Source organism: Vigna umbellata, chromosome 8, assembly GCF_029865625.1.
Source record: "Vigna umbellata cultivar VRB3 chromosome 8, Vumbellata_1.0, whole genome shotgun sequence".
NCBI classification, from domain to species: Eukaryota; Viridiplantae; Streptophyta; class Magnoliopsida; order Fabales; family Fabaceae; genus Vigna; species Vigna umbellata.
The window spans coordinates 11,369,989-11,442,077 of NC_142172.1; the positions used below are offsets into that span (position 1 = coordinate 11,369,989).

The window sequence follows — 72,089 nt, forward strand, 5'->3', positions numbered from 1 at the left end:
TATTTTTAAACTATCCTCACTTCTAAAATACTATTTTATGGGGTTTTACAATAATTATATAATATCATGATTAAATTTCAAATTTTTTTTATAAATTTAAATATTTTTAATTATCTTTTTATTAAATTTTTTTAATTAAAATTTTTATATTTTTCAATTATTATTTTTTCTGAGGGAGGTGATGTTATCTTGCATTATTTTATTGTTTATTTGTATTCACGTATTAAAAAAAATATAAGTTTATGCTATTACTAATAACAAGTGACATTTTTTCTCACTTTGAACAAAGTCACCATCCTTCCTTATTTCCATCTTATCACCTATATAACTATCAAGAGTTCTATTAAATGGTCCATGTTATTTAAGAGAAAGTGAATGAGTTTAGGGAATCTGAATAACCAAAACATCAGAAAATAGAACCACAACAACTACTATTGCTCTTAATAGTATCAATTTCTTTACCAGAAAATTATTCTGTTTCACCAGAAACTATTGGTTAGAAACCAAATACATTAATTCATAATTAGACTCAGAAGAGTAATTTATAATAAGATATGTGAAGATAATAACAAATAAATAACAAATCAATAACAAAATGACACATATATCATATCAACATATTACTACAAAAACTGTCTCAAAATATTTATTTCCTCTTCTAATTAACCAGACACATCTTAGTACACTTCAAATTTAGTCACGAAAATCCTATCACATGATCCTTAGCTTGAGAAGGTAGAAGCATGCTTAGCACATTTACGAACCTTAGCAGTGTTGCATTGAAGAAAGAAATAATTGATTTCTTCCTCAACCAATTCTCTTAATCTTTGCTCTAAATCCTAAGCCTTGGACCTTTAATTTTTATTCTAAATCCTAAACTTTAAATCAATTAAAAAAACATAAAGCTACTTAATTCTTATACGGCAAAACCAAGCTCTGAACATAATCATAAGAGGAAAGATTAAATTTGTCCTTGTCGTAAATTTCACGACCCTCCATTCTATTGTCTCTGATGTTCCACCAAATAAATTCTGATTTTGATTCGAGACCCGTGTCTGCAAGCAGCACGATATCATCCTTCTCACGCATACAAATCATGTCTATGTAACGTGGACAGTAGTAACAAATTGAAGGACGATTCTTATAATGCAGCAACTTTGACCAAGATTTTTCATCCCGAAAGTCCCTCTTCAGCCACACAATAAAATCATTCTCATGATAATGAGAAAGACAAACAACCATTCAAAACCTCAAGCGCAGCCTCATCAAGACTAACTTCTAAAATCCCATCAGGCATAGAGAAATAACTGCAACTCTCCTTCTTCAGATCGTAAGAAAATATTTCTAACTCGTTCATTTTAGTTTCATCATCACCAGCGCGGGATTTCGGATATGCTAACCAGTTTAAAGTACCACACACAAAAGCACCACAAATTCCACGAAGCCTACGGTCCATCAGAATGGGAACAGCATCACAAATTAAAGTATTTCTCCAACAATTATCCTCTAAAGAACAAACTTTTACCTCCAGTTTCTGTGATTGATTCCTGTTATTATCCAATAACACAACTTGGTAAGTGTCACTCCATTCATCGTACCCAAACCCATACACCAACCAGAAAGGATATACATAATCGCTGTGATTAACACGAATATGTGGGTACTCATTACTCGTCACCCTTGTTGCGGGATTCCCCATCCAAAACCAGTATTCTTCAAATTCGAATTCATCGTTAGCACAAGAATCTTGTAAGCACACCAAGCCGTTGCAGGAACCCAAAAAACTGTTCTTGCGGTTGAAGTGGAGATGTCTGTGAGGTAAAGTTTCGAGGGTGGATGATGGGTTTTCAAATAAATCTTGTATAGGACAAACGACGGCATAATGTTTTGTTCTATAGCTAGGGGAATCATCCAAAAAGGTCAATAACGTGTGAGTGTCTTTTGAGGACCTTTGAAGGTGAAGTTTCACAAATGCAGAATCAGAGACAAGTTGGTTCCACCCTTTTGAAACGCACTTGAATCGCAGGAGATCTTTCACCGGAAGCCACGACAGAATTTCCATCATCATATCTTGGGAAAGAACGCGACTAGTCTTGGAAGAAGACATTGATGAAGAAGGAGAAAACCTATTTTACACAAAGATGCAAATATTTAACTGTTAGAGGAAAAAAAATGCAGATTGAAGAAGGAAAAAACAGAGAAGGAAAGACAAGTGATCACAGTGACGATGAAAAGTTGTTGCATGCTGCAAGATTTTATAGACAGAATGTGGATCCACACGCATTCAATTTTCTCAAGAAGACGAAGAAATACTATTGAAAATTATACTATCATATACCCAATAGTTTTTAACAAATCACTAATTTATTTTAAGAATACAACATTCTACTAATCACTCTTATACATAATTTTTATTTTATTTTCTAGAAAAATAAAGAGATACGCAAGAACCTTTTTTTGGATCTTACCAAATCTTCAACGTCGATTTTGGAATAAGTGGAGAAATCCTAAAGATGATTTCGTTGCTCGTTTTGAGTGGAAAACTCCTCCTGGTTGACGAAAGAAAGAGATCTACCTACAATATAAAAAATACTAATTTTCTCAAGAAGAAGAAAGAAATACGATTGAAAATGATATTATCACACACACCCAACAAATTTTAACAAATCACTAATTTATTTTAACAATACAACATTCTTTTAATAATCCATAATTTTTTATTTTGTAAAAATGTAAAGAGAATCAAAAGAACATTTTTTTCCATCTTACCGAATCTTGAACGTTGATTTTGGAATAAGTGGAGAAACCCTAAAGATGGTTTGGTTGCTCCTTTTGGGTGGAAAAGCCCTCCTGCTTGATGAGAAAGAAAGATCTGTCTCCCCGAGAAGTTATTATAAAATGAACATTTTTCAAAATATTAGTGGTATTTATAGAATTAAAATAGATGATCCATGTTTCTATTATAATAATAAAAAAAGAGTATAATAACATTATAATAATAGAAAAATAAATAATAATCAATATATAAATTATAATATGTAAATATATGGTCCAAATATGTTTGGACTACTTTATAATGAAAGATCTTACTGGGTGTGTCGCTCTTAATACACCTATGGAGAAAGAGAGATACTCCCTCCACCTCCACTCAATACTCAATACTTCTTGTATCTTCATGACCAAATTGTTTTGGAGTAAATTTTCACTAATAACATTAACCTACTTTCATTAATTACTGTTCTCCTCTCCTCCATAACAAATGCACCCCCACACTAGGAACCTCTACACACGTAAATCATTTATCCGTTTCTTCTTCTTCTTCGCGAGCGAGATTGTGGTGGTGGGGTAAGTCTGCGTGGTGTGAGTCGGTGTGGTGGTGGGCTGTGCTGGAACGTTGCAAGTGGGGCTGACAAGGAACCACAATGGTGAGAGATCGGTTTGTGGTGCTTATCGGAACAACGAGCGATGTCAATACTTCAACGGATGTGATGATCCGTCGACGGATATTAACATCCGCTGAAGGGTAACAGATGTCAATATCCGTTTCCCCTTCAACGGATGTTGATAACCGTCAACGGATCATCACATCCGTTGAAGGATTGCATAACTTTTAATTTTTGAGTTTTTGGTTTATAATTTTTTATAATGTTAGGACATCCGTAGAAGTGTTTTAGGTGTTTTTTTATTTTAGTATTTTTGATTTTGTATTTTATTTGTTTTGTTATTTTTTAATTTATTTTTATATATGTAATAATGTTATAATATTAAGGTGAAACTGGAACGGATGTCAGCAAATCCGTTGACGGATATGCCATATCCGTGAGAGTAATTTAGTATTTAGGTTTTTTAAAAAAAATTGATAATGAAACGATCTGCCACATCGGTGAACGGATGTGGCGACATCCGTTAAAGGTGTGGGTTTTTTAATATTAAGTTAATCTTTAAAATTTAATGCTTTTTATAATATTTTGTTTAATTAAATGTAAAATAATTTTATTTGATTTAATGAAATAATTATTATTAATTTAATAAAATAATTATTAGTTGAATGAAATATAGTTGACGTATGGGTATAAGTTGAATGTATAATATGTAGATAAATATTTTTTTATGTGTTTATATGAATGTTGTTTATACTTATTTAATTAATTATATATCAATGTTAATGACAATAATTGTAATTGTACAGGTGATTATTATCTAAAGTGAATAAACATCTTCGTATGGATTCTCAAATTGATTATAGTTTTATATCTGATTTTTCTTCGTTCATCAACGAAGTTGTAGAGAGAGATTTGACAAATAAATTTACCACAAATGAAATATTTCTTTCTCGGGAGTAGTTAATTGAATGGGTAAGAGGGATTGCTTATGATTTAGGGTTTGTTGTTGTAATAGTGAGGTCTGACATAGCTACTGGTGTGCGAGGAAGAAAAACTTTTGTCATACTTGGATGTGAAAGAGGGGGGAAATATTGGAAATAAAACCCGATGCGGTGGCTAGTGTATACGACACTCGTAAATGTGAGTGTCCGTTTAGGCGTCATTTGAATCAAGTTTGTTGCTTACGAGTGACCTTTATAAAGGATATAGATATAAACATGTTAAAAAAAAAAAACCGCCCACATCCGTTTCGCCTTCAACTTCAAACGGATGTGCGACATCCGTCGACTGGATATGGGACATCCGTTTCAGTGCCAAACGGATGTGCGACATCCGTTCTGGCGCTCCGGTCATCTTCTTCACATAAACACCACAACAGATAATCCCAAACGCACCCACAACACCCATCCGCGATCAAAACAACCCACTAAACCAAACATACAACACCTATTCAATTCAAAAATTTTAAACAAAACTAACCTCCACCAGCAGCTTTCTCCACCCAACACACCACCCACGAATCACCGACGTACCACCACCTCCACACCACCGCAACACGAACACCCACACCATCGGACCACCAACGGCTCTCCAACGGCACCAAACGGATCTCACGAAGACAATGACTGATGGATGTGGGAAGAGAGTGAGAGACGGATGTGGGAAGAGAGTACGACGGATGTGGGAAGAGAGTGAGAGACAGATGTGGGAAGAGAGTGAGACAGAGTGGGGGAGGGGGGAGGGTGCGACTCTGAGTGAGAGGAAAGATGAATAATTATTTAGAGTTTTAAAGTTAAAGTAAAAAGTTAAAATTTTAAGAGTGATTTTGTCATTACAAATTTTATAGAGAGATGTAGGAAATATCGGTGGTGATAGAGGGAGCAACCTTCATGAAGAAAGGGTATTTAACCCTCCACCTCCAACCCTTTCACCTTATGGTAAAAAATTCTTAAAGAGCGTTTCATTATGTATTTCTAACTTTTTCAAAACATTCTACTTTAAATCTTTAAAAAAACATATTTTTTTTAAAAAAATTCTCATTCTTATTAAAGTACCCCTTTCACACTACATCTCTTTAACAAATTTTAAAATCCGTAGATTTTGAAATCCCATTCATAATTTTTTTAAATTTTATTTTTAGATTTAAAATTTAATAATATAATTTAATTTAATATTTTAATATTATTTGATATACATTTTTATTTTAATAATTATTAAAATATAACTTTTATTATTATAATATTTATATTAAAAGAAAAAATAAAAATAATTAAAATAAAAATAGTAATAATGAAAATAAAAATAGAAAAAAAAAAGAAAACAATAATATAAAATCTGGTTTAATATATTTAAATATATTAAATTATATTAAAATACTAAATTAAATAAAATAATTATTAAAAATTAAATAAAAAAATTTTGGTTAGTCGAATATCCAAATCGGTTAAGATATTTTTCTAATTTTTTTATTTAAATTTTCATAATTATTTAATTTAATTAAAATTCTAATATTATTTAATATATTTTAATATTTTAAGAATAATTAAAATATAATTATATTATAATAATAGTTATGTAAAAAATAAAATTAAAATAATTAAAATAAAAATAGTAATGATAAAAAATAATATTAATATAAAATTTGATTTAATATATTTCAATATATTAAATTATATTAAAATATTAAATTAAATTAAATAATTATTAAATTTTACATAGAAAACTAAATTTTAAAAAACTTTGGCATATCAAAACCGGAGGTTAAAATTATTTCTTTTTTATTGGATATCAATATTCGATAAAGTTATTTTTTTAAATATGTTTTATTTAAAGTCTAATAATTATTAAATTTAATTTAAAATTTTAATATTATTTATAATATTTTTATATTTTAATAATTACTAAAATATGATTTATATTCTTAGAATATTTTTATTAAAAAAATAAAAATTAAAATAATTAAAATAAAAGTATTAATAATAAAAGAAAACTAAATTTTGAAAAACTTGCGGATTTTCGCGGTTAAAAGTATTTCTTTACCGGATATGAATATCCAATAAAGTTATTTTTTAAAATATTGTATTTTATTTATAGTTTAATAATTATTTAATTTAATTTAAAATTTTAATGTTATTTATAGTATTTTTATATTTTAATAATTATTAAAATATGATTTATATTTTTAGAAAAAAATTATTAAAAAAATTAAAATTAAAATAGTTAAAATAAAAGTATTAATAATAAAAGTAAAAAAAACAAAAATAAAAATAACAATTTTGAATCAGATTTAGTATATTTAATAAAAAAATATATTTATTAAAGTTAAAAATTGAATTTTTAAAAAAAGTTAGAGATGTAGGTCAAACACCCTAAATTAAAAGTGTTTAAAAATCTTTCATCAGATTTTTTTTTTAATTTTCTACAAATTAAATGCATTTTTAATTAAGAACAAAATTGATATTTTTTTAAAATTTGAAGGTACAAAATGAAAGGGTTGGAAGTGTAGTGTAAAACACTCGAGAAGAAAACCTCCTCTTTGGTAATAGTGATTATCACGTATTAAATATAAAATAAATATTTCTTAAAAAATATTTATTGTATTTATAATATCAACATATATGTTTGCATTAAAATAATACAATAACGCTCTAATACATATAGAAGAAGTAATAACCAATGTTATAATTTATAACATGTGAATATAATCCAAATAAATGTAAGCTTAAACTATTTTATAATAATTATTAGACACTCTTAATATATCTTTTGAGTCCGTATGATTATCACCTCTATTTTTTTAATTAATTTATTTAATATATTTTTGCCCCATAAGGAGAAAAAGATTAATAATATATTCTGTTAAAACTTGGAAGTAAAAGTGGTTTAAAAAGGAAGAAAAATACATGGTAAGAAGTTGCTTTGATTGTTTAAATTTGTGTTGAATATAAATGAAAATTTAATATTAACTTCCCAATACAAACTTTCTAATTTATGTCGTTATTAGTCTCTTTAATATAAATTGAGTGCATTAATTCCAATAACTAAGGGATTTAAAGAAATACCTTTTTAAAACAAATATGGAAAGTTTTAAGAAAGAATAGTTTCTTCTTCCCACAAAAAAATGTTTGTTTTTGAGAATGAATTTAGAGAGTAAATTTGAGGAGAATGAATGGTCATAATGGTGTTGTTTAGATTAAGAAAAAGAAAATAGTAAGAAAGGAAAAAAATGATGAAAATTTATAAAAATTATTGGTGAAATAAGTTTAATAAATTGAAAAGATATATTCCAATATTAAAAATAAAATATTAACATTTTATCTTTAATCATAAAAATAATTTAAAATAAAATGTAATTAGTGTAAATTATATTAGAATAAAATATTAGTTATTATTTAAATTGATGATATTATATTCAAATAAAATGAGATTGATAGAAATTAAGTTGAAATAGATTATGGCTAAATAAATTATTATTATTATTATTATTAGTATTAGTATTATTATTATTTATTTATGTTAGTGGAAAGTAAAAAAGAATTGAGGATAAAATGATAATTACTTTTCGACTGACTTAACTTTCCTCTCAAATTTTTGTTATCTAACACACTTCATACAAACAAAATATTCACCCTCATTTACTATACTAACGAACTGGAAACTAAATAATTTATACATATATGTGACGAGAAAAAAAAATACAACTATTTAATTAATTATTTTTTATTTTTATAAATTAATCATAAAGGAAATAAAAATAGTTCAATATTAAATTAGTTACCATTTAAATAACATATAATTTCTGTTTTTCTTTCAATTATATTTTAAAGTTAAATAAATTATGTAAATTTATGATATATTAAAAGTAATTGTATATGTATAATATATACTTATGATTAAAATTTACTAACTTTTTTAACCATAATTATGATTAAAATTTTAAAAAATATATATAAACTTATCATTTTCTTTATATAAATTAATCTTAAAGAAACTGTGTATCTTCTAGTGATCTTATTATATCAGTGCATTGTTTTCAAGCAATAAATTTAATCTTGGTGGTGATATAACAATTTATATCCATATTCTCTCCTTAATAGTAGTTCTTGATATTTTTACAAATGCTGGTAGTACAGGAAGTATATAGGCTATGCCTAAAAGAGTTTGAAAACCTTAATTACTCTCTTTTCTTTGATTCATTTATTTTTTGTTGATAAAAGAAAATAAATTAATCTTATAAGATTAATAAAAAACAATTTAATATTAAATTAGTTATAATTTGAATAACATATCAAATAATTGCTTAAAATATATAAATTACATAAATTCATTTTTTATCATTAATTATTCTTTTGTTATTACCTCATTTTCAATTAATTTGCATATGCATTATTATTTATTATGATACATATATTTGTATTGTGACATCCCAAAATATATGGCAATGTATATATGTAGAATGTATCGATTATAATAATAGAAAGTGTAACACCCTAATATTTTAAAGGGTATTACTAATAGTAGAGACTAAATTAATTTGATATCTCATATAAACAATCAAACTTTATTTCAATTACTCCAAAGTACAGTACCAAACTTACAAACTTTAAACAATATAGTCTTCACCATTGAGATTTCAACCTATAAGTTTTACACAACATAATCTTCCCAATACAAATTTATTCTTTTTACAAAAATCCCTGAAAGTTTTTCCCCGCATCTCTCTCATCTCTAAGCTTTTTCAACCGCATCTGCAACATTATCTAATCACATATAACATGAGTTATATGATCATAGTACAAACAAATAAGGGTAAGCCAACCATATCATAAAATCATTAAACTTGTAATAAAAATATTATAATCATGTATTTCTGCAATTGATAAAATATCATTATTCCGATGTCATTAATTCATCATTATCAAAATCATCTTTTCCATTTCCATAAATCTTACAAGTGTACCATGCTTACTCATGAAGCCTTATGGTCAGACCGCTTTCTGCCTGCTTCCTTAAGCCTCACTTATATACTATGTCTTACTTTCTGAAGCCTTATGGTCAGACCCCTCTCTGCCTGCTTCTATATAACTTACGAATCATATGTTTATGTCAAAGCCTTATGGTCAGACCACTTTCTGCCTGCTTTCATAAACCTCAGGTGTTACATTGCTCATACCAAACTCTCATGGTATAACTCGAACATACTACTCCCGGTAGTAAACATCATTTCATAAGTAATGATTTCTCATATCCACTCCAACATTTCATAAAACCAACAATTCATACCCTCTTATCCACCTAACTCAATCATGTTCATTCTTTAATCATGAATTCATAATAACCCGTTTTGGTATCAATAAATTAAACATATTGCCATATATCATGCTTCATATTATAAACTCATTTTGCCCATAACGAGTATAACTCAACATATTTTCACCAAACAAAGATCATGGATCAACCAAAATATATCAACATATCGTAGGAACTACATATTAAAGTCTGGGCTCAATGTAATGATAAATAAAATATATATGAAATTTTTACCATGATAATATTATGCATCTACAATCAACTTGTTTTATTTTATTTTCATCCTAGTAGAGATTTTTCTTTACCCCAATTGGTCACCGGAGAGGACCCAGATGTCTGAACGCATCAAACTCACCTTCGACGCCAGCACATATGACTAGTCACAACTGACTGGACCAGACCAGGGCTGCTCTATGATCAGGGATGTGCCAACTCAGGTTTTTAAGGTTCCTCTATCCTACCAACAAAGGGAGGCCCTCAATAATTAATCAATTTATTTATTTAATTTATCTACCTTGTTGTCTTATGCTCTAAATCTAAAATGCCTAATTTTAATATTTTTACTTCCTCTCACAACAACCTCAAACAGTATCTGTATATCTATTTAATACTCATATATAAGCTATTACAGAACCCTTACTCCAGACCTTCTAACAAGATCAATTTCAGCCAACAAACTCATTCAATAAATTCATCACATCAGAACATGTACAATTTAACAGTTTCAGTTATAACACCCAATATAATAAAAGTCATAAAACAGTTTCGTAAGAGAACACCAGTTCAACATTCGTATATTTATAAATTCATACAAAAATAATTAGTTGCCCTTACCATCAAAATAATATTAATATAAAAATTCAGGGGAAACAAGAAGTTGAATCTGGCAGAGCCGGTTAGACAACTTCTCATCCTTCCACAAAGATGAAATAAAAAGAATAGATAAAACAATAAAATTTCTGGGGAAACAAGAAGTTGAATCTGGCAGAGCCGGTTAGACAACTTCACATCCTTCCAAAAATACAATATAAAGATATAAAAAAAAAAAACAACAAAAGCTTTGGGGAAACAAGAAGTTGAATCTGGCAGAGCCGGTTAGACAACTTCTCGTCCTTCCAAAAATACAATATAAAGATTATAAGAAACAACCAAAGTTTTGGGGAAACAAGAAGTTGAATCTGGCAGAGCCGGTTAGACAACTTCTCGTCCTTCCAAAAATACAAAAGAAACAAATAAATGTTCTCATTCAAAATTCAAGACCATACAGCAACAAAATACTACATATTCAAGATTTAGGATTAGAGAAAAGCAAAGTATAAGAGTGGCTTCCCTTACCTCTATTACAGACTTAATCTCCTCGCTCTCTGAAAACTTCCAGAATATCCCCTTTGCAGTTAGAAATTCTTCCAACTCTCTTCTCTCAACATTTTTCTAAGTTCTTTGGTGTAAATTTTCAGCCTCCCCCCTTGGCTATTTATAGTAAAAAAATTTACTATTCATTTGTACTATTCATTTTTACTATTCATTTGTACTATTCATTTTTTTATTCATTTTACTATTACAAAAATAATTTTTTATTTGCAAATTGGTGAATTCTGATCTCAAAGCTACGTGTAACACTTATCCTTTCCAAAAATAATTTTATTTATTTATTTATTTATTTTTTTTTACTATTCACTTTTTACTATTTACTATTCACAATTTACTATTCACTATTTTTTTTTTTTAATTTTTTTTTTATCTAGTATCTAACTTACAAATATTTTCAAGGATCTTACAGAAAGCAGTTAAGAGTACACAATAGATAGGATTAAGGAGTACAATTATCCAAGTCTGGCTGGGAAGTTTTAAAACTTAAGTACAAGATCATGATAAAATGAAGGCTAGAAGTCTTTCAAAATAAAGAGCTATTTAAAATAAGAGCTAGTAGAAATCCTAAGCACTAGGGGTTGGGTCTTCCTCAACTTCCAAAGCTTGCTCCAATGGTACATCATCACCTACTGCTCACATCCAAAGGATTGGATGATCATCGCAAGGGGGAAAGATAACACATGCAACACATACAAATGCAAGGGTGAGCTAGGTCTAAAACAATCATACAATTCATTTTCAATCAATCTAGCATTTTCCAGAATATCCATACACACATAAACACCTTAGTCACCATAAACATAAGCATTTATTTCATAAAACTCATCAAGACAAGCATCCTATCATGTTAAGACTCTAGACACGTCCGGACATAGAATGTATGTAGAGCTGGGGCGGGTTGTGCACTTGTGATGGCCCCTACTGCTTTGCAAAGCCCTTGCCGAGGGGTTCCACCCGACCATACACAAGGCTAGTCCGTTACCGCAGAATAGACCTTCAGTGATAGCGCCTACCCTAGGACCTCCCACTACTCCCACCACACGCGCCAATCCTCTCTAAGTGAGAATGAAAGACCGTTGGAGTGTTAGGGATAACCCCCCATATGGAAGCCTCTCACATTCATTCAATACACTAACTGATCCCACCGAGAGATCTTAATTTCATATCCAATCCGACCACTTTAAATCACATGATATTCCTCTTGGATCAATAATGTACCTCATAAACCACTTTGATTCACCAAACATAAACTTTCATAGTCATTCAAGTGCATTCTTACTATATTGTCTCATACCAAACCCATACACCATCATACAACATCAACCATGTCATAAAAACCACTCATACATTACATACTTTCACAAAACCCTCACTTATTAACACAAATTTCTTTAGGACTTTTAATTATCAATACTTAAGTAATTCAAACAGCTTGGAGACCCTCACCAATGGCTCCGGAAGGGTCAAAAACCCCCAGAACGAACTAAAGAACGTCCGAAACGGACATCCGGAACTCCCAAAACATCAAAAACACTGAAAACACTCAATCTGCCACGCATAATTCGCTCAGCGCACCCCCCATGTGCGCTATGCGAATTTTGCTGCAGAGGAAACTAAATTCTGCAGATTTTTCTGCATAATTGAGCAAACTCTAACTCCCTTTTACCAACTGTAATCATTTTGGTGAACTTCTACCACTCATAAATCAACTTTCATGCTAAATTAAACTCACCTAAACAATTCTAATCCTTTCTAACATTAGTATAAAGTGTTTATGCATTGATTTAGGTTCTACAACTTCAATTTTATCAACCTAGAGGTCTAAATTCAATTCTATAACTTGGAGTTGGTTTTTAACCATTTAAACATGCCTACTAAGTCACACATGACCTACCTAAGTTACCTAAACTGACTAGGATCACCAAGAATGCCTAACTCTAAATTTGACCACCACACTTCCTTTCTAACTCTAAAACACCAATTTTTCCCAACTTAGAGACCCAAAACCCGATCTTACCTTTTTTCACTAATTTTGACCAATTTAGTAACTCAAACAAGTCACAATACAGTGGATAAAATTGTCCCAACAGTCCAATAACGCTGCAGACCTCATTTGCTCAAAATCACTACCTCACTTCCTCTAAAATGGCCTAAAATTGACCCTAAAGACACTTGATTTCCTTTCTAACAGCACTACCACAAAATTTTCATGCCAAAACAGTTCCAACATACACAATTTCATCATTATAAGTCATTCCAAACAGTTTATAGCCACCAATCATCAAATTCACATAACACACACTTCCATACATGCATTTCAAGTTTAACTAGAACCAAGTTCATGCTTCCACAACATACCACTATAAATTTATCATGCATTCACTCCATACAGTAAAATCACGAGTAGAACTAGCTCCCCTTACCTCTAGTGTAGACAACCAAGCTCAAGTAGGAACCCTAGACCACTTGCTTGCACTCCCAAAATGTTAGAATCACCTATAAATCATCAATTGATGATGGAAAACGAATCTTAGAACCAAATAGAAGCTAGATTATGGAAGAAAACGAAATGGGTTGCATGCAACAGTTCGATCGCATGCTTACAACCCTAGGGAACGAGAGAAAAGGGGGTTTTCTTACCGGTTGGAGAAAACGGAAAATCAATCGGTAGAAACGTAGCTCTTGGAGTCCTGAAGGTCTAGGTAGCTTCAATTCAGAAAACAAACGATTAGATTTTGGAGTTGGAATAGAGAGAGTGGCAAGGCAAGGAAGAAAAGAGAGAGTGCTTGAAAGAAAATGGGGAACATTCTTCTGAAGCACAACTTAGATTTGGATTTTTACTTTACTAATTTTGCCCAACCTATCCTATGCTGCCACGTGTGCACACTTGCTGATTATATTTTTATAAGGCCTTACATGTATTCCAAAACACCACTCTCACCCCACTGCTCAATCTTATATAATTCTTATATAGCAGTTGCACCTAAAATAACATTTGTTCTCCTGTATCATAATCATTGAAATTAAAACCAGCACAGATATAAGAAAAAATAAAGTAGTGATTTGTAAAATATCATAAAACTATAAAACTATAAGTTATCATAAATATTATTTCACAATATTGGAAATCAAATGCCACTGAAAAAAAAATGATTTACCAACTCTCACTATCAATTGATAATTACAAAAAATTGATATAGACAAGGGTTTGTGTCAGCTATCCAAGAGTTTTTGCATGGGCAGAACAAAGATTCTGCATAAGGCAACTTTATACAAAGTTTAGAAAAAGATTTTTTGATCAGATATTGAAGAATTTGATGTGGAGGACTACCACAAGCACATATCTTCAGGCTTGGGAAAGAGAAATGTTGAATATGAGAGAAGTCAATGAAGAAGCATATAAACACCTCATAGGCATGTTTTAGTCATTGGGAACAAGTTCATAGTGGACTTGGACAATGAAGAAAGTGGATGATCAGTGACATCTCATGTTGTTATGCAATTGCAACAATGAACTATTCAAATGTAGACCCATAAAATTTTATACCAACTTGCTTTAGAAAATCCACATATGAAGAGGCATATGCGTCCATCATTTATCCTTTAAATGACCACCTCATATGGGAAAAAACAAGCTTCTGTGATGTACTGCCACCACTTAAGAGGAAGTTGACTAGGAGGCCAAAGAAAAAAAGAAGGTTGTAGCCATGGGAGCTAACTAAGGATGAGACTCAAATGAGTGTTGGTGGGCATAGAAAGAAATATAGCATCTACCCTGAACTGGGGCACAACAAAAAACACTGCCTTTTACGTCCAGATATCATACCACCAACAGAACCAACACAACCATCACAGCCACCAAGTCCTGAATCCCTTCACCCAACATAACCAAGTCAAGAATTCATCCCAAATTTAAGTTCGCCAATAAGAAGGAAAAAATTAGATGTTAGAAGAAAAGCTCCATAAATGTCAATTTATTGACTTCCATTCACAAAATTTGGATGTAGTTTGTACTTTTATTAAGCACTTCAATTATGTATTATGTAGTGATATTAAACACTTTAATTATGTATTTTGTAATGTTATTAAGCACTTTCATTAAATACTTTTTTGATGTATATGTAGTCATATTGAATGTCCGGATATTATGTTATTATATCTGTTAGTATATTTTGCCAGCTATCCTTAATATGATGATAGCCATATACGTTAGGGAGCAAATTGCACAATTTAAAAAAAAAGGGGACCACATTTAACATTTTTAAATCATAGGAGGGACTAAAACAAACTTTCTTACAAAAACCCATATTGTTCATTTCAATTACAAAATGAAACTGATAATCATCCTTTACATGAATAAAACATGAAGCTAAACACCTAAACCATTACATCAACAAAACATACATTACACATTGCCCACCTAACATCAACCTAAACACAATCACAATATGCTAATGTTCAACGCAATCAGAACAAACACAACTCCAACTAAGAACTTTATCCTTCTCTGCAAGTCTTTTAAGGTTACATATCCTCCTGCTTTGCCTTGCAATTGTACCATCTCTATCATCAGCGTTGTCTTCAGAACACCACTTGAAAAATTACATGACATCTCAGTTGAAAACTCACCCTATTATTCATCAAATTAGGCAGCAAAATAATGTCAAATACAATGAATGTATGAACACATCGAATCCAATACACATAAAGTGACTAGGGTATTCAAAAAACCTTGTAATGAAGGCATTCCCAAAATTGTCTCCTAGCATTCCTTGTAATTCTGATAACTTTCGTTACAACAATATCACCACAGTGGCAAATAAGGGTTATCCCAACTCCCCCTCGAAACAACACTGTCGCAACCGGAATCGCGACGGGACGACGATCCAAAAAAAAGAACGAGTTTAGAAAAAGAGATTTGGAGTCGCCACCATAGTTTATTCTGGAAAACTACGGAAAAACCATAGAAAGGATAAGGCATGGTCTACAGGAACCAGATTCTAGGTTCGGGAGTCGGTTACGTGTAGGGAAGGTATTAACACCCTACAACGCCTGCCTTAAGGCAGTACCTTTAACTAAATGCACAAATATGATGTGGTTTTCAAAATGTTTAACTATCCCCTAAAGTAAAATTATAAATAAACAAAATATATTTTTTTAGTTTTTTGGGCCCGACAAGGATTGACCTTGCTCCTACGTATTCTCATTCAGAATGAGAAATCAGGGTTACGTAGTTCTTTTGAAACTGTTTGAGAAGTTTGTTTGGAAATTGTTGGAAAATTTGTTTTGAAATGATTTTGGATTTTTGGGAAGTGAACCTGACAAGGTCTAGCCTTGCTCCTACGTATCTCCACTTTTGATGGAGAATCAAGGATCACGTAGTTCTGGCTAGAAATTGTCTGTTGCTTTGAAATTGTTGATGTTTTTAGTTTTTGAAAATTTTATATTTTTTGATATTTTTATAAAATAAACGGAAAAGGTATTTAGCACAAGGACGATGCGTGCGATCACACGTGTGCTCAACCTTTAAAATATTTTTTGTAATTTTATTTAAGAGAGAAGAAAAGGTTTTAGCACAAGGACGACGCGAGCGGTCACACGTGTGCTTAACCTTTAAAACGTATTTTTTGTAATTTTATAAGGAAGAAGGAAAGGTTATTAGCACAAGGACGACGCGAGCGGTCACACGTGTGCTTAAACCTTTAAACGTATTTTTTGTAATTTTTATAAGAAAGAAGAAAAGGTTTTTAGCACAAGGACGACGCGAGCGGTCACACATGTGCCTTAACCTTTAGACGTATTTTCGTAATTTTATTAAAGAAGAAGAAGAAGAAGAGGTTTCTAGCACAAGGACAACGCGAGCGGTCACACGTGTGCTTAACCTTTAAAAATATATTTTTGTATTTTTTATAAAAGAAAGAGAAAAGAAGAAGAAAAGGTTTTAGCACAAGGACGATGCGTGCGATCACACGTGTGCCTAAACCTTTTAAGATATTTTTGTATTTGTATTTTTTTCTAGAAAAGAAGAAGAAAAGGTTTTAGTACAAGGACGATGCGTGCGATCACACATGTGCCTAAACCTTTTAAAATATGTTTGTAAATTTTGTATATATATATATAAATATTTTATTTTTTATGTATTATTAAATATGCATTTTAAAATAAATAGATATTTAGAATAAATAAATAAAATAAAATAAAAAAACAAAAAAAACAATAACAACAATAAAAATAATAAAATAAAAAAACAAATAGAATAAGATAAATAAGGGAACAAAATAGAATAAACAAGGAAAAGCAAATAAATAAATAAGTAATAAAAATAAAACAAAAAGTGGGGGTGCCTAAATGAGAAACTGGGGTGTCTAAACTACCTTTTTTATTTTTTTGTAAATGAACTGGGCCAAAACCCAAGCTAAAAGGGGGTGTGGAAGTGAGAAACAGGGGTGTCTATACTAAAATGGTTTCTAACAACGGACTGGGCCTAAACCCAAGTCGAAAGGGGTGCGAGATACGAATAACAGGGGGTGCAGAACCAAACTGTTTGATTTTTATTTTGGGCTCGGCCCAGCACTGCGGATGTATGGGGGTGCGCGGGTGAAGAATGGGGGTTGCGCAAAGAGGGCAGGGTCAGCGACAGGCCCAAGGCCTTTTCATTCTCAGATCTTTTTTGTTTGCAGAAACGAACGGGCTTAAGCCCAAACAGGATGGGAAGTGTGAATGGAGTTGCGTGTGTGGCAATAGAAGGAAAGGGGCAGCCCATACCAGCCCCAAGGCCTCTCAACTCCAATCAGAAGGGTTCCTCCAACTTCTTCTCATTTTCGTAAGCAGTGCTGAGACTCATATCTTCTCCTCACAGAGACACTCACCTTTGCTACCCACGGCCGTGCCACTGCTTCTCCGATCCGGCCACCGCGTCGCTGCTTCTCCGCCGTCAGCCTTGGAGGCCGCCACGACGCTACCCTCTTACCTTCCCTGCGCGCATACAGCTACTTCTGCCAAACCGGTTGCCGCGAAGAGGCTCCCCGCCTGGTCCGTGATGTCGCCGGTGACCCCCAAACGCCACCAGGCTCGCCGTTGGCCGCGGCGTCAGATCTCCCGTCTTGCACCCTTTCCGCGCGATAGAGGAGAACCCGCTCCGATCCGAGAACGACACCGACCGCCGCCACTGCTTGCTCGAACCAGCTGCCGCGCCGCCGCTTCTCTCTCGTCTCTCTGCAACAACGGCAACCCAGGGAGGGTTTCACTTCCGCCGCGCCTGCACACGGGCCACCGCCTCCTTCTCTGAGCCGAGATTTTCTTCTTCTTATTATTTTTCTTGTTGATTGATCAGAACTTAGAAGTTGATTTGTTCATTCTCTGCTTTCCACTTGGCTGGTTCTGTTTACTTGGATGTTTTCTGGGTGCAAGCAAAAGGATACGGAAATCTTTGTGTGTTTGATTAGATTATGAGAAAATGATGAGTAAAGTTGAGAAATGGATTCGTACTGGAAAGCGAATAGGATGTGAGAATTGGTAGTGGAAGGAAAAGGTGATTGGAAGGGTGTTGGTAATAGCCGTGAGTGCCAAAACATGGCCGTGGGTGAATCTGGATGGTGAAAGGGGTATCCGACGAGTGAATGGAGGCAAAGAGACTTATTATCTGAATGTGGTTGCTGCAATTGATTCTCTGGTTTTCTGGTTTTCAGGTGATGGGATACAGCAAAGCCATGTCTATGGTGTTGGAGTGGTGTTAGTGATGGAGTTCTACGTGATGGGGGAAATGGTGGGTTCGAAGCTGGCCAAAGAATCTACGTGGATGAATGGAAAACAAGAAAACAAGGGTAACAGAACCAGACCAGACGTAACAGGCAAAGTAACCTCTCAATATAATTTCATGTTTAATTCAAACACCATCAGACAAACCAAACCAAGCATCATCAAATCAAATGCAAGCTAATAACAATACTATCCCAAGATTGTAACATTTATGCTAGTGACCAGCGAAGCTTGAAGCTTGAAGGATGAGGACTTACCTTTTACGTTTTCCCCTTGTAGTTCCTCGTGCCTCAGATGGATTCTTCTTCCTTCTGGCTGACCATGTTCTGTCTTTGCATTCAAATTTTTTCCTTTTCCTCGTTGACGGTGATATCTGGAGGATTTTGTTTTTTGCGGTTAATGGTGTAGGTTGAGGGAATAGTGGATTCGTGAATGAAAATCTGTCTCCCCCTGTGATGTTGGTGCCTCCCCCTTCCTTGACTCTCCAAAGCTGGATCCTCATGAAGCTAGTTCCCCCTCCCAAAAATCCTTCCCTCTATGATCAGGGGCGTATCCTTTTTTTTTAATTTTCTGTTTGTCTTTTTTCTCTTTTTATGTTTTAGTTGGGTCAATTGCTCAAAGCAAATCAGAGATCCTTCCCCTTATGTATGTATGATTGTAACTTTGCGTATGGACATTTGGGTTGCAGACTGTGAACATCATAATGCAGGAAAGCTTAACTTATGCAGGAAAACTTAACTTGTGCTTCTGTAGCCCGAGAATAGGGAAAAGAAAAGTCTGCCATTCCTAAAAGGACTTAGTTGACCATTATATTTTTCTCTTTTCTTTCCTTTTTTTTTCTTAGATTTTTGTTTGTTAACGTTTAACTAAAAACATTTATATAAAATAAAACTTAAACAGTAAAAAGAAACTAACATAACAAAGGATAAAACGAAATAACTCTAAATAATAAAATGTAAAATAAAATAAAAATAAAATTAAAATTAAAATTAAATAAAATGAAATAAAACAAAACAAAATTAAATAAAATTAGAATTAAGAATAATAATACAAAATAAAATAAAATGATGAAAATACATACAATAAAATAAAAAGTACAAGACATATTACTTAGTCACCCGGACGAAATTGGGTGTTGACAGCTGCCCCTCTTTACTTAGATATTACTGAATAATATGAAAATTTATATTTTCGTATTATTGGAGTAAAAGCTAAGTAAAGAAACAAACACTAATTTCGTCCGGATTTCAAAATAAACAAGGAACAAAGGGGAATTTAAACAAAAAACGAACAGGGCTAAGAGAAATTAAGGTGTGCAAACCTCATGGAGGGCGTCATAACCCTATGCATAAAAGAAAAGCGGTGCAACAACCTTGTAGAGGGTGTAACAACCTGGTGGAGGGTGTAACAACCCTATGGATGAATGAATGAGGCGTAACAACCTCGTGGAGGGTGTAACAACCCTATAGATAAATGTATGAGGTGTAACAACCTCGTGGAGGGTGTAACAACCCTATGGATAAAGGAATGAGGTGTAACAACCTCGTGGAGGGTGTAACAACCCTATGGATAAAGGAATGAGGTGTAACAACCTCGTGGAGGGTGTAACAACCCTATGGATAAAGGAATGAGGTGTAACAATCTCGTGGAGGGTGTAACAACCCTCTGGATGAATGTACGAGCGTGATCATTGGGTTCGACCATTGCCTAGCAGAAGGCTGGAATACAAAAAGAACACTTGAACTTAGGGTGCCAAAGAAAACTGGGCTGTGGGGGCCAGGCGAGCTGGGCTTTATGAGCCAGTGTGGAAACTGGGCTTTGGGGGCCAGTGCGGAGACTGGGCTTTGTGGGCCAGTGTGGAAACTGGGCTTTGTGGGCCAGTGTGAAAACTGGGCTTGGGGGCCAGTGTTGAAACTGGGCTTTGGGGGCCAGTGTAGAAACTGGGCTTGGGGGCCAGTGTTGAAACTGGGCTTTGGGGGCCAGTGTTGAAATTGGGCTTTGGGGGCCAGTGTTGAAACTGGGCTTTGGGGGCCAGTGTTGAAACTGGGCTTTGGGGGCCAGTATGGAAACTAGGCTTTGGGGCCAGTGTAGAAACTGGGCTTGGGGGCCAGTGTTGAAACTGGGCTTTGGGGGCCAGTGTAGAAACTGGGCTTGGGGGCCAGTGTTGAAACTGGGCTTTGGGGGGCCAGTGTAGAAACTGGGCTTGGGGGCCAATGTTGAAACTGGGCTTTGGGGGCCAGTGTTGAAACTGGGCTTTGGGGACCAGTGTTGAAACTGGGCTTTGGGGGCCAGTATGGAAACTGGGCTTTGGGGCCAGTGTAGAAACTGAGCTTGGGGGGGCCAGTGTAGAAACTGGGCTTTGGGGCCAGTGTTGAAACTAGGCTTTGGGGCCAATGTTAAAATTGGGCTTTTGGGGGCCGGTGTTGAAACTGGGCTTTGGGGGGCCAGTGTAGAAATTGGGCTTTGTGGGCCAGTGTAGAAACTGGGCTTTAGGGGCCAGGCGAGCTGGGCTTTTGGGGGCCAGTGTAGAAACTGGGCTTTGTGGGCCAGTGTGGAAACTGGGCTTTGGGGCCAGTGTAGAAACTGGGCTTGGGGGCCAGTGTAGAAACTGGGCTTTGTGAAATAAAATTAAATAAAATTAGAATTAAGAATAATAATACAAAATAAAATAAAATGATGAAAATACATACAATAAAATAAAAAGTACAAGACATATTACTTAGTCATGTGAGGAATGCGAAGATCCTTTGCCACATGTCTTCGAACAAGAAGAACAACTTTGTGAAGAAGTCATTCCTAACCTTAATCCTTGCTTTTAAATTTAAGAACAACAACTTTGCTCACTACAACACTAATCACCCACAACCCTAACCCTTTGTAGTTCAATTTGGGAACAACAACTTTACTCATAAATCAACAATTCATTTTAACCTCCGTTATAAAATTTCTACATCATTTACTTTTATTCCCATAAATAACACCTCATATGACCTCACAGTGCCACGTCAACAATAATTGTCCAACTCAACAAGTTTTTGTCAGAAGGTCGTAAGGAAAAAAGATTAACGTGAACCGCCATTTTTGTAAAATATAGGAAGTTAATGAACTTAAAAAAAAAGATGACAACTTTGAACACACCTTACAAATCAATCAACAAAAATAGATAATAACATAAATCTTAAACCTTAAATCTTGAAACAATTAAAAACACATAAAGCTACTTAATTCTTATAGGGCAAAACCAAGCTATGAACATAATCATAAGAGGAAAGATTAAATTTGTCCTTGTCGTAAATTTCACGACCCTCCATTCTATTGTCTCTGATGTTCCACCAAATAAATTCTGATTTTGATTCGAAACCTGTGTCTGCAAGCAGCACGACATCATCATTCTCACGCATACAAATCATGTCCATGTAACGTGGACAGTGGTAACAACTCGAAGGACGAATCTTATAATTCAGCACTTTTGTCCAAGATTTTTCATCGCTAAAGTCCCTCTTCAGCCACACAAAAAAATCATTCTCATGATAATGAGAAATACACAAACAACCATTCAAAACCTCAAGCGCAGCCTCATCCGGACTAACTTCTAAAATCCCATCAGGCATAGAAAAATAACTGCAACTCTCCTTCTTTAGATCGTAAGAAAATATTTCTAACTCGTTCATTTTAGTTCGTTCATCACCACCAGCGCGGGATTTCGGATATGCTAACCAGTTTAAAGTACCACTCACTAAAGCACCAACAATTCCACGAAGCCTATGCTCAAATAGAAACGGAACAGCATCACAAGTTAAAGTATTTCTCCAACAATTATCCCCTAAAGAACAAACTTTTACCTCCAGTTTCTGTGATTGATTCTTCTTATTATCCAATAACACAACTTGGTAAGTGTCACTCCATTCATCGTACCCAAACCCATACACCCACCAGAAAGGATATTCATAATCGCTCCGATTAAGACGAATATGTGGGGACTCATTACTCATCACCCTTGTTGCGGGATTCCACATCCAAAACCAGTATTCTTCAAATTCGAATTCATCGTCAACACAAGAATCTTGGAAGCACACCAAGCCGTTGCAGGAACCCAAAAAACTGATCTTGCGGTTGAAGGGGAGATGTCTGTGAGGTAAAGTTTCGAGGGTGGATGATGGGTTTTCAAATAAATCTTGTATAGGACAAACGATGGCATAATGTCTTAATCTATAGCTAGGGGAATAATCCAAAAAGGTCAATAACGTGTGAGTGTTTTTTGAGGACCTTTGAAGGTGAAGTTTCACAAATGCAGAATCAGAGACAAGTTGGTTCCACCCTTTTGAAACGCACTTGAATCGCAGGAGATCTTTCACCGGAAGCCACGACAGAATTTCCATTATCATATCTTGGGAAAGAACGCAACTAGTCTTGGAAGAAGACATTGATGAAGAAGGGGAAAACCTATTTTACAGAAAGGTGCAAATATTTAACGTTGAGAAAAATAAAAATGCAGATTGAAGAAGGAAAAACAAGAGAAGGAAAGACAAGTGATCACAGTGACGATGAAAAGTTGTTGCGTGCTGCAAGATTTTATAGACAAAATTTGGACCCACACGCATTCAATTCTCTCAAGAAGATGAAGAAATACGATTGAAAATTATATTATCACACACACCCAACAAATTTTAACAAATCACTAATTTATTTTAACAATATAACATTCTTTTAATAATCCATAATTTTTTTATTTTGTAAAAATGTAAAGAGAATCAAAAGAACATTTTTTTCCATCTTACCGAATCTTGAACGTTGATTTTGGAATAAGTGGAGAAACCCTAAAGATGGTTTGGTTGCTCCTTTTGGGTGGAAAAGCCCTCCTGCTTGATGAGAAAGAAAGATCTGTCTCCCCGAGAAGTTATTATAAAATGAATACTTTTCAAAATATTAGTTGTATTTATAAAAGTAAAATAGGTCATCTATGTTTCTCTTATAATAATAAGGAAGAGTATAATAACATTATAATAATAAAAAAATAAATAATAATCAATATATTAAGAGTTAATTATAATATGTAAATATATGATCTAAATAGATATATGTTTGGACTACTTTATAATGAAAGATCTTATTGAGTCGCTCTTAATACATTTGAGAAAGGGTGTTTCAACTTCCACCTCCAACCCTTTCACCTTACAAAAATCTGGTCAAAGATTCTTAAACTAGGGTTTCATTATGTACTTCTAACTTTTCCAAAAAATTCAACTTTTAATCTTAAAAAACATATATTTTTTAAAAAAATTTCTCATTCTTATTAAAGTACCCCTTTAACAGTACATCTCTTTAACAAATTTTAAAATCAGTAGATTTTGAAATCCCATTTATAATTTTTTTAAATTTTGTTTTTAGATTTAAAATTTCATAATAATATAATTTAATTTAAATTTTAATATTATTTGATATACATTTTTATTTTAATAATTATTAAAATATAATTTTTATTATTATAATAGTTATGTTAAAAGAAAAAATAAAAATAATTAAAATAAAAATAGTAATAATGAAAATAAAAATAGAAAAATATAAAAAACAATAATATAAAATCTGGTTTAATATATTTAAATATATTAAATTATATTAAAATACTAAATTAAATAAAATAATTATTAAAATTTAAATAAAAATAAAATTTCAAAAAAAATTGGTTAGTCGAATATCCAAATCGGTTAAGATATTTTTCTAATTTTTTTTATTTAAATTTTCATAATTATTTAATTTAACTAAAATTCTAATATTATTTAATATATTTTAATATTTTAAGAATAATTAAAATATAATTATATTATAGTAATAGTTATGTAAAAAATTAAATTAAAATAATTAAAATAAAAATAGTAATGATAAAAAAATAATATTAATATAAAATTTGATTTAATATATTTCAATATATTAAATTATATTAAAATATTAAATTAAATTAAATAATTATTAAATTTTACATAGAAAACTAAATTTTAAAAAACTTTCGCATATCAAAACCTGAGGTTAAAAATATTTCTTTTTTATTGGATATCAATATTCGATTTTAAAGTCTAATAATTATTAAATTTAATTTAAATTTTTAATATTATTTATAATATTTTTATATTTTAATAATTACTAAAATATTATTTATATTTTTAGAATATTTTTATTAAAAAAATAAAAAATAAAATAATTAAAATAAAAGTATTAATAATAAAAGAAAACTAAATTTTGAAAAACTTGCGGATTTTGGCGGTTAAAAGTATTTCTTTATGGGATATCAATATCCAATAAAGTTATTTTTTAAAATATTGTATTTTATTTAAAGTTTAATAATTATTTAATTTAATTTAATATTTTAATGTTATTTGTAAGGACCTAAAAAATAAAGTATTATAGAGCAGATAGGTGTATTAAATAATGAAACAGATTATTTTACTTTAAAATAATCTTATAATATAAGTAAAATTTTATAAACACTACTCATTATTCTAAGAACACTTCATCTCTCTAGAACTCTATTTCTCAGAGTTTTATGACTTCTCTCTACAATCTCTCACTGCTGAGTTATCTGTTCGACGATCAGGAGGTGCCTAGGCGATCCTGGCGTTGAGAGCTTCGATCTTGACCGATCAATTATGTGATTCCAGCTGGTAAGCTGTTTGTCCCCTTTCTTCTCTTATTCTTGATTCTGGATCATGTAGAGTAATGTTGTTGCATGTGTCTCGCAGTTTTCTTAATTTTCAGCTCAATTTAGGTCCTAAGAGTTGTTTTTTTATCACTAATTGGTGAGTTATATGTTTCTGTTGAGTTCCCTTGCAGTGCAAGGTACAGTTGGAGTGATTATGTGTTCTGGACTGTTAATCTCTAAGGTAAGGGAAACTAGGTTGTATAGTTATTAGGTTGTTCTGTGTGTGATAAATTATGTGTTATAGTGCTGTTTGGTTGAAAATTTAGGTTGTGAGTGTATGTTCTTTGAATGTTAAATTGTGAAAACTGTGAAATGATGATTATGAACTAAATTGGATGTTGTGTGCTGTTGTAATTGAATATAACATTGTGTGTAATCTGTTATAGTGGTGATCAAATAAAATGTGAAGTGAATTGTGCTTGTTTAAGTCAATTTAGAGGAAGTGAGGTAGTGAATTTTAACATTAGAGGTCAAGTGTTGTTAGAGTCTACTGGGGTAGTTTAGATAAGTCATATGTGACTTGTTTGAGTCATCAAAATGGTCAAAAACATGTTCAAGGTGGTATTTTGGAATTTGAGTCTCTAAGTTGAGGAAATTGAGGTTTTAGAGTAGGATTTGATGCATAAACACTTTAGGTTGATGTTAGGAAGGTTTAGAATCACTTAGTCAAGTTTAATTAAGTTTGTACAACAATCTAGGAGTGTTAGAATTTGGGAAAATTGAGTAGAATTGGTAAGTTGTGGTTGAGTTGCATAATTCTGCAGAATTTCATTCTGCAGATTATGCAAACTCATTGTGCGAATGGATTCGCATAGCGAGTCACCTTGGTGAGGTGCTCTCTGCCAAGGCATTCGCACAACGAATGAGTGCACTGTGCGAATGGATTGAGAGGGTTGCTCTCTGTTTGTCGATCTGCATAGCGAATCAAGTCGCTATGCTACTGGTTGGGGTTTGGAACTATTATTCTTTTTATTTGAACAACGAATGAGTTTCACTCTACGAGTGGTTGAGGAGCATGAGCCACTGTCTGAGGTTCTCGCATAGCGAGCTGGGACGTTGTGCGAGTGGTATGGGGTCTGATTCAAATCGCGGTTTATTCGCATAGCGAGAGTAACCGCTATGCGAATGGTTTAGAGGGCGTGGTCTCTGTTTGAGGATTCGCACAACGACCTAGCTAGCTGTGCGAGAAGCCTCTAGTTTCGCTATGCGAATGTATGCGCTGTGCGAGGGTTTCAGTTCTAGTTCGATTTTCTTTTGATCTTAAGTTGTTCTAAGTGAAACACTGAGTGCTGTATGAAGTAAGTTGAAGTTGTATCATGTAATATCATTAGTTATTGGTGTATGTTGTATTTCAAAGTGTAAGTTAGTGGTTTCAAAGTGTAAAGATCAAAGTATGGTTAATGGACGTAATTCCATGATCCTCAAGGAGAGGAGACATGGTGGTGCCCTATGTTGTGATTCAAAGTGAAATCTCTAGTTAAGATTCAAGTAAGTTTAGTATGAATGCATGAGCTTAGTCTTGGGGGTTATCCTGAAACTCCAATGGTCTTTCATTCTCAAGTAGAGAGGATTGATCCATGTCGTGAGGAGTAGTAGGAGGTCCTAGTCTTGGGTGCTTCCCGTATGGCCCAAGGTGAGTGATAACGGACTAACCTCGTGAGTGTGGTAGGGTGAAACCCATTGGCAATCTTAAGAAAACATATTTTTTTTAAAAAATTTCTCATTCTTACTCCTTTCACACACCTCTTTAACAAATTTTAAAATCAGTAGATTTTGAAATCCCATTCATAATTTTTTTAAATTTTATTTTTAGATTTAAAATTTAATAATAATATAATTTAATTTAAAATTTTAATATTATTTGATATACATTTTTATTTTAATAATTATTAAAATATAATTTTTATTATTATAATAGTTATATTAAAAGAAAAAATAAAAATAATTAAAATAAAAATAGTAATAATGAAAATAAAAATAGAAAAAAACAAAAAAAAACAATAATATAAAATATGGTTTAATATATTTAAATATATTAAATTATATTAAAATACTAAATTAAATAAAATAATTATTAAAATTTAAATAAAAATAAAATTTCAAAAAAAATTTGGTTAGTCGAATATCCAAATCGGTTAAGATATTTTTCTAATTTTTTTATTTAAATTTTAATAATTATTTAATTTAATTAAAATTCTAATATTATTTAATATATTTTAATATTTTAAGAATAATTAAAATATAATTATATTATAATAATAGTTATGTAAAAAATAAAATTAAAATAATTAAAATAAAAATAGTAATGATAAAAAAAATAATATTAATATAAAATTTGATTTAATATATTTCAATATATTAAATTATATTAAAATATTAAATTAAATTAAATAATTATTAAATTTTACATAGAAAACTAAATTTTAAAAAACTTTCGCATATCAAAACCTGAGGTTAAAAATATTTCTTTTTTATTGGATATCAATATTCGATAAAGTTATTTTTTAAAATATTTTTTATTTAAAGTCTAATAATTATTAAAATTAAATTTAAAATTTTAATATTATTTATAATATTTTTATATTTTAATAATTAATAAAATATGATTTATATTCTTAGAATATTTTTATTAAAAAAATAAAAATTAAAATAATTAAAATAAAAGTATTAATAATAAAGGAAAACTAAATTTTGAAAAACTTGCAGATTTTCGCGGTTAAAAGTATTTCTTTACCGGATATGAATATCCAATAAAGTTATTTTTTAAAATAGGGTTAAATATGTTTTTAGTCTTTAAATTATTGGCCGTTTCTGGTTTTCGTCCCTCTTTCAAAATAAAGTACAATTTGATCCTCGTTTTTTTCGAAACATTCGTTTTAGTCCTCGAAACTTTAGTTTTAGTCCTTATTTTGTTGACTAAATGAGGACCAAATTTTTAACGGGGTTAGTTTTCGAGGACTAAAACGAACGTTTCGAAAATAATGAGAACCAAATTGTACCTTATTTTGATTTTGAAAGAGGGACGAAAACCAGAAACGACCAATAGTTTAGGGACTAAAAACATATTTAACCTTTTAAAATATTGTATTTTATTTAAACTTTAATAATTATTTAATTTAATTTAAAATTTTAATGTTATTTATAGTATTTTTATATTTTAATAATTATTAAAATATGATTTATATTTTTAGAAAAATTTTATTAAAAAAATTAAAATTAAAATAGTTAAAATAAAAGTATTAATAATAAAAGTAAAAAAACAAAAATAAAAATAATAATTTTGAATGAGATTTAGTATATTTAATAAAAAAATATATTTATTAAAGTTAAAAATTGAATTTTTAAAAAAGTTAGAGATGTAGGTCAAACACGCTGAATTAAAAGTGTTTAAAAATCTTTGATCAGATTTTTTTTTTTTTTTTAATTTTCTACAAATTAAATGCATTTTTAATTAAGAACGAAATTGATATTTTCTGTTGAAGGTACAGAAGGAAAGGGTTGGAAGTATAAGATAAAACACTCGTGAAGAAAACCTCCTCTTTGGTAAGAGTGATTATCAAGTATTAAATATAAAATAAATATTTCTTAAAAAATATTTGTTGTATTTATAATATATATCAACATATATGTTTGAATTAAAATAATACTTATCTAGAATAACGATTTAATAAATAATAACAGATAGAAGAAGTAATAACAAATGTTATAATTTATAAAATATGAATATAATCCAAATAAACGTAAGCTTAAACTATTTTATACTAATTATTAGACACTCTTAATATATCTTTTGAGTCCGTAGGATTATCACTTCTATATTTTTAATTAATTCATTTAATATATTTTTTCCCCATAAGGCGAAAAAGATTAATAATATATTCTGTTAAAACTTGAAGTAAAAGTGGTTTAAAAAGGAAGAAAAATACATGGTAAGAAGTTGCTTTGATTGTTTAAATTTGTGTTGAATACAAACGAAAATTTAATATTAACTTCCCAATACAAACTTTCTAATTTATGTCGTTATTAGTCTCTTTAATATAAATTGAGTGCATTAATTCCAATAACTAATGCATTTAAAGAAATACTTTTTTAAAACAAATATTGAAAGTTTTAAGAAAGAATATTTTCTTCCTCCCACAAAAAATTGTTTGTTTTTGAGAATGAATTTAGAGAGTAAATTTGAGGAGAATGAATGGTCATAATGGTGTTGTTTAGATTAAGAAAAAAAATAGTAAGAAAGGAAAAAAATGATGAAAATTTATAAAAATTATTGGTGAAATAAGTTTAATATATTGAAAAGATATATTCTAATAATAAAAATAAAATATTAACATTTTATCTTTAATCATAAAAATAATTTAAAATAAAATGTAATTAGTGTAAATTATATTAGAATAAAATATTAGTTATTATTTAAATTGATGATATTATATTCAAATAAAATGAGATTGATAGAAATTAAGTTGAAATAGATTATGGCTAAATAGTTTAAATAAATTATTATTATTATTATTATTATTATTATTATTATTATTATTATTTATTATTATTTATGTTAGTGGAAAGTAAAAAAGAATTGAGGATAAAATGATAATTACGTTTCGACTGACTTAACTTTCCTCTCAAATTTTTGTTATCTAACACACTTCATACAAACAAAATATTCACCCTCATTTACTATACTAAACAACTGGAAACTAAATAATTTATACATATATGTGACGAGAAAAAAAATACAACTATTTAATTAATTATTTTTTATTTTTATAAATTAATCATAAAGGAAATAAAAATAGTTCAATATTAAATTAGTCAAACCTCGTAAATATGCACCCAAAACCCCACCTGTCTAATCTCATTAAAAACGCACCCAAAACCCTTTGCGCGGACGCCAGGTGTCAAACAGCGAAGATTCGAAAATCAGATAGTGGAAGGCAGGTGTCAACGAGTGAGCGGACGTTCGTTTTAACGAGAGAAGCAAAACCTGATTTTTCTGAAAAACCCGTTTCACTCACTCTGCATGCACCTTCTTCCCCAAAACTCTGAACTTTCCATCTTCTCCTCCTTCTCACTAGAAACTCTATCTTCTCTCTAAGAAAACTAACCTTTTCTCTTCTCCGATCATCATTCAGAAACCGTAGAAGTGTTCCCGGCGACCCAAGCTTCATCTTGAACCGAACAAGTTTCAAGTTTGAGTTGTTGGAAGAGTTAAGTGATCGTTGAGGGTAGAAAGTTGTAGTCAGACGAACCAAAAACCTACTTTTAGGCCGTTCAATCACATATCCAGGTAAGGGAAGCTTATCTAATTTAATTGTATGTTGTTGTACGTTCGTTGTTAAGGAATGCATGTTGATGAATGGTTGAAAGTATGTATTGAGTATGAATGCTGATATGATTGTCTATGTGGAATATGATTTATTAGTATGATATGCGATGTGCGAAATATGCGAATTGATATTGATATGAATTTTATAAAGTTATGAAGTTAAGAAGTTACAAGTTAAGAAAATGAGCTTAAGTAAATAGATTCTGGATATGAAACTTAGCTATGATAAAATACGTTTGTTACTGAATGGTCATTGACCGTTCGGTTTTCCTGTTGAACATAGTTGAAATGAGATTCTTTCATTTGGAAAGAATTCTAGTTGAGGAAGAGCGCCTTCTTATTGTAATGTTGTGCTTGAACGATCGGTCAAGCGTAGTTGCGTCTGAGTGTTCAGTAGTAAACCTAAACTCTGTACCTATATATATATATGTAATTGTATATGTAGTTATTCTTAAACACCATTCAGATAATATCTTATTTCTTAATCTTTTATTTTAATTTTAAGTAGTGCTCGGTCTCACACCAAACATCTTGAAATTTAGTGGTGCTCGATCTTACACCAAGCGCTCGTACTTTTTATAATTGATCTGCCTTGATGAAATAACGTTCGTCCAACTTCAGAAGAATTTTCATTTGCTTTGTTCGGTCATTTACTAACATGAGATTTCTGTATGTGAACTATTCTAAGTATAGTTCTTTGACGTCCTAATGTGTCTACTTTATTGTCTCGGATCAAGAGTTCCCTTATCTATGTATTCTTTGAGTTTTGGTTGGAGTTCACGAGAGTCAATTCATTTAACTGATTCAGGTCGTAGAAGACGTTCGTCACATATTGTATAGTTGTACCTGATTCCTTTCTAAAATTTCAGTAAACCCCTTTCGGTAGTATTCTGTTCTAGGACGGGAGAGTTTCGTGTCTCGTTCCTGTCGTTCGTCCTCGTTATAAAGAGGGTTGAACGTTCGGTATCTGATGTTCTTGGAAATGATGATAAGAATGACACTTAAGTGAAGAGTTATAAATGATGAAGAGTATATGAGATGAATGTAAGATCTTGGATTTGAACGAGCGTACCAGGGAGGAACGACTCTTGGATGAATATTGAATTGGTTTAGTATGAATGTGGTAATGCTTAGCTGGCGGTTCATCCTGATGTTCCGTGAGTACTCGTCCTCACGTAGAGGAGAGTAGGTCATGTGTGGGAACGGCAGGAGGTCCTAGTCCTTATGGTTAATTTGGACAGATAGGACTAACCTCGGGTGGCAGCTGATGAGAATTCCAGTTACTACATCCCCGGGTGCACGAACGTCGTAGCTACACAGAATTCATACAGTCCGGACAGTCGGTCTAGTATCAGGGTTTGATTGAATTGTTTATTGGAATGTATTTGAATGTGCTTGTATATGAAAATGTATGTTATTACTTGAATTAAATTACATAAGCTTACCCTGTGTTTTTCCTTGTGTTGTCTCGTTTGTACGTTCGTCCTTGTCTTTGCAATGATCATCCGTGTGGATGGGAGCAGAAGGAGACGCGCTACTGGAAGAGGCGCTGGAAGAGCAACATTTGGAGGAAGAGAACTTAGTCGAAGTCGAGGTGAAAACCGAACAATAAGACGTTCGGCTTGTAGTTGGTCATTTTGGTTAGGTGGCCGTTTGTTCACCTTTTTCTTTAAGTTTTGAATGACCGCTCGGTGTTGGTTTTGTAAACCGTTCGGTCAAATGCTGTTTTTATTGTACAGTTAAGTTGTGGTTCTTGTAAGGCCGTTCGGCCACAATAGTACACTCTTTTAATGTTAAAACTGACCTGTGTTATTATTAATCGTAATTATTCTATTATATGGTTTTATTACTGTATTTTTGGGATGTTACAATTATCATTTAAATAACATATAATTTCTGTTTTTCCTTCAATTATATTTTAAAGTTAAATAAATTATGTAAATTTATGATATATTAAAAGTAATTGTATATGTATAATATATAATTATGATTAAAATTTACTAACTTTTTTAACCACAATTATGATTAAAATTTTAAAAAATATATACAAACTTATCATTTTCTTTATATAAATTAATCTTAAAGAAACTGTGTATCTTCTAGTGATCTTATTATATAAAAGTATGATGAACACTATATTTCTGTTCTTAAGTTATCATGGTAAAAATTTCATATGTATTTCATTTACCGTTAGATTAAGTCCAAACTTTAGTATGTAATTCATAAGACATATTAAGTCATCTTGACCGTTCAGATTTGTAATTAGATGTCTGTACTTAGGGGAATTCGTTCCGCATTTTGAGTATAACCGAAAATGACTTAAAATTCTGTCCCTGAGTTACCTCGGTAAAACCTCAATATCTATTTATATAACTGTCGGATCAACCTGAAATTTTAATATGTAGTTTCTAACACATAGTTAATTACTTTGACCGTTCAGATTTGAAATAGGAGTTACGTGTAACATCCCAATATCTCACGCTGGATAATTCATAATTTATATATTGTAACATTACATTTACGGTAATATCCCGTAATCTCACACTTATAAATTCATAGATAATATATGTCTACACATGTTTTAAACTCAGATTTCAACTATAAACTCATAAATATAATTCGAATTCTTCTAGCTTATTCTTCTGTCTCTCTCTTCATTGGCATTGGATCAGACGACATTCCTTCATCTGCTCCCGTATAACATCACGCATTATACGATCATCGCATTCACATGCACACACAAGTAAGGGTGAGCTAACATGCAACAAATCATTTATAAAACATGTATAATTACCTTGATATAAACATCATATAATAATTATGTTCGACACCCTCATACCACAATTCCTATTAGATACTCGTCTCACAATACCCAATAGACACCACAATACCCAATAGACACTCATCCGGATGATACGTTGATGAGCGGTCACGGGAGGTTATGCACTTGTAATGACTTCTACTTCTTTTTACAAATACACTTTCAAAATACTTCATACCATTCACAAGGTTAATCCCCTCACTATGTCCAAAACCGGCACATAGACCAGGACCTCCTGCTCCTCTCACCACATAATTCATCCCTCTCTACTTGAGACTAGATGATTATTAGAGTATCAGGATAACCTCCAACTACGGGACCCTCAACATCAACATATACACAAATACCATAATATTACTTAATCTCTCCACAAGACTCATACCATACTAATATTCCTCAACTCACATTATACCCCTACAAAATCTCCCCATACTACTCATAACATGTTCAGATGCATAAATTCAAATGCAGTATAATAAAATGCAATAATCACAATTATAATTCATAATTTCATATCTACCACAATAACATGAATTAATCAGACATTTCCATTCCAACAACATATATTGCATAATAATTTAACAATACAAAATCTGTTCAATAGGATTTAAGTTAAAAACTTGTCGAGTAGACTTCCAGGAAAGAGAGGTGCGTCACAATGGACAACTTAAGTACCAAGTCTTTCCTTAGCCAAAGTGTTCCTTAACTAGTTTTTAACAAATTTCTTATTTACAGATTCAAAACGACAGCATATAATATTTATACCGAATTTCAACATAGATAAACATACAGTAAACATTAACCATATTCACACAGAATTTCAATATATGAATAGTAATAAAATAATACTAAATCATAATATAAAAGCATAAAACTATTAAATCATAAAAAAAGCATAGAAAGGTTAGCTCCCCTACCTCTATTCCAGACGTCTCTTGCTCTGAATTTATTTCTCTGAAACCTTTCAGAACCTCTACCCTTCTTGCAACTAAAAATTTCTCTCTAACTTTCTATCACTTGATTTCTCTTCTCTTGGTGCAAAATACCCTTCCCTCCCATGGCTATTTATAAAAAAAAAATTTACTATTCATTAATATTTTAATATTATTTATTATTTTAATATTATTTAAAAATAATATTTCAATCCTTTTCTCACCAAATCTGATCCTAATTTCTACCTACTACTTTCTTCCATGCTAAGGAATCCAAATGCTGAAAATTTATTTTTACTATTCACTTTTTACTATTTACTATTTACTTTTTACTATTCAATTTAAAAAAATTTACTAAATAAGTTACCAAAAATTTGAACCTTTCCTTCTAAAATTACTATAATTTTATATCCAAAATTTACATTTTTCCATCCATTAAAATTATTATTACTAATAAAATACTAAAATTTACTATAATTATTTTTCATGGATCTTACATTCTCCCCAACAACAAAAATTTTCGTCCCCGAAAATTCTATACTTCAAGAAAATAGTTGAGGGTATAATTGTTTCATATCTTCTTCTAATTCCCATGTAGAGTCACCTGTCCTTTTATCCCAAACTACCCTGACTAAATTAATCGTTTTTCCTCTAAGTTCCTTTGTTTTAGTATCTTCTATACAAACAGGTTGTACTTCTACTGAGAGGTCCTCTCGGATTTGAATCTCCTCTATTTCTATAATGTGGGAAGGGTCAGGTACATACTTTCTTAGTTGGGAGACATGAAAAACTAAATGAAGATTCGCCAACTGAGGGGGTAGCGCAATCTCGTAAGCGACTGGCCCAATTCGTCTCAAAATTTGGTATGGACCAATGAACTTAGGAGAAAGTTTCCTGGAGCGAAGTGCTCTTCCAACACCCGTGGTTGAAGTTACTCGCAGAAAAACATGGTCCCCAGTCGCAAACTCTAACGGTCTCCTCCTTTGATCTGCATACGATTTTTGTCTACTCTGAGAAGCCTTCATTCTTTCCCGTATCAATTTTACTTTGTTGGTGGTTTGTTGTAGTAGCTCAGGTCCTATTAAAACTGATTCACCATCTTGATACCAGCACAACGGAGTTTGACATCGTCGGCCGTACAGAGCCTCATAAGGTGCCATACCTATGCTTGCTTGGAAACTGTTGTTATAGGTAAATTCCACAAGAGGAAGTATTTCATCCCAACTACCAAGATGATCTAATACACAAGTTCTTAACAGATCTTCTAATGACTGGATAGTCCTTTCAGATTGTCCATCAGTTTGGGGATGATACGCGGAACTCATTCGTAATTTGCTGCCCATAGCTTCCTGTAGGGTTTGCCAGAATCTAGAAGTAAATCTTGGGTCTCTGTCTGACACAATGCTAGAAGGTATACCGTGCAATCTCACTATTTCCTTTATGTACAATTGTGCCAGCTTAGTCATTGACATTCTCAGATTTATTGCCAAGAAGTGAGCACTTTTTGTCAATCGATCAATGATGACCCAGATGGCATCATTACCCTTCATTGTTCGTGGTAAATGGGTAACAAAATCCATAGCAATGCTATCCCATTTCCACTCTGGTATGTCTAATTGTTGTAGCATTCCTCCAGGCCTTTGGTGTTCCACTTTTGCCTTTTGGCAAGTCAAACAAGCTGCTACAAACTGTGCTACTTCCTTCTTCATTCCTGGCCACCAAAAGGACTCCTTAAGATCTTGATACATTTTAGTCATGCCGGGATGCATGCTAAAACGACTCTTGTGTCCTTCTTCAAGGATTAATCTTTTTATTTCTGCATTGTCTGGTACACATATTCTTCTTCTAAATTTTAATACTCCATCAGGTCCTAACCTAAACTCTTTAGTTGATTCTGTTTTGATCATTTCTGCTATCTCTTTCAGGTTAGGATCCACCAATTGTTTCTCTTTGATTAAAGTTAGAAAGTCGCTAGATATAGTCAAATTACTACATCTAATGAAATCTACTTCATATTCCATATGTAGCTTCAGATCTCTGAATTTCTCCACCAATTCCAATTCTTTGATCATCATATGAGAAACATGTACCATCTTCCTACTCAAAGCATCAGCTACTACATTCGCCTTTCCCGGATGGTACAAAAGTTCGAAGTCATAATCCTTTAAAAACTCTATCCACCGCCTTTGCCTCATATTTAGCTCTTTTTGGTCAAATAGGTACTTCAAACTTTTGTGATCGCTGAATACTTGAAATTGGACACCATAAAGATAGTGTCGCCAAATCTTCAGAGAAAATACCACTGCTGCCAATTCTAGATCATGAGTAGGATAATTCTTCTCATGAACCTTTAATTGTCTTGAAGCATAAGCCACCACCTTCCTTTCTTGCATAAGCACACATCCTAACCCCTGGTGTGAAGCATCACAATAAATCTCAAAAGACTTACTTGGATTTGGGATAATCAATATTGGTGCACTTGTCAACCTGTGCTTTAATTCCAGGAAGCTTTTCTCACACTTATCCGTCCAAACAAACGGTTGATCTTTGCGAGTTAGCTGTGTTAAAGGCGCTACTATTTTAGAAAAACCTTCTATAAATTTTCTATAGTATCCAGCTAAACCCACAAAGCTTCGTATTTCCGTCGTAGTCTTTGGTCTCTCCCACCGTAACACTGCTTCCACCTTGGTTGGATCCACTGCTATGCCTTGAGCTGATATAACATGTCCCAAGAATTGCACCTCATGTATCCAGAATTCACACTTTGACAACTTTGCATATAGTTTCTTTTCTCTCAAGATCTCAAGCACAATTCTTAGGTGCCTCTCATGTTCTTCTCGACTTTTGGAATAAATAAGTATGTCATCTATAAAGACTACGACAAACTTATCTAAAAAGGGTTGAAAGATTCTGTTCATGTAATCCATGAACAAAGCTGGAGCATTAGTTACCCCGAATGGCATAACTACATACTCGTAATGCCCGTATCTTGATCTAAAAGCAGTCTTCTGTACATCTTCAGCTTTAACCAAAATTTGATGATATCCAGACCTTAGATCTATCTTTGAAAATACTTGAGCTCCATGCAACTGATCCATCAAATCGTCAATCCTAGGCAAAGGATACTTGTTCTTAATGGTTAGCTTGTTCAACTGCCTGTAGTCAACACACAATCTAGAGCTCCCATCTTTCTTCTTCACTAGCAGTACCGGTGCTCCCCATGGTGATACGCTTGGTCGGATGAATTGTTTTTCCAATAGTTCTTCAATTTGCTTCTTCAGCTCTGCCAACTCTGCTGGGGCCATCCGATATGGAGATATCGATACGGGTCCAGCTCCAGGTATTAAATCGATGGAAAATTCTACTTCTCGTTGAGGTGGCAATCCTGGTATTTCTTCTGGGAATACATCACTAAACTCATTAACTATGGGAATATCAAGATTTTGTTTATCTTTCTCAATTTCCACATGAGTCAAGATAATGAAACACAGAGATCCATCTTTTACTTCCTTCAACACTTGTTGTAATGACAACAACTCCGCTTCTTCAGGATAGGGAAAATCAACTCCTTCTTGTTACAGTCTATAAGGATACGATTGGTAGATAACCAATCCATTCCTAAGATTACATCTAAACCTTGTAGAGGTAAAGATATAAGATGTACTTTGAACCTACGTCCTTCTACAATGATTGGACATTGAGGACACATCCTCGATGTTTTTATCAATTTAGAGGCCGGTGTAGATACTATAAGATCATACTGCAGCTCTTTTACAGGTAGGTTCAACTCTTGAATAAGAGTTTCAGACAAAAAGGAGTGTGTCGCTCCAGAATCAAACAATACATTCAAGTCTTTACCAGCTATATTACAACATCCAATGATGAGAGTACCTGATTTGGCAGCTTCTGCTCCCGTTAAGGCATAGACTCTCCCAGTCGCTTGTGGTCTATTGTCAGTCCTTCCCTGTTGAGGCGGTTGTTGAGGTTGAGTTGTTCCTCTTCTGTTAGAGGGACAATCTCTAGCAAAATGTCCTTCAGCTCCGCAAAGAAAACATTTGTTGCGCAGATTAACTTGTGGACAGACGCTTTTCAGATGAGGTCCTCCGCAGACGAAACATTGGATTATTCTCTGTTGGTGTTGTTGCTGATGAGGATTCCTCTGAGGTTGTGGTCTATCATAAGGTCGATTCCTTACATGTTGTTCAACTCGTGACCCAGATGGTCCTCCTACCCTTGGTAACTTCTGAACTTCAACCTCACTTATTAACCTTTCCACAGCTTTGGCATGTTCTACTAAAGCAGCAAACTCCTTAATAGCTAAAGGATTCACAGCTAGTTGAATGTTTGCTCTCAATCCATTTTTGAATTTCCTGCACCTCCATTCTTCATTTGACGGTTGGGTGTAGAAACGAACCAAGTGTTTGAACCTGTCTGCATATTCAGCTACGGATTTGTTGCCTTGTACCAGCTGCAAGAACTCCACCTCTTTCAAATGTCTCACACTGTCCGGAAAGTACTCAGCGTAAAATTTACTCTTAAAAATTTCCCAAGTTATAATCTCACCACTTTCCTCTAATACCAGCTTTGTGTTGTTCCACCAGTGTACTGCTTCCCCAGATAGCTGATACTCAGAGTATGCCAACCTAGTTTCGGGTGGACACCTCTTTGCTTCAAAAATCTTTTCCAAGTTCCTTATCCAGAGATCAGCCTCGTCCGGGCTCGTTTTCCCATTAAAAATAGCTGGACGATGTTGCAGAAAATTTTCTAAGGTCCATTCCTGAACTCTCTGAGGTTGAGCTTCCACACGGGTGCCATTCTCGGCTAGTTGTCTTAAGGTTTCCGCATGTTGTCTTTGGCTTGCTTCAGAATTTAGTCTGGCCGCTTCTAACTGTTGTAGGGCCGTTGTGTGTTGTTGCATTAAAGCAGCTCCCTGTTGTTGAAGAGCGGATGCGATAGATTCTAAAGCCCTTGCAAGGCTAGGTACCTCAGGGGTTTCACGATTGGGTTGTCTACGAGCCATTTCTCTCTGTTCATACAGAGAATTATTGTTATTATAATTTATAATATGAGTTTGTAGGATTAATCCACAACTCTTAGGTCGTCTTAAGGACGAACCGCTCTGATACCATTAATGTAACATCCCAATATCTCACGCTGGATAATTCATAATTTATATATTGTAACATTACATTTACGGTAATATCCCGTAATCTCACACTTATAAATTCATAGATAATATATGTCTACACATGTTTTAAACTCAGATTTCAACTATAAACTCATAAATATAATTCGAATTCTTCTAGCTTATTCTTCTGTCTCTCTCTTCATTGGCATTGGATCAGACGACATTCCTTCATCTGCTCCCGTATAACATCACGCATTATACGATCATCGCATTCACATGCACACACAAGTAAGGGTGAGCTAACATGCAACAAATCATTTATAAAACATGTATAATTACCTTGATATAAACATCATATAATAATTATGTTCGACACCCTCATACCACAATTCCTATTAGATACTCGTCTCACAATACCCAATAGACACCACAATACCCAATAGACACTCATCCGGATGATACGTTGATGAGCGGTCACGGGAGGTTATGCACTTGTAATGACTTCTACTTCTTTTTACAAATACACTTTCAAAATACTTCATACCATTCACAAGGTTAATCCCCTCACTATGTCCAAAACCGGCACATAGACCAGGACCTCCTGCTCCTCTCACCACATAATTCATCCCTCTCTACTTGAGACTAGATGATTATTAGAGTATCAGGATAACCTCCAACTACGGGACCCTCAACATCAACATATACACAAATACCATAATATTACTTAATCTCTCCACAAGACTCATACCATACTAATATTCCTCAACTCACATTATACCCCTACAAAATCTCCCCATACTACTCATAACATGTTCAGATGCATAAATTCAAATGCAGTATAATAAAATGCAATAATCACAATTATAATTCATAATTTCATATCTACCACAATAACATGAATTAATCAGACATTTCCATTCCAACAACATATATTGCATAATAATTTAACAATACAAAATCTGTTCAATAGGATTTAAGTTAAAAACTTGTCGAGTAGACTTCCAGGAAAGAGAGGTGCGTCACAATGGACAACTTAAGTACCAAGTCTTTCCTTAGCCAAAGTGTTCCTTAACTAGTTTTTAACAAATTTCTTATTTACAGATTCAAAACGACAGCATATAATATTTATACCGAATTTCAACATAGATAAACATACAGTAAACATTAACCATATTCACACAGAATTTCAATATATGAATAGTAATAAAATAATACTAAATCATAATATAAAAGCATAGAACTATTAAATCATAAAAAAAACATAGAAAGGTTAGCTCCCCTACCTCTATTCCAGACGTCTCTTGCTCTGAATTTATTTCTCTGAAACCTTTCAGAACCTCTACCCTTCTTGCAACTAAAAATTTCTCTCTAACTTTCTATCACTTGATTTCTCTTCTCTTGGTGCAAAATACCCTTCCCTCCCATGGCTATTTATAAAAAAAAAATTTACTATTCATTAATATTTTAATATTATTTATTATTTTAATATTATTTAAAAATAATATTTCAATCCTTTTCTCACCAAATCTGATCCTAATTTCTACCTACTACTTTCTTCCATGCTAAGGAATCCAAATGCTGAAAATTTATTTTTACTATTCACTTTTTACTATTTACTATTTACTTTTTACTATTCAATTTAAAAAAATTTACTAAATAAGTTACCAAAAATTTGAACCTTTCCTTCTAAAATTACTATAATTTTATATCCAAAATTTACATTTTTCCATCCATTAAAATTATTATTACTAATAAAATACTAAAATTTACTATAATTATTTTTCATGGATCTTACATTACGGATTTAGAGATATTAATTTCGTGTCTTCTTACGGATCTAAATATTGCTTAATTTCTGTTTTTGGACCATTTATACAAAATTTATGAGTTCTACCTTATTAATTGTTGGATTGGACTAAATATTTTACTACATGATCTAAATATGTTGTTAATTAGTTTGATGGGTTCAGATATTTAATTAATGATATGAGTGAAGAGTAATGTTTTTACGAAATAGTAAATTTATTTGAATTAAGTAAAATCTTGAATAATTATATTCTTAAATTGTATGTGTAGTTGTATTTTAAGAGTGGAATGTTGAGAATGCATAGTATGATGTGATTTATGTAGGAAGTATGTGAATGTATGAGATATGTTGGATTCACTGTGATAATATGATGGTATATGGTTATTCATGTCTTGGGTTAAGTTTCAAAGTAACAGTATGATTCATGGACGTAATTCCATGATCTCAAGGAGAGGATACATGGTGGTGCCCTGGTAGTGTGTAGAATGATTGCATGGTAGCTCAGTTTTGGGGGTCATCCTGAAACTTCAATGGTCTTTCTTCTCACGTAGAGAGGATTGAACCATGTGGTGAGGAGTAGCAGGAGGTCCTAGTCTAGGGTGCTTCCAGTATGGCCCAGGGTGAGTGATAACGGATTAACCTCGTGAGTGTGGTAGGGTGGGGGAGCCCAAGTTTCATAAGCCACCACGAGTGCAAGACCCGCCATATCTCGGTAATCATTCTAGTCCGGACGAGTCGGTTTATAAAGTAACAAGTCGAGTCGGTTTATAAAGTAACAAGTCATGTGATGTGATTTTACCATGTTTGAGTGATTATTTTTGCATGTCGTGTGAGGTTGTATAACATGCTTTTATGTCTAGCTCACCCCTACTTGTTTGTGTTTGGGTATGTGCGATGATCGTATAATTCGTTATACGGGAGCAGGTGGCAAGGAGGATACGTTGGAAACAGTACTTGATGGGGAAGACAACGCTGCAGCTTAGATTCGCTAGCTTTTATTAGCTAGCTTTGAAGAACTTTTGTACGTTTAAAGTTTTAAATTCTATGTAATTTCTAGGGAGAAACCCTAATACTCTAGTTTTCAATTCCACGCTAAGAATGATTGTAATCCTTAAATTACTCTTGACTGCTTTCCTATATTATGAAATGATGACGTCTTTATTATATATGCTTTCTATATATATTTTGAGACGTAACAATATAACAATTTATATCCATATTCTCTCCTTAATAGTAGTTCTTGATATTTTTACAAATGCTGGTAGTACAGGAAGTATATAGGCTATGCATAAAAGAGTTTGAAAACCTTAATTACTCTCTTTTCTTTAATTCATTTATTTTTTGTTGATAAAAGAAAATAATTTAATCTTATAAGATTAATAAAAAACAATTTTATATTAAATTAGTTATAATTTAATAACATATTAAATAATTGCTTAAAATATATAAATTACATAAATTCAATTTGTATCATTAATTATTCTTTTGTTACCTCATTTTCAATCAATTTACATATGCATAATTATTTATTATGATACATATATTTGTATTCCAAAACACCACTCTCACCACTGCTCATTCTTATATAGCAGTTGCACCCAAAATAACATTTGTTCCCCTGTATCTCATATACTCTTAATTAGGACTTTTATGATAATATCTGATCTTTGAAAAGATGAAAGATATGAGATAGAAATCTACAGAAAAGTTAAAAGATAATTTTAAGAGAAAATGTAACTTTTATACAATGAGACTCATTTTTTCTATTTATAGTTGACACTAGTGCAGTTAACGGAAACGGCAGCGGATATTTTCGCTCATAGACCGCGGTTCTTGAACTGATGCATATACAGACGAGGTAGAAAGGGATAAGTTTTTGGCCTCGGTTCACAATCGAGTCAAAAAGGGGTACGATTTTGCCTCGGTTCACAGGGAACCGAAGCAGTAGGGTTACTTTTTTCCAAGGACCTTTCACTTTCTGTTCAGAAGGAACTGAGCCAATAGAGTGGTTATAATTTATTTTTTTTAATTTTGTCTGTGAAAAGTTGTTTCTCAAGCTTTGAGTTCTCCAAGTAAGCAAGGTATCTTCACTCTCGAGAAAGGTCCCCACCACCCAACAACCGTTCGGACCACCACCCAACAACCGTTCGGACCACCACCCAACAACCGTGCCACCTTTACCGGACCACCACAAACCACCACCCAACAACCGTGCCCCCAATCTCTTTCTCTCCTTCGCATCGAACCACCGTGACTTCACCAATCTCTCGATCTCCTTCGCACCACAGAGCACCATCTTTCCTTCGTGGCAGAGCACCATCTTTCCCCCAATGTTCACTGTCAATGATACCGTCAGCAAACCCTAAATCAAACTCCCCCAATCTCACTTCGCGCAACCCCGTTCAACCCTAAATCAAACTCTCCCAATCTCACTTCGCGCAACCCCGTTCAACCCTAAATCAAGGGCAGCAGTGGCAGACGCAGGCAGTAGGGAACCAACGGTGCAAGGACGAGGCGCGGGCAACAACAGAAACAGAGGTGACGAGCGTAGAGGTAGCGGCACGGCGAGGCAGGCACGAGCATTGGCAGCACAGGAGCGACATGGCGAGGCAAGGAGTGATAGTGGTGGACGAAACTGCAGAGGAAGAATGGGAGATGAGATTGGGATCGGAGGGAGTTCTTCGTCCCTGAGAGGGTTTCTTGGTGATATCTGTTAGCTTATAACCATGTTTAATAAAATGTTAATGATGTGAACTATAGAAAGAGGAAGAAAGAAGCTTCATTTTGGGGCAGAGAGGAGAAGAACACAAACGAAATAGGGAAAGGTACGGGTTTGGAAAGCATATTATACCTCAGTTCTACCTTTGCCTGAGGCAATAAAGCATTATATGCTTCCGTTAAACATAGCACCCGATGCCATAAGGATGACTTGCCGTGTGGAAGAAGCGTGTCAGTGAGTTGCAGGTGTGGCAGAGGCTTTATGCCTCGGTTCTGCTTTGCACCCGAGGTAGTAACAATTTTTAAAAAGCTGTAAGCCCAAAAGCCTTGGGTTTTAGGCACTGGTTCTGCCTGCAACCGAGATCGTAACGTTGTTCTGCTTCGGCCCTGCATGCAACCGAGGCATATAAGGTTCCCATATTTTCAAATCTGCCACCGTGTTTTGATAGACAGCGGTTTTATATGAAATGAGGTATATTGTGCGAGTTTGAAAGCAAATTTTGTACTAGTGTGAGCCTTAAAATAATAAAAAAAATGTAGTGTCATTTATAAAATTACTTCTACTCTTTAACTATTTTCTAAATTTTTACAAATTAAAAAAAAATTAATCTTCAAAAATTATATATCATATCGTCCAACGAGTCTTAGCTCCCTCAACAAATAAGACCACTCGAGCTCTCCAATTTTCAAAGTTTCATATATCAAATGAGTTTACAGAAACTATAGATATATCATATAGCCAACTTGGACTATCTTAACAATTATACTCCTTTAGTTTAAGAATACCACTATTTAATTCAAAATATACCTTAGATAAAATAAATTGACGAAAATAATATATGTAAATCAATTCAAGATATCACACAATCATGCAATTATTGATATTCAACCTTCAGCTTTGAAGAAAGATGATGTTGATAAAGATTCAAGAATATATATTAGCTTTCTTTGTGTTTATTGTTGTTATTCACACAAGGTACTTGTTGAAACTTTGGATCATAGCGCGCAACACTTAAAATTGGGTTAAAATAAGCTAAAGTGTTTTTGTTTTTTTTCTTTCTAAAATCTTAAAATAAAGGGTTAAATATGTTTTTCGTCCCTTAGGTATCACACGATTTTGGTTTTAGTCCCTACTCGAAACTTTGATGGTTTTTATTCCTCGTAGTTTTGAAACTATTAGTATTAGTCCTTAAAAATGGACGGCGTTAAGTTTTAGTAGATGTGGCAAACGGCGATGCCCAGCTGCGCTCTACACTCTCTGCCACGTTGCTGGCCAATAAGAATCTGACACTCACGTGGCCATTCTCGTTCTTCCTCCCTCACCCTCACTACAACTGGAATTTCAACCGTCAAAAGGACTCAGAATGTTGCTGCCAAAGCCGCTGCTCAGCGCCTCGCTCAGGTCATGGCTTCTCAGACTGCCGCCGACGACGAAGATATAGGTTTTCGCTACACTGCTCCCCCGCCTCTATTTCTCTCCAGGAACTCTGCTAAGTCCACTGCAACTCTCAGATCGCCATCTCCTGCCGCGGTCCGATTCTTCCCATTCCACTCCACATTTATCCCATCCATCATTAACTGACTTCGCCGTTGTTTGCAGTGGTGTTTGCAGTTTTTTTTTTGGTATAGGTTGTTTGTAGATTTTATTGGAGGATTCCACAGCCCCACTTTTAGCAGTTTTCAGATCATGGTGTTCCTCTATTATTGGATTTTTTACTGTGCTGTATTTGCGTATGAAATATACTATAATTACATGGTGCTTCCTTCTTAGTACGGCCTAAACGTTTCTTAATTTCCCTTTTGAATAATCTAATTTGTAAATACAAAAGAATATGCAAAAGTTTTTAGATTTCATTTCCTATATCAAAAGTACTCCTTGTGAAACTCGAAGCGTGTAGTTGTCTTGTGGCCGAGTTCAAGTGATAGCTTCTTCTTTAGCTCCTTTGCCAATACTGGCATTCCGCAATAGAACACTCCTGCAATTTTTATACATTTTCTTGTTAAAGTTTACTAATATTAGCAAGTAACAAATATGCATCAAGCTTTCAAAGTGAATACATCAAACAAAAGTGTACCATATGCTCTGTATGCAGAGAGGGATGGTTTGTAACTCAGTTGTTTCTGTTTTAAATCTCAGTTATTAATACGAATATGTTCTTTTACGATTAACTATTTAATCATATTGAACAATGGTTAATTAGTATATTACTATTAATTGACTTAATTAACTGAGATGAATAGTCCTAATAATAAAAAAGTTGTGGATAAAGTTATGGTATATTAACAATTTTATTTAAATATATAACCAGATGAAAACTCTATTTAATTTATCAATCATTTATTTGTATTATTATATTTTAGTTGTTAAATAATTGGTATAGTCGTAAAAGTATTATTTACTTTTAATATATACATCAGGTAATAAGTTTTAATCTTCTTATAATTACCGATAATTTTTTTTTTTTAACTTAATTAACTACAATACTTCTTTAACTTTCCTAGGGAGGGAAGGGTTAATTTGCCTTACATTTTAACTACTTTGGCTTTTACTTTTATGTAGTGGGATTACTTGTATTAGTTTAACTTCTACATATCTTACGCAAACTAAATTTTTAAGATTTGTATTATTAGTAAGATACTTTAAACTAAATATTGTTTTATTTGTAAATAGTTTAAATTATTGAAGAACTGCACTAGATATCCATTTCTTCATATTTGTATTGAAGAACTGGATCTATGGATCTATAGTTCCATGTAAATTATCAGCTCATACTTTAGTACTATAGTATCATTCATAGTTTCAACCGGTTACTACAGCTCCTTTATCTTAATTTTTATCAGTATCCTTTACTTCTAAGCATATTTATAATTGTTGTCCCGATATTGTAGGAAAAAAGAAGGAAAATTCAATATCCTCTCTAGAAAACGGTTCTGCACTTGTAGCTAGCAATTTACCTACTGTAGAAAACGGATGTTTGGAGGCAATCTTGTTGAAAACCTCTTTCCAATTAGGCCTAGCAAAGTGTGTTCTTACCTGCAGTTGGAAAACAATAAAAGGAAAATGATCACTTTTGGGTGTGTAATCACAGTAAGCACGGACAAAAAACCTTGTTCTTTTTGTGTTCAGAACTCCAGATATTGAAGATCTTACTCAAGTGCCTGATAGGATGCTAACAGTGGGGCTGTGGAATCCTTCAATAAACTCTACAAAAACCTATACAAAAAAAAAACTGCAAACACCACTGCAAACAACGACGAAGTCAGTTAATGATGGATGGGATAAATGTGGAGTGGAATGGGAAGAATCGGACCGCGACAGGAGATGGCGATCTGAGAGTTGTAGTGGACTTAGCAGAGTTCCTGGAGAGAGATAGAGGCGGGGGAGTAGTGTAGCGAAAACCTATATCTTCGTCGTCGTCAGGTGAGGGAGGAAGAACGAGAATGACCACGTGAGTGTCAGATTCTTATTGGCCAGCAACGTGGCAGAGAGTGCAAAGCGCAGCTGGGCATCGCCGTTTGCCACATCTACTAAAACTTAACGCCGTCCATTTTTAAGGATTAATACTAATAGTTTCAAAACTACGAGGACTAAAAACCATCAAAGTTTCGAGTAGGGACTAAAACCAAAATCGTGTGATACTTAAGGGACGAAAAACATATTTAACCCTAAAATAAATTATAAACAAAAATTACTATTTTAATCAATTACATAATCTATTGAATTATTTTTCAGAGGTTTGAATAACAGTATAATCGATTATATAACCAATTATTTGCGAATAAGTTTTTTTAGTTCTTTTTTTCTAGTTAAATAATCGGTTGCGATTTGGTTAAAGTGGTTTTTAGCATTTAATGAGAAATGTACTTAGTTGATTAAATGAACAAAATAGTCAATTATTTTTTAGAGGCGTTGGAACTCTTTTTTTAAATTAAGTTAGAATAATCGATTACAATTTAATATAAGTGATTAAATGCATTCTTTTTTTACTTTGCGAATTGGGTTTTGAGATCTTTTAAAAGGAAAACAAATGTCTTTGCTTAACAATTTTTACAAGCAATTATTCACTTGTTTTCTTCGATCAACACACCTTTTTTAAGAGCTCTAAAACAATTCAAAGATTTAAGTGTTGTGTTGTGTTGCGAATGAAGTTTCCAATGTGCTTCTGGTATGATAATTTCGCCAATAGGCACCCGAACCAAGACAAAAAAGGTAGACTTTTTGCTTCGGTTCTGAATCGAGGCATAAAAGAGTAGGATTTTTTCTCGGTTCGTAGCTAACCGAAACAGTATGCTTTTTGAATTTTTTATATTTTTTTTCGCAGGGTTTTATGCCTCAATTCCCCCTGAACCAAGGCCGTATGTCCGCCTCTACTGCCTCGGTTGGGACCATAACCGAGGCAGTATGGTCTTTTTTTATTTTATTTTTTGCTTCTTTCGTCAGCCTTTATGCCTCGATTGTGGCCTGAACCGATGCTATAGGGGGGTTTTCTGCCTCGGTTATGGTCACAACCGAGACATATTCCCCTGTTTTTTTAAAGAACATGTCTATTTCTGCAACATTCTCAACTGCAGAAACAAACTTGCATATAATTTCACAGCCAGAACAGTCCAGAACAATCCAGAAGCATATATTTTGAATAAAAATTATATTAAAACATAAATACATTCAATGTAATCATAAATCAACTTCTTAGAAGCGTAAATCAATCCAATGTAATCATAAATGAACTTTGAAGCATAAATCAATCCAATGTACAAAGTTAAACTAATAATAATATACAAAAGCATAAAACAACTTAGAAGCATAAACTTAGAACTTACTATATCCTAATATCTACTACATACTATTATATAGTTGAATTACATATTTAGCAGTTTTCCTCACGAGTTTAAGTGACTTCTCTGGAATTGGAGTAGTCATATTGAATCTCTGAATAAAACACAATGATTTCAATTAGTGTATATGAAATCTAAAGTGTAGAGAAAATAAAATTCAAACCTAAATATTACCGTTTCCCATCCACTAGTGTAATGTGCACGAATAGTGGTCATCATCCAATACATGACGTAGTAACCACACTCATATGATCCGGTTTGTCTATTACACTACAATATATCATCATAATTATAAAATGTTAAGCAACATCATTGGAATGATACAAAATGTAACAAAGTATGGACTAAAATACCAAACCTTAAGGTTCACCCATCCAAGCTTTTTAGTTGTAGCAGTAGATCTCCCAGAAAACATCATACATTATCAATCAATTTACATTATCATCCAATTTAAGACAAACAATTCAAACTTTTATTCCCCTAATTTCTATATCCCTAATTCAAAAATATATATCAATCAATTTACATTATCAAGTAATTTAACACAAACAATTTAAAATTTTATTCACCTAATTTTAATATTCTTAATACATTTGGCTAAACCCTCTATCCCCTTCCCTGGATTATCATCAACAAACACTACCATTGCTACTATAATCAATCTGAAAATGAAAAAAAATTTAAAATGGTGGCAACAAAGACAACTTACCACAAGTAGGAGGAGAACCGTGGCTGCCACAATAGAGGCGAAGGCGCTGCGAGGAAGGTTGAGCCGCGAGAGAAGGAGACAAAGGTGTGGAAGGTTGAGGTTCGACGAGGGAGAGAAGAAGAAGAAATGGAGGCGGGGCAAGAACGGCGACGGAGGTGGAGGGGCAGCGAGGGAGGTGGTAGAAGTGGGCAGTGGTGGATAAAGAAGAGTGACAGTGGCACAGAAGAAGAAGAAATATCGCGTGAACAAAACTGTTCGCGATTCTGGAAATGTAATACTAGAAAACGATATTACCTCGGTTGATCCACTTAACTGAAGAAGAAAGGGCCTACTACCTCGGTTTTCGGCACCATCGATGCGTAAACATTTCAGTAAATGGCATTTTTGAAAATAATTTGACCATATATGCCTTGGTTAGGTGCCCAAGCGAAGCGAAAAGACTTTATGGCCTCGGTTCCCAACAACCGAGGCAGTATCAATTGATTTTTATGAATTTAGAACGTTCTCTTTTACAGGGAGCATGTTTGTGGCATGATATACTACTTTGGTTGCTTGCAGAACCGAGACAGTATGCTTCTTTAGTCAGTGGCAAAAGGGGGATTTGGTAGGAAGAGAGCTGAAAGGACAAAGTGTGTAGGGGTATATGCCTCGGTTGCTTGTGATAACCGAGGTAATATCTTGGTCTCCAAAAAGGTGTCAGTTGAAAGGTCAGATTTGGAGGGCTATATGCCTCGGCTGGCCGTAAAAACCGAAGCAATATCGTATTTAGGCATCGGTTTGCTTTTAACCGAGGCATATAGTGTGGTGAAAATTGCAGAATTGCCACCGCGTTTTGATACGCTTCGATTTTCCTAAAACTAAAGCGTAATGTGCGAGTTATAATCCCCTTTTTTTACTAGTGAAAAAGTATTTATAGAAAACAAGTAAAATTACATTAAAACATAATTATTTGTGATTGTGTTCCCTAAATGCATTACTTTGTTTGTCTAGGACTCTACAAAGTATGTACTGCATGGAATAATTCAAGTATGATTCACATATTCAAAGAATAAAGGTCATGAACTAGAGACGTATTGAAGACGATTCACATAGTCACTAAACATGGCCGATTAGCATAATCCATCACATTTTCCATGCCTCCATCAACACATCCCATGCCTCAATAGAATCAACTAACATTTTGCATTTAGCTTTAACATTTTTAAGGATGTGGAACCGACATAACATCTGATATGACTTAGGGAATACATTTGCAGTGACATTCATCAAAGCCAAGTCTCAATCACTCACAATAACTTTAGAACCACCCTCAGATGTCAAAAATAAACCTTTCAGCCTTTCCAAAGCCCAAATGAAATTATTTTGCCTTTCACTTGACAAGAATGCAAATGCGACTGAGAAGGTTAATCCCACAAACGTGATGCCGACAACCTCAAGCAACAAAAGTCTATATTTGTTTGTTTTATACGTCAAATCCATCAAGAATACAATGTTAAATGCGTTTAACAATTTCACCGCATCAGGATGTGTTCAAAAGAGGTCACTAACAACATCTAATTTGTCGACAAACCTACTACAATGAATGTACTTATCTGGATCCAACATCATCATAAGCTGTTGTAGTTCTGTTATGGATCCTCTCAATGATCATTTATACACATGCCTTACGTTGTAAATTTGTTTAATCGTTTTGACATTATGCTCATTATTTTCTTTCAAGGTTAATAAAATATTTGCAGTTGTAACTTTACTCTTTGTCATATCAACGAGGAATGACTGTTCACTTAGATTTAACCTGCTAGCATATGGGTGACCAACTAAAGTTTCAGCGAAATCATGATTGTGATGTCTACACATCACTTTCAACACCCATTCGTCCTCATCAGAACATGGTTTACCTTTTAACCTAAACGAATACTCACATTTTTTAGTATTGTATACACTAACCTCTGCATTAGGTTTGTATTTTTTATATTTCCCACTTCCTTCACATGCAAGTAAGACGAATATCTTTCTTTTTCGTACACCAGTAGCTATGTCAGATATAGCTATAACCATGACAAATCTCAAATCATAAGCGATTCCTCTCACCCATTGAATTAAGTTGTAGAAAAAGTTTGGCCAATTATCTCAACCAAGAAGGGGAAGGGGGGGTGAATTGGTTTTCCCTTTTAAAAAATTGTTCTTTCATAACTTTTTCAAAATTTTTTAAGTTTTCTTGGAATGCAATCAAACAAGAATATGAACAAAAGTAAAAGACTAAGGATAGAAATATCAACACATAAATTTATACTAGTTCAGCCAAGCCTAAATTCAGTCTTTCTTCAACAACCTGAGTTGAAGGGAACCACTATATTGATAGAGTTATACAAGAAAGAAATACAGAGAACTACCCTCTCAAATGTACTCTCCTTTTCCAACTCAATATCACCTATAGCATAAGACGTGAACACCTCACAGTCTCAACCCATAAAGCTATCCCACTCTCTATTACCTTAGAGGAAATCCCAACTCTAAGAACTAGAACACACACGTTCTCTTCCTGGCTCACAACAACAAGGAAACACAATCTTCTTGATTGTAGATGAACATTGATCACAACAGAACACACCAGATGTGCTGATTTGATTAACAATGTGAAAGCACTTCAATCTTGCAAGAATCTTTATGAATTTCCTTCCAAATGAGTAATCTTGATTCTCCAAGAAGATCATGATGCTCCTGTAATTAATTCTCAACAAACCAATTAGTTATGAAAGTGTAAGATCATAAAATCATTGAGAGACAGAGAGAAATGTGTCTATTTATAGATTTTTCAACTCTAACACAGTTTAATCGATTAACCACTTAATGTAATCTATTAAGCTTTTCTCTCTGTTTTAACATTTTTACACCAGTATAAGATTTAACATATTAAGTGCAACATGTAATTAATTATATAATTCACACAAGCCAATAACAAACAAATATGACATTATAGGTAGTTATGACCTTTCAAGAAAAATGTTTTCACTTAAAACGCATTTTAACCGATTTGAAAAATAATTTAATCAGTTAAGTTCCATATACTTAAGCAAATTTGAAAACATTTTTCATTCAAAACACTTCAATGCACTCAACAAACATATGTTGGCATAACAATGTGTTTTAATCGATTATACACTTAATGTAATCGGTTAAAACAAAGTTGTTTTGCCCCTGTTAAGCATAAACACAAATCTGAAGAAATTTAACAAATTATAAAAGAATGTAATTGATTATTTCTATCAGATATGCAATGTGCAATGTGTTTCAACTTATGGTCCATTTCCAATCAATAAATACACATACCAAACAGTTCAAGCACAAACACATATATAATCAAGCAATTGTTTTGCCATTTTGTTGTGCAAGAAACTATAAAATATTTCTTTTGTTCATCATCAAAAACATATATGTGAGATGTGTTCATCTATACACAGTCTCCCTATCAACATAAGTGATCGCGAGAAAGAAATATTTCATTTGTAGTAAAATTATATGTGAAATCTCTCTTTTCAACTTTTCTTTTATGAAAGAAGAAAAATCTGATATAAAACTAGAATGAACTTGAGAATCCATATCATGATGATATTCTTCCATTTGCACCTGCGAATAGCTGCTCAAAGGCACTAGCACCACCCACCACACCGCCGTGACGATCACTAGACCACCTTCTTCCACCAAACGTCTTCACCAGCACAAAAGCACACCATCACCACACACCAATACCAACCACACCATGCACAATAAGCAAGCAGAGAAGAGAAATGAAAGGATGAGAATGAGAAGAGCATAGTCTCTGTGGGGTGTGGCTTAAAATAGTGGGAATATAGTTATTGGAGTGATTGAAAATTTAAAAATTAGGTGAAGAAATAAATTGTTTTAACCACAGTAGTTTAATTTTGACTGATAAATAATTGTGGAAGGGTGGTGGAGGAACAAACATGTGGTAGTGTAGGGAAAAATCCTCCTTCTCATTCTTGAAAGATGTTGTTAAATATTTGAGTGTAAATTATTTGATATTTATTATAAGATGTAAATGATGTTGATAAAAATATTTAAAAATCAACAAAAAGAGAACAACTACATGTATTATTGACGCAGTCTCAATGTAAATCAAATTTAAAAAAAAAAGAAAAATGTGGTTGAGTATCTTCATGATCACTTTATTTCTCTTTAAATATTTTTTTATTACATTTTCGCACGTATTTTTATAGCTACACATTAATTTTATCTATAAAGATAATCCATTCTTAATATTGTGGAGAAAATCAATGCAAACATTAGGATCATAGACATAGTAAATTATCTTTTCCAAAATTCGGATCATCATCCCTAATTTTATTTTTCGGAAAACATCTCCCCCAGATCTCTTTGTTTCTTATGGGATTTACAATTTTTCTCTCCTACAACTAACGTTGGCACGTTTGCGTAAAGTAGGGTTTTTCACGTTCCTTCTTTCGTGTGCATCTCATCACATAAATGTCTTCTTTTCAACATTCTCCGGTTGTTCCTCAAGAACTCATGGCAGAAATTTTGTCGAGGCTTCCAGTGAAGGATCTGATGCGATTCAGGTGCGTTTCAACATGGTTGAACCACCTCGTATTCGATCCGACATTTGTTAAACTGCACCTTCAAAGGTCTTCCAAAAACACACACATCTTATTAACCTTCAGAGACTACGAGAACGATGAAAGCAGGCACTGTGCAGCACCATGTTCCTTACAAAACTTACTTCACAACCCAACATCCACCGTTGACGTTTGTCACCGATTCAACCACGATTACACTATCTTGGGTGTATGCAACGGCTTAGTTTGCTTGCAAGATTCTTACCGTGGAGATGAATTTGAAGAATACTGGGTTCGGTTCTGGAATCCATCCACAAGGGTCATGTGCGAAGATTCTCCACACATACGTATTCGTTCCGGTGATTACAACTACCCTTATTTGTTTATGTTTGGGTTTGGCTACGATGATTGGAGTGACAGATACCAAGTTGTTTTTTTGGATAATAAATCACAGAAATTGGAGATTAGGGTTTATTCTTTAGGTGACACTTGTTGGAGAAACACTTTAACATGTGATGCTTTCCCTGCGTTGGGTCTTCATGGAGCTTATGCGTGTGGCCATTTGAACTGGTTAGCACTTCCCAAATGCGGTTCTGGTTATCGATGGGCAACTGTTACAATGAAGGACTTAGAAATTTTTTCTTACGATTTGAAGAATGAGAAATGCAGTTATTTGTCTATGCCTGATGGTCTTTCTGAAGTGCCTCCTGATGTGCCTGTGCTTGAGGTTTTGAAGGGTTGTTTGTGTCTTTCTCATCATCAAGGGACATGTTTTGTTGTTTGGATGATGAAGGAGTTTGGAGTTGCAAAATCATGGACACTGTTGCTGAATGTAAGTTATGAACATCTTCGTATTCGTGATCCTCATGGATTGCCTGCTCTTCCAGTCATTTTGTGTTTGTCTGAGGATGATAATGTTATGCTGCTTGCAAGCTACGATACTGCGGAATTTATTCTATACAATAAGAAAGACAATAGAATAGATGATCGTGAACTTTTCAATGAAGACAAGTTTTATTTTTTCTCGTATGATTATGTTCAGAGTTTGGTTTTTCCGTATCGGAATTAAGTTGTCTTATGTTTTCTCAAATGAGTATGTTAAGTTTGGGTGGTTCATTGGATTTATTACTTTGTTGCACTATTTTCTATTCATAATGTTGTCTGTTTTGGATTTCTTTTTGCTCCAATTTTTTTTTCTTTGTTGATGTATCTTATTTCAGAGTCTCCTTAACTCCTTCACTTTCTCTCATTAATCAGTAAATAAAAATATGTGAAATGTAAATAAGTAGGTTTTGGAACCTAGATCACTATTCCTAAATCCTAATCTTATTACAAAAATAAAATAATCTCCATTTAACAAACTTTATATTATGAGATTTTATACGTTTAAAGGTAAATATGATTGTCTTATTATTAAAGTAGATAAAAAAATTTAAAATTACTTTTATAGGCAAGCTGATCTACTCAACTTGAAATGAAAAAAAAAAAAATCATGCAAGAGTGCATGACTTTAATTTTGAACAATTTAAAAAGTGAAGTCTTACACTTTTACACGATTTCTCTAATCGATTACAAAACTTTGTAATTGATTAAGTAATCTTGAAATTGTTAGAAGGTGTATGTGTAATCGATTACATATCTATTGTAACAATAAATTACCAATAGGAAAAATAGGTAAATTAAGATATAATAAATTATAATTTAAGTTTTAATTATAATGGATTATACTTAAAATAATTTATTATGATTATAAAGTATTTGTTTCTTTTTCCTAATTATAATTAAGATATAATTGATTATAAATGCATATGATTTAAGTTTTAATAATCATAATCAATTATATCTTAATTATAGTCTATATTGAAATTAAAACTTAAATCATAATCATTCATAATCAATTATATCTTAATTATATCTTAATTATAATAAGGAAAATTAGTAGATACCTTCTAATCATAACCATTTATATCTTAATTATAATCAATTGCAATTAAAATTTCAATCATAATCACATATATCTTAATTATATCTTATTTTACCAATTTTTCTCAGTAATAAACGATTACAACTCGTACATCCCCCAAGTATTATGTAAAAGATTATAACGTTTTGTAATCGATTACAAATGTAAAAAAAACATGAGAAGTGCACAATTTCACCTTTTTAGATTGTTCAGACTAAAGTCGTACACCTCCTACAAGACTTCTGTAGTTGAAATCGTGTAAGGACTGCACGACTTACCTATAAACATAATTTAAAATTTTTTTGTCTACTTCTATAATAAGACAATCAAATTTGCTTATAAAGTTAAAAAATTATGATACAACTTGTGATCTTTTCAAATCCTAAACATTACAAAATGCTATCTAAATCCCTAGAGTCTATACATAACAAAAATAACATCATAGAGTATATCCAACATTTTATGAATAACATACTGCAGTAGATTTGGCTCACATCTATCAGTGGTAAAAAAACTAATTTCCACCAACTTTTTTCATATAACATCCAAATTTTGTCCTCACTACCTTTCCCTCGTAATTCTATGTTATTAGTAAAATTGATGTATATAAGCAAAGTCAAGCAAAATAAACTAGTACTCTATACACAAACTACACGAAATGTTGTATGTAAAATATTCACAAGTGTTTTGAACTTAGTTTGAAGATCATATGCTAAATGACTTAGAGGGAGTTATATTTGTAAATCTTCCACTTTTGTAAAACTATTCTCTAGTGTAAAGAATGTTTAGAGATTTTATATCTTTAAGAGTTTTCCTCTAACACTAGTGATTTTGTGCACTTGAAGGAACCAAGAATGATTGTGTACTTATCATCACAAAGATCCTGTCATCATTTTCAAAAATTTCATCACAAAGTTTTATCTAAAAACCCTTTAATCCTATATACATTTAACATGTAAAACAAATTAAATATAATTGAAAATAGTACAAATTAAATAGTACTAACTTTGGTAATTGAGGAAAAGACCCAAGAGAAAGAGGAGAGAAAGAGAAGAGAAAGAGAAGAGAAGAGGAGAAGACCCAAGTGATAAAATGTCATCATTTCAAGTGTTCTCATGAGATTATTGCCAATTATCTTGCTTGATCAAACAACTACCATATTTACTAACATGCCTAGTCCTTGTCAATTTCAACTACTGGTGCCTAAGAGGGGAATGATACACGATATGGATATTTATAAAGCTCTTAGGTTTTATTTTTACTTAACAATACATTTGACTCAAACATATAAAAATTATTCGCAAATTGGTTTGAACTTAAACAAATAAAAACAAACTAAACCAATTTTTGTGATTTGGTTAGAATTTGCTATTTTCTGTATGAGTTTTTTTATAAGTACATGTATTTAGATTTTTTTTAACGTGATACCTTAATATTATATCATGATTTAATTATTTATTTCACTATAATTAAATATTTGTTTCTTTCAACATTATGTATAATATTAAATTTTTTGTTATATTAAACAATTGGTTCATATATATTTCTTTTCTATCAGAAACACAATTAGAATAAAATATTAACGCATAAGAGTTATCTAGGTTTTTAGTAAAATGAAAAAAAATGTGGATTATTATGTTGTATTCATACATTCATTAGTACATATGAAGCTTTTAACGATGGAAGGCTAAAAAAGATTTTCAAAGACAATCATAGAACGTCGTTAATTAAGTTGTTGTTATAAGTTTAAATAATTGACGACAAGTGAATTAAACTATCATCATTTGGTATCAAACCGGTGGTGATGGTGATGGTGATAGGCGATAACATCATTTAATAGTTTTTTTTACGTTGGTGGTTTGGTGAGCGACCAAAGACTATAATATAAATATCATGTAATCAAATATTATGTTGACTATAATTTAGTCATTATTATATTTTGTGCAGATTTGTGCAGTTGTCATTCTTTTAATAGATGAAGAATTATAGGACTTTTATATGTATATATATGTTACCCTACTCTTTGACATAATAATCAGAATTATTCTTTGAACTATTTAATATGGTATTAAGAGCCAAACACCAATATCCTCTAGAATATAGGAATCAATTCTTCTTCTTTTTCATTGAATATTTCTGATGACTTCTTCCGATAAAAATCAATCGGAGAAACCTGATTCTAGGATTCCCACGGCTTTCAAGAATTATATTTCTACTACTGCCGAATTTGTGACCAAGTCAGGTATATTTAACTCTGCCCTTAATCTTTCTATTTTTACTAAGGGTAGTGATTGGATAATTGATTCAGGTGTCACTGACCATATGACTTGTGATCCTCACATATTTACTAATTTTTCTTCTAATTGTTCTAAAACTGTTATTGTTAATGCAATGAGGTTTCATCTCTTATTGAAGGTGTAGCTACTATATCCCTCTTACCCTCCTTATCAATTATTGATGTTTTATTTGTTCCTACATTAAACTATAATCTTATCTCCATCAACAAGTTAACCAAATCATTCTTGTGTTGCCTTGTTTTATCCAACCCATTAATTTTTTCAGAATATTCATTCCAAGGAGAAGATTGCCAGTAGTTAAGAAAGTGAAGGATCATATTATCTTGAAAATATCTCATCACAACGAACCCATAAAAGAGTGTTGGCTTGTCTTGAGAATGATCACATACAAGATAAAAACAAAAAGAAAATTTGGTATGGCATAGACGGTTAGGACATCCCTCTTTTGATTATTTAAAAAAATTATTTCCATCATTATTTCATAAGTGCAATATTTCTAATTTTCTTTGTGAAACTTGTGTTATGGAAAAAAGTCATCATGTTGTATTTCCTTTAAGCAATAAAAAATTGATTTTCCTTTTTCATTAATTCACATAGATGTTTGGGACCTTGCCCTACAATTTACACATAATGAAAAAAATGGTTATCAATTTTGTTGATGATTGTACTCGGGTAACCTGGGTATATTTTCTTAACCATAAAAGTAATGTGTGTGATGTGGTTCGAAGTCCCATCTCATTTATGGGGTGAGGCTGTGAGCTCTGTCGTTTATTTAATTAAACAAACCCCTTGTAGTGTGCTTAACTTTCAAAGTCCTTTCGATGTTTTGTTTGATCATTGTATCATTCCTTCCATAGTTCATTTACAACCTGATGTTTTTGGACATCAATGTACAAAGCTTGAAGAACGAGCTATCAAATGTGCTTTTGTTGGGTATGGATCAACTCAAAAAGGTTATCGTGGTTACCATCCACCATCAAAGAAATTTTATATCTCTATGGATGTGACATTTAATGAGCATGAATTGTTTTATGTTGATTCTACACTTCATGGAGGTAATGAAAGTGAAGTCTTTGGAGACAGACAATATGAGTCTCCATGTGACAAGTACATAATAACAGAGGATGAGTGGATGCAGTTTCGTGCATCTAGAGAGTCTGAGGACTGACAAGTTTGTTTCTTAACATATTTCTTTAGTTAATTATTGCATTTTATTATGATTTTACACTTATGAATATACATGGTTTCATAGGATAAAATGTTAGTCGTTCAAGAAAGACAAAGGCTAAATGGTACACCACACGTGTTATCATGAGGTGGTTATGCATTACTTGAGAAGAAGATGAGAAAGATTCGATCGGAGAGCTTAGGACTTGAGTCCCCCGACCTAGCACCTGCACCTGCTAGGTACGAGATGTGGAAGGATGCTTGGACTAAGTTTGATGGGAACATGACATCTTCCTCAACTGCCTTGATCTCACAAAGAATTGTAAGTTCAAATTCTAAACATTGTTTGATTGTGTATTATCATCGCATGTATTTTATGTAACAAAGTTTTTTTTATATGCAGGATGAGTTGGTTAAGCAGCAGACTCAAGGAATAACATTTGTTGGACAAGGTAGGGACGTCATTCTAACAATGACCATTGGAAAGTCCGAGCACCCAAGACGTGTACGTGGAGTTGGTGGGGCGGTTGGTCTTCATGACTACTTTGGGCCTCACGAGAAAGCACTCAATCAATTAGTCAGGAGGCACTGAGGAAGATGGATCTTCAGTGGGAGGAAAGGCTCAACCAAAGCATGAGATCTATGGAGCACCGATTCATGGAGCAGCTACAAGAACAAAAATAAATCCAAAGAGCGCTTGAAGAGAAGCTGCATTCCATGACACAGGGCACCATGGGGTTGCCCACTGAAGCTCCCACAACACCTTGGGTCAGCACTAGAGGATCATGCTCTGCTGTAGACCCTACTAAGTATAATGGTCAGTATGAGATGTTGGTTGATGGAGATCCTCCATGCATTGTGGCTGTCAGACGAGTACTTGAGGGAGGTCAAACTATTCATGGTGTTCCCTTATTACCCCACCACGCGCGTGTGACAATTGACGAGGTTCGGGATCCCTAGGCTCAGGTGCATGTACCCACTTCAAAAATTCAATTTGTGGGGGAGGCCATAGGAACATTTATAGTCTGGCCTAGAGCATTGATCAAGTCACACATTGCTACACCACAGGTATAATATTTTATTATTAATATTTCTATGATAAATTTATAAACATTGATTGATAACTTTGAAAATTTTATCTTCAGTTCATACGTCCTCAGAAGCAACTGATGCATGAGCCAGTCATAGATGAAGACGATGAGATGGTTGAAGCGGAGGATGATCCTCTAGCAAAGTTCATGACAAAATTACCGAAGTTGTCCAGAGGACCAGTATAATTGCACTAGGATTTGAGATATTTGGCCTCCCTTGCCATGTGTCAGGATATATCACATTCAATGATGCACTAGAGGTCATTGAGGGAGACATGATGTTGAATATTTCCATCCTTCAACTATGGTGCATGTAAGATAATTAATTTTGTCTTCCATATTAGTTATATTTAGATTCTTAGTTTCTAACAACTTAACTTTGTTGTTTTAGGTACATGGACACAGTCATTGTGGACCAAGGTCGGTCTTCCATGTACAGATTTGTTGAACCTCAAACCATTCAACCTTCTAGTAACACAATTCAGACCAAACAAAATTATTTGCAAACATGGATGATCGAGTAAAATAGAGACGTATACCTTATGCCATACATTGATGGGTATGAGTTGTTTTATGTAAAAGTTCATTAAAGTTTACTTAATTAGTTTACTAACTATTTATGATTCATGATAGGTCTCACTGGCAGTTGATGGTCATTATTTCCAAACAATGCAAAATTATATGGTTTTGTTCGCTGCACGGGAAGATGAAAACTGACTTGAAAAACATGCTTCAAGGGTAAGTGTTTCTCTTTTTATGTTTCAAATTCATGTTGACCTTTAATTTTTATGATAAATATAGTTATATTAATATTACCTTGTGTTTTCAATGTAAATAGAGTTATGGGTAAAGCGCGAGGTCAACTAGTTCAAATCCTGTATCCAAAGGTTGTAAGTCACTTATAGTTCTAATTCATTTTTTATGTTATTAAATGATCTAAAGGCTTGACTATTTAGTTTCTCATTTTAGTGTAACAAGCAGCTAAATTCATGGGAATATACCTACTATGTCCTGTCTTGGATTAAGACCATCATTCGATATGCCATTATAGATGACTGGATTGAGGTAATGATGCTTACCTTCAATACATTACAAATCAAATTCATCTTTGAACATATGCAAACATAATGAATCTTTCTTCATTTTGCAGCGCTTCAAGAGTACATCTCCTATACCAGAGGATGCAATTAAGAAGATAAGACAAGAGTGGACAACTTATCTTCTCCAAAGATGGACCTAGGAAGATTTGCTAATGTTGTTGAACATTTACATTTAGTTTAACTTTAACTTTTGATAGTTTAGGTTTTGGATTGTTTTTTAGTACTTTGTTAACTTGAAACGCATAACATATATTATATTATGTTGTTCTTGGAATATTTTATGTTTTCCAGGTGTGGTTTTATTGTAAAAATAAATTAATTAAAAAAAACACCTAGTAGACGTCTGTTATGGTACTGTCCGACGTCTATTGACGTCTGTCAGTGCACATGCAGACGTCTAATGGATTACAGTGGCAAAATTCGTTCCAGGGGATGAGACATCGACTGCCCCACAAACAAACGTCTATATAGACGTCCGACGTCTATATAGACATCTGACTGTGGAGTCCGACGTCCCATTGGTGTCTCCCAATAAGACGTCGGAGAGTGATCAGACGTTAAAATCCCTAACTAACATACGTTAAAAGCCTTTTTTGCACTAGTTATAAGCTCTTTTTTCAGTTGGTATATTTTAATAAAGTGTACCGGGTTTTATTAGACAAAACTACCCTTATATATTATGGATTCTAAGTTTTAAAGTCAAGGGTATTTAAATAATTTTCATTCTCAAAACTAAAAGAAAAAACAAGAAACCACCAAACCCTTACTCACCTCTCTCTCATCCCTCATTCCTCTCAATCCTTTCTCTTTCATACTCTCATTCCAACATTCTTTGTCATTATAGTAGTTCCAACTGAAAAAATTAAAAACACTCACCTAACCCTAATCCACCTTCCTCACTTATCCAACTTGTTTCTCTCTCATCTCCATCCTCTCTCACATCCACACAAAGCAACCTGCGACATCGCAATTTGTTGTTCTTGCTCATTTGTTTTCCACTTTAATAACAAAATAATTGATGATGTTGATGTTGATTTTTGATTGGAGGGTTGTGTTATATGTTTCCCCCTGATTGTTATTAAATTTGGAAAAAACTAAAGCGTACAATAATTTCAATAATTTCAAAACTAAACAAAAGAAAAACAAGAAACCCCACACGAAAACATGTTAGCATCAACCCATAATAGTTGCAAAACATTTAGTTTCTTAATACCAATTTTGATAAAAGCATATAAATGAAAGGAGTAGAAGTTAAACTATGAGTGTGATGGTAACAAATTTATTAAGTTTAAACTCCAATTTGAAACTCAATGCGTTTTGTTTTTCTTAATTTCACTTCTGCGGCAAATGATAAATCAGAATTACAACATCATGTTTATATATTTGATAAAATCATAGAAATGAAAGGAGTATAAGTTAAACTATGAGCGTGATGGTAACAAATTTATTAAGTTTAAATTCCAATTTGAAATTTAGTGCGTTTTGTTTTTCTTAATTTCGCTTCTGTGACAAATGATAAATTAGAATGACAACTTCATGTTTATATTGACCAAACTTGGAGATGTGAATTGTTTAAAATAAACTTACATGATGTGATTTGCTTTGGAAAGTAATTTTCTGGTCCAACTGAAAGCTAACAGGTTCTTCTTGGAAACTACTCAATATTATGCGATCTTCTCAAATCTAGATGATGTGTAATTTGTTAGAATATTTTTATTCTTTTTTACAAAAATGAAATGAAAATATGTTTATCAATATGAAACATTCGAAAGGGAACGAGTAGTGATCTCTTTTATGAATAAGGGGACATAGTCAACAACAATAATTTTCTCTATTTATAACTCTCTTCAATAATTTGTTCCTGTTAATTCATTTAGTACGATGTGCATGAGCTTAATTTTTTGTTGCGTTTTGACGTTGGTTACATGTAGGAAGGTGAAAAATATATTCTAAAATCTTATTTTCAGAGAAAAATATGTTTTTAGAATTATTTTTAAGAGTTGATTTCAGAAATCCATTTTTTGGACAATGACTTACCCCTTCCGGAATCCCCTTTCCACATAAGGATTTTTCTCTTCTAGAAAATTTAAAAACGAAATTTAATAACAATCAAACGGGAAAAGATATAATACAATCCTCCAATAAAAAATAAACATCAACATCATCAATTAGTTTGTTATTAAAGTGGAAAACAAATGAACGAACGAAGCAAGAACAACAATTGCGGTGTGGCAGAAAGTATGGAGATGAGGGAAACACCATGTAATTACAATTTAATATATTATTTGTACTTAACTGGCCTAAAAGTCGATGCTAATGGATAAATTAAAATATTATTTATTGTAGGCTTGACAATGAAGATAATTTAATATTTATTTTCTGTGTTGCTAACAAAGTTTCAAAATAATTTTTAAATACTTATTTTTTGGTAGTGTTCTTTAATATGCGTTGAGCCGCAATTTAATTTAATTTTTAGAAAATATTATTGCATTTTTAAAATGTCATTTTTCTGTCTGTTTTAATAAAATTGGATTGAAGGCACGAGGCATTATTTAATTTCAAAATAAGCCTAGAAAATCCAAACATTATAATGCAATGCCTTAACTAAAATCCATCCAATATAAAGCATCACCTCAAATGAGGGTAGTGTGTAAAAACAGTTTGTTCAAATATTTAGAAAATTGTAAAAACTTATATCATATAGTTTAAGAATAAACAAGAACCAAAAATTACAAGAAATCAAATGTTTTTAATTGAACAAAGGGCTTCTTTAATTTTTGATTTGTTACTTTTGCGTTCTAGAAGAACCAGCAGCTGCAGTAGATAAGGATCGAAAACCCTGGTTCGAGAAGGAAATAGTGTTTCTCGCGTCTCAAACACCATTTTCCAATTGTGTGAAATCCTAATTTAGATGGGAAAGAGGCTACCCATAATGAATAACTAAAAAAGACCAACTTGAATAACGAAATATAGGACAACAGTGAATATCTAAAAAATAATATAAGACCACTTTGAATTTATAGGAATCAAAATATTAAACCTAAAATATACAAATGTGATATTTTATGGAAATCGCTGAACCCTAATTTATTAGCATTGTATATGCGTTTCTAAATACATTTAATTCCCTTAATTAAATTCATTTATTAGCATTGAATATACATTTCTAAATACATTTATTGACATTATTAGCATCGTATAACGTTTCTAAATATATTTAATTCTCTTAATTAAAATTATTTTGGAAACTAGTGAATTTTAAAATACATTCTAGAAATTAGTTACTTGGTAAAAGTTAAAATATTAGTTTATCTTTTACTTATTATATTAACTCAATTGGGAGACTTCGTGATAATGAATGACAGGACAAAGTACTAGGATTTATTTTTGGAATATATAAAATGGGGTGAAAAAGAAGACCTTAATCCAAAATACATATAAATATGGTAACAAAGTGAATAAATTTACAAATAAATCACAAATTTAATCCATAAAATTATAGTTTATCAAATTTGTCTTCAAATTTAATAAAATAAAAAATCGAGCTTAAAATTGTATCATATTAATTAATTCACTCACTAAAATTCTAATTATCGAACAATCAACTTTTATAATAAATCAAAAAGTGAATGATGATTTTGTTATTGAAAGTGTAAAATGAACAAAAATTCCAATTTAGTTCTTGAATTTATAAAATGTGTAACAATTATTTCTTGCGTTTCTTTCTCGGTTTTATGTTCATATTTTATTTTTATTTATATGTTGATTACAAAGTTTAAGATTATATATTAATTATCATTTTTACTAATTATACTTTTTTTAAAAAAAGATGAGTAAAAAATGTAATTAAGCGTCACATTCATCCATAAATATTATAATAAAACTACTTTTCAAGAAACCTAAGGGCAAAATATATAACATAGTAACATTTGCACATTTAAAGAGCAATTAAAATTTTTTCTCTCTTCAATAAATTGAGTTATTACCACTTGTTAAAGGCATTCATTTAGGGTTTCTTCAATGACCATATTAATTTATAACGGTAACTAAGATCAATTCAAACCAATGAACACTTTTTTTTTATCAAAAATAACAAATAATGAAATAAAAAAAATGAACCTATATACTGAAAACATCTGAAGGAAGCTAAATTAATCGACAGTTTGTTATATTATATTAAATATTAAGCAATAGAGCTACAAGGTGATAATCCAATCGAAACAAACTGAAGAAAGATTCAAAAATTAACATTGGATACATAAGAACTACCAGGTGTCCAGCCAGCAGGGATGACATTGCTAGCCTCAATAGTCTTGGACTCAAAGTTGGTTAGCCTTATAGAGAATGGTGCTTTCAGTTGTGACCGTTTGTTATATTTCCAAACTGCACCCCAAGATTTTTCCATGGCTTCCCATGACGCTGAAGATGCTTCCTTCACTTCAACTCTCTCAAGTTCACCATCTCCATCTTCATATTCAACCATCACTGCTAAATAATCTTGGTTCGATCCAGAGTCCACATGGAAAACTATTGACCTACCGTAGTTGCATGCAACCCTGCAAAAGAGATACATAAAAATATAAATTATATTAGTTTAAATTTATAACAATGAAATATATAAATTCAACCATATAAAGGATAGATATTACTCTCTAATCAAAACATTAAGACAATAGATTAACAGTCTTTCAATAGTTAGTGTTCTATTTTATAATTTCTATTTAAGGTGAGACTTAAACTCACGTTTATAATTAAGAAATTCCTGACACAATCTTCTCGATTTGATGATATATTCTAGGTTTATACGACATAAAATTAATTTACATTATATAATATATAAATAAAGAATAAAATTTATTAGACTTTTTTTAATATTACAAAATCGATTTGATCATTTATTTATATACTTTAAATTTATTTTTTTCGACAATCACGATAATATACTTTAAATTTATTTTGTGAGATTTCCGATGATAATATAGAAATTAAGATACGTTACCTGTTGTATTGAATGGCTATTCTGCCAACATTGCGTAGTTGATCGGCTTGACCTGAAACTGCCATGTGACCAAAAGCAGCGCCACTCATATCAAAATGTGCGTCAGAACCACAATCAGGACAGTTATCTGTGATGACTACCCTCACAGGGTTGCCTGAGCATGCTTTATTCCCTGTGCACTTCACCTGCATATTAAAATTTAATGCTAAGTATTAATAACATGTTTAGTAATACATTTTCTGTTATGTTGTTTATAAATGATTATATATCTAAAATACACATGTTTTAATTGGTACCTCGTAACAAGAACCACAGCCTTTGCCTGAATCAAACAAAGGACGGCTTCCTGCAGCTATCATTGATGAGAATGGAGGTTCCCCAACAGTTCTGCCATAACCACAAGCACCACCTGCGTATATAATGCAAAAAAAATGTTATTTCACACATGTAATTACTATTTTACCACGCTTAATGAGAATAAAATGATCCTAGTAAAAGTGAATTTTTGTATTTTTTAAAAAAAAATTAAATATATTTTTAATCTCTTAAATTTTAATAAAAATTAAAATTAATTCATCTTCAAAACTTTGACCCAATTTAGTATCTATCTTTAAAAATGAGTGAATTTAGTTATTTAATTAAATTTTGTTAAGTTTATTTGATGTTTCAAATTCGTTTTTCAATATCATTGAAGTAGAAATGTGTCAAACAATTTAAACAATTCAAATGTGTCAAACACATTAAAACAAAAGTTTATCAACCAGTATAAATAACTCAAATATGTCAAAGGATATAAACAAGTAAAATGCTACTATGAAACATGTTTGAAAACCTAACAAAATTTTGGTAAATGACTAAATCCACGAAGTTTTAAAGATGGAGAACAAAATTGGACTAAAGTTTTGAAGATGAACTAATTCTAATTTTTACTTAAAAATTAAGATACCAAAAATATATTTAATCCAAAAAATAGTAAAAGATACGTGAAATTGAGAATAAAAAAATTTCGTATCAATGTACCATTGTCAAAATATAATTAACAAATTTTGTTATTTAACCCTTTCAACAATTATTTAAAGGTTTAGGAATCTAGTTTGTACTAAGGGAAAACTGCATGTCTCCAAATTTTTCTAATACCTTCACTTCCATCCCCATTGGGAGGTCCATACCAAGTAGCCACAGCAGATGACCATGAAGCATCTGAAGAGTATGAATGAATTGAAGCATTAACAATCTTTTTAGGGTTGAAACAAGAGGAAGGGACCACTAAGAGTATTGAAAAGGAAGCTAGAAGAGTAAGTGAATGAGAGAATGCATGTTTAAGCGTATAAGACATGCTCTCAGAGTATCACTGGGATGCTGTTACTTCCCTAGGTGGTGATAATTTGTGCTATATGTAAGAAATATGGCATCATAGTATGGTATTTATAGGAGCAAACGAGGTAAACTGAACCGCAAAACAAGACGTATTTATATTTAATTCATGAGTGAGAACTTTGAGTCTCTAAATAACAATTCTCATTTATTTGTAAATTATCGTTACAGATTCCTCATAAATACTCATAATTAACTTCCGTAAAAGGCCTAGCATTTCAAAATACATGCCTACAAACTGAACCAAGTGGAGGCTAAAGACTAGTGTTACTCAGATTATTATCTTCTAGTTCTTACAAGACACATCTTTAACAAAGCAACTAGACCATTTATGAAACCTTTCCGTAAAATTTATGGCAGTTTATTCTACTTTAGCAGTTGACATAATACCTATCTTTGGTAGACTGGTTTTCAAATTCATAGTAGTGTCATAAGTAATAAACACATAATTCATAAGAGATTTTCTACTATTTAAACGCTCAATATAGTTTGAATCAAGTGAAACATCTCTAACGTATTATCTAGCTCTATAACAACTAACTAAATTGCAAGTGACTTCTACAAATATTGAAAGAATCAACTTAAAAGTTTTAGAGTAAGCTCGTCCTAGATTGACATGAATTTGTTAGCAACAACATAGGACATGCTAAGAAGACTAAAAATCATTGCATACACTATACAAATTTCAAATTTTGTCAAGAGTTTATTTTCACATTATCAACGGTTTTAATCCTTACTAAATATATTTTTCACTGTTACTTGCAAGAATTATCAGAATCCTCGTTACTTATTGGAGTTTTCAAAACTGTTGCTACTTGTTGGAATTTTAAAAACCATCGCTAGGAGTTTCTCGAACCTCCGCTATTTGTTAGAGTTTTCAATCGCCAAGACTAAAAATCATTTATTTATTTTTTATATTATTAAAATTATTTAATTATCATAAAAATGTTTTAATAATAAAACACAATTAAATAGTTTGAAATTAAAATTAAATATTATTATATAAAATAAATTGTAAACATTGTTCAATATATTTAATTATTCAGCATAAAAAATAACATTTTTAACAATAAAAATTAAAAAAAATAAATCATGTTCCGTAATTAAGATATAATTGATTATGAATGATTATGATTTCAGTTTTAATTATAAATGATTATAATTAAGATATAATTTATTATGGTTGATTATATATTAATTTATTATGTACAACACTTGCAAGTAATTATAACAAATAAATAACACAACAATACATACGTACCCAAACATTTTATTTAAGGAAGACAAAATTTATTAATTTTTTTTTGTTTTGAAATAATATTTCAATCATTATCAAATATAGAAATATTAAATACAAAAATCGTCACAAAAAACATTGATAAAATTAATTCTGTAGACATTAATGAAAAATAATTATTACAAAAAATAATTTCAATATCACAAAAAATCTGAAAAATGTTATAAAAAATAGTTCAAATCTATATGAACCAATCAATGACTCTAGTCAATAAAAAACCATTCACAAAAGATCAGAAAAATGTTAGAAAAATAGTTCAAATATATATGGATCAATCAATGACTGTAATAATGTCAATAAAATCTGTTAACACTGAATAAGAAAAGATTTGAGAAATAAGTTCAGAGATAAAAAAAAATACTCTAACTAACATATGTGAGAAAATAATTCGGTCAATAGAAAATACTCTTGACATTTATCATACTTGACAGAAATTTTTTTTTGATAAATTAGTCAAATATGATAAAAAAAAAGTAGGTAAAAAACGGTTTAATTTTCCAGAAATATTTTAAGATTTATCAATTTTTAAAATTATGGATATAATCAAAGCGTAGAAAAGAAAACAAGAAAATGTAATTTAATAGGTTAATTAGCATTAATATATATATTCGGTTTAAATATTATATTATAAATGTTTTTTTATTATATTCTCATCATAAACAAAAGTCATATGCTTATAAGAACAATTTTACTTTATCATTGGAATTATAAATTATAATATATAATAAATTAATATATAACCAAACATAATCAGTTATATCTTAATTATAATCAACTATAATTAAAATTTAAATCATAATAATTCATAATCAATTATATCTTAATTATAATTAATTGTAACTAAATCTTAAATCATAATTAATTATATCTTAATTATATTTTAATTTTCCCATTTTTCTCTTTTATAACTGATCAGGTAGAGGTATATGGTTCAAATTTCTTTCGCTGCACAAAAGTCGTACATCCCATGATTTTAACTCTGTCTAATCGATTACAAATGTTGATAATCAATTACCAATAAAATAAGAAAAAAGTATGACGTTCAAGACTTCAGTTTTTTTATTGTAGCAATGCAAATATCATGCACGTCCTACAGGACTTGTCCATATACACCTTTGTAGGTAAGGCTGCAAAATCCACCTTCCCTAAAAGACCTCGCTTAGTGGGAGACTGATGCACCAGGTCTCCCAGTTTTCTCTTTTTGCTATAGTATCAGTTTTTCTGTTTCTTGAGCTATGTCTCCGATGGAGGAGACTTCTTGCTACAATTTTGTCTGCTTTCAGGAATGAGGGTTTTCCCTAAACATGTGCTAGCTATCATGTCATGAAGCTGTATCATGGCATGCATCAGTATAGACACTAAAAGGACACTTCAAAAGACAACAAAAATATGTGAATTTGCTGAGGAAAGGTGAGACATCTAACTTCATATTTCAACCAGTGTTTCCTTGGAACACGCCAAGTTCATAACCAGAGAACAAAGTCACAAAGGAAAAAGGAGGGGTTACTTACCCATCTGTGTAAGCTTTGGTGTGACCCATCCACTGGTTTTCTACCAGAGATTACTTCCAGCAAGAACACACCAATGTCTTCCATCCACAACTCCATGCAAGTAGTACTCTGGGGCCAAATGTCTACAAAAGGTTCAAAAACTATCCATTTTCAAACCATTCATGTATTTTATTCAAATTATATTATCCATGATGTTTATCATTGAAGGGTCCATGGAAAGATGAGTACCCAAATGTCCCTTCTAGGGCAATAGAATGATGAGTCCACTGAGATGGAAGCCATTTTCCTAGTCCAAAATCAGATATCTACCACAATCATAAAACATCATGAATACTTTGTATTAAAGTGTAATGCAAATTCTAGAAGAATATAGAAGCTCCTTAGATAGAAGAATTGAAATGTAATACAAGTTCTAGAATATTCTAGAAAAACCTAAGATAGGAAGAAAAATCAAGAATATTCTACATAGGTAAAAATCTAGAACATTCCACATAAGTTGTGGCTAGTATGTTCTAGAATAATCTATGGGTCTATAAATACCCATGAACTCTACCATTTGATGTATGAAGCCAACATCTATCATTTTGTATGAACCAACATCTACTACAACTAAAGACGACTACAACACATCTTCCAACTACTACTTCTACATTCAACTATCTCTACATTTTCTCTATCCCATCAACTACTCCTTTCACAACCTTCAAAATACTAACAGTGGTACCAGAGCTACGTTCGGTCATCTACTGGGCGTAGATAAAATTTTTCAACTACCTCAAACAAAACTATAACTCATTCTACTACTTCCAAATATATTCTCAACACATGGCTACTACTAATCAAGCATCATCAATTCCAGTACCTATTTTCAAAGGAGAAAATTATGATTTTTGGAGTGTCAAAATG

At 32.3% G+C, this 72,089-nt stretch overlaps 4 protein-coding genes and 1 long non-coding RNA gene across 5 annotated transcripts; 1 reads left to right on the plus strand and 4 right to left on the minus strand.

The window, feature by feature from the left end:
• Positions 1-594: 594 nt before the first annotated feature.
• On the minus strand, positions 595-2,775 carry LOC124849211 (F-box/kelch-repeat protein At3g23880-like). Its single transcript, XM_088097728.1, has 3 exons — positions 2,770-2,775; positions 2,469-2,575; positions 595-2,126 (listed from the first exon to the last, which is right to left on the minus strand). The coding sequence occupies exon 3, from the start codon at positions 2,105-2,107 to the stop codon at positions 1,214-1,216; it is 894 nt and encodes a 297-aa protein (XP_087953854.1). The 5' UTR covers positions 2,108-2,126; positions 2,469-2,575; positions 2,770-2,775; the 3' UTR covers positions 595-1,213.
• An 8,762-nt stretch (positions 2,776-11,537) lies between these two features.
• Positions 11,538-13,842, minus strand: LOC148194005 (uncharacterized). Its single transcript, XR_015781568.1, has 3 exons — positions 13,704-13,842; positions 13,487-13,559; positions 11,538-11,692 (listed from the first exon to the last, which is right to left on the minus strand). It is a non-coding gene; the product is annotated as an uncharacterized LOC148194005 (long non-coding RNA).
• Positions 13,843-22,022: 8,180 nt separating this feature from the next.
• LOC124841476 (F-box/kelch-repeat protein At3g23880-like) lies at positions 22,023-23,339 on the minus strand. Its single transcript, XM_047317755.2, has one exon. The coding sequence runs from the start codon at positions 23,243-23,245 to the stop codon at positions 22,043-22,045; it is 1,203 nt and encodes a 400-aa protein (XP_047173711.2). The 5' UTR covers positions 23,246-23,339; the 3' UTR covers positions 22,023-22,042.
• A 30,956-nt stretch (positions 23,340-54,295) lies between these two features.
• Positions 54,296-55,453, plus strand: LOC124847811 (F-box/kelch-repeat protein At3g23880-like). The gene has a single exon (XM_047325381.1). The coding sequence runs from the start codon at positions 54,296-54,298 to the stop codon at positions 55,451-55,453; it is 1,158 nt and encodes a 385-aa protein (XP_047181337.1).
• A 10,691-nt stretch (positions 55,454-66,144) lies between these two features.
• On the minus strand, positions 66,145-68,380 carry LOC124847812 (putative expansin-B2). The gene is made up of 4 exons (XM_047325382.2): positions 68,139-68,380; positions 67,298-67,410; positions 67,002-67,186; positions 66,145-66,558 (listed from the first exon to the last, which is right to left on the minus strand). Exons 1-4 carry the CDS (start codon positions 68,335-68,337, stop codon positions 66,240-66,242), a joined length of 816 nt encoding a protein of 271 aa, XP_047181338.1. The 5' UTR covers positions 68,338-68,380; the 3' UTR covers positions 66,145-66,239.
• Positions 68,381-72,089: the final 3,709 nt, after the last annotated feature.

Coding starts and splice junctions, on each gene's coding strand:
- LOC124847811 (XM_047325381.1), top strand. CDS start 54,296: ATGTCTTCTTTTCAACATTCTCCGGTTGTTCCTCAAGAACTCATGGCA.
- LOC124847812 (XM_047325382.2), bottom strand. CDS start 68,337: ATGTCTTATACGCTTAAACATGCATTCTCTCATTCACTTACTCTTCTA. Junction 67,411..68,138: donor CAATGGGGATGGAAGTGAAG/GTATTAGAAAAA, acceptor TTATATACGCAG/GTGGTGCTTGTGGTTATGGC. Junction 66,559..67,001: donor ATAGCCATTCAATACAACAG/GTAACGTATCTT, acceptor TCTCTTTTGCAG/GGTTGCATGCAACTACGGTA.
- LOC124849211 (XM_088097728.1), bottom strand. CDS start 2,107: ATGTCTTCTTCCAAGACTAGTCGCGTTCTTTCCCAAGATATGATGATG.
- LOC124841476 (XM_047317755.2), bottom strand. CDS start 23,245: ATGTCTTCTTCCAAGACTAGTTGCGTTCTTTCCCAAGATATGATAATG.